This window comes from Microtus oregoni, unplaced genomic scaffold, assembly GCF_018167655.1.
Source record: "Microtus oregoni isolate MIOR12 unplaced genomic scaffold, Mior012 000000F_ref0000247, whole genome shotgun sequence".
NCBI lineage: Eukaryota > Metazoa > Chordata > Mammalia > Rodentia > Cricetidae > Microtus > Microtus oregoni.
The window spans coordinates 9054317-9121462 of NW_024543059.1; the positions used below are offsets into that span (position 1 = coordinate 9054317).

The 67146-nt window shown below is 36.7% G+C and overlaps 6 protein-coding genes across 7 annotated transcripts; 1 reads left to right on the forward strand and 5 right to left on the reverse strand.

Moving 5' to 3' along the window:
- Positions 1–1957: 1957 nt before the first annotated feature.
- Positions 1958–2962, reverse strand: LOC121453549 (olfactory receptor 14A2-like). Its single transcript, XM_041660424.1, has one exon. The coding sequence runs from the start codon at positions 2960–2962 to the stop codon at positions 1958–1960; it is 1005 nt and encodes a 334-aa protein (XP_041516358.1).
- A 15418-nt stretch (positions 2963–18380) lies between these two features.
- Positions 18381–21292, reverse strand: LOC121452445 (olfactory receptor 14A2-like; the record flags this gene model as incomplete). Its single annotated transcript, XM_041658627.1, has 2 exons — positions 20399–21292; positions 18381–18419 (listed from the first exon to the last, which is right to left on the reverse strand). Coding segments are annotated over exons 1-2 (933 nt in total), but the record flags the coding sequence as incomplete, so codon positions are not given.
- Positions 21293–30095: 8803 nt separating this feature from the next.
- Positions 30096–31055, reverse strand: LOC121448686 (olfactory receptor 6F1-like). The gene has a single exon (XM_041652889.1). It carries the CDS (start codon positions 31053–31055, stop codon positions 30096–30098), a length of 960 nt encoding a protein of 319 aa, XP_041508823.1.
- Positions 31056–45268: 14213 nt separating this feature from the next.
- On the forward strand, positions 45269–55624 carry LOC121450691 (olfactory receptor 14C36-like). 2 transcript variants are annotated; one of them, XM_041655916.1, is made up of 2 exons: positions 45278–46185; positions 55600–55624. In XM_041655916.1, exons 1-2 carry the CDS (start codon positions 45278–45280, stop codon positions 55622–55624), a joined length of 933 nt encoding a protein of 310 aa, XP_041511850.1. The 2 variants fall into 2 exon arrangements, with proteins under 2 accessions (XP_041511856.1, XP_041511850.1); XM_041655922.1 differs by lacking the exon at positions 55600–55624 and having other exon boundaries at positions 45269–46207.
- On the reverse strand, positions 50474–52810 carry LOC121450705 (olfactory receptor 14A2-like; the record flags this gene model as incomplete). The annotated part of the gene is made up of 2 exons (XM_041655934.1): positions 51912–52810; positions 50474–50504 (listed from the first exon to the last, which is right to left on the reverse strand). Coding segments are annotated over exons 1-2 (930 nt in total), but the record flags the coding sequence as incomplete, so codon positions are not given.
- An 8655-nt stretch (positions 55625–64279) lies between the features above and the next one.
- On the reverse strand, positions 64280–65230 carry LOC121452486 (olfactory receptor 14A2-like). Its single transcript, XM_041658666.1, has one exon. The coding sequence runs from the start codon at positions 65228–65230 to the stop codon at positions 64280–64282; it is 951 nt and encodes a 316-aa protein (XP_041514600.1).
- Between the last annotated feature and the right edge of the window lie 1916 nt (positions 65231–67146).

Consider the following 67146-nt stretch of genomic DNA (forward strand, 5'->3'; position numbering starts at 1 on the left):
AAAGAGAGCGATAGGTGATTAGTCTTAATGTGTGTTTTTGTATGTGTGTGTGTATGTTTAAGATGGAGTAGGCTATATGGGATTGGACATTGTTTCAATTCTTACTCTGATTTTTGTAACCTTTGTCAAAGTCATTATTAATCACTGCTAATATAATTGAAAGTGGTTGTACATTATGAAAACCTCATAGGAAAAAATGTTAGTTTTTCTAGTAATAAAAAATAATTAAATATAAAGGAAAGATAACTATTCTGATAAAATATAGAATCTACACAATGAACTCAGGACTGTGAGGGGTGCACCCACACACTTAGACAATGGGGATGTTCTACTGGGAACTCACCAAGACCAGCTGGCCTGGGTCTGGAAAAGCCTGGGATAAAACCGGACTCTCTGAACATAGCGAACAATGAGGACTACTGAGAACTCAAGAACAATGGCAATGGGTTTCTGATCCTACTGCATGCACTGGCTTTGTGGGAGCCTAGGCAGTTTGGATGCTCAACTTACTAGACCTGGATGGAGGTGGGGGTTCCTTGGACTTCCCACAGGACAGGGAACCCTGATTGCTTTTTGGGCTGAGGGGGGGGACTTAATTGGGGGAGGGGGAGGGAAATGGGAGGCGGTGGCGGGGAAGAGACAGAAATCTTTAATAAATAAATAAATTAAAAAAATAAAAACATCGTAAGACCTACAAAACATAAAAAAAAACATGGCAAATAAAATCTTTTGTGTTGGTTGACACTGGTAAATTGACCTAGAAAATACTTCATGGACAAGTGATTCTTGTCTTTTGCAATTATAATAGGTTTCATTACTTCCTCCTAGACAGTGATGAGAACATTCACCTCCATGTAGGTATGAGTGTGCCTTCCTGCACTATATGCACGCTGAAAAACATACATGGATGACTTTGTGTTATCTTTTTCCTGTAGAGGAACCTCAGAGAAGATATAGGAAAAAAGAAAGAAAGAAAGAAAGAAAGAAAGAAGAAAGGAAGGAAGGAAGGAAGGAAGAAAGAAAGGAAGAAAGACCTAAGGAATTCCAGGAAAGTCAAACTTTGTAAACTAATTTGTTTATTGGAATTACTTACAGGAGCATATAAGATTCAAGCCTGCTACAGCACCAAAATCTTCAATTCCCAGTATTGGTGACAAGTCACAGTCACTGATTGCCTGCTGTTTGCTGCATTAATTTCACATAGCTTCACAGATCACAAAAATCTATCCCAGGTTACTAGGATACTCAGAGAGTCTCTCCTCTCTTTAGCAGATGTTTAACATCTCTATAACACTGAAAAGGGAATTGTGTTTTTAAACTCTCTAGACTGTATAAGATTATTTAGACATGTTCCTTAGACTCAGAAGCCTTTTACCTCTCACCTATAATGTTTCTATTCAGGAGAAACTACAGAAAAAAAACCCCACACAACTTCAACCTCTCCATTGTTTTTCTCACAATACCCTCAACCTGAGTGGCTACTATTTCTCTTTTCAAATTTGTATCACATAGTCTTCATCCAGTTTTGTCTTTATTTTATGGAATTAATAATTTTGTAAGGATTAGAGCCATTAGACACCAGGCCAATTGGGTTGACTTCTTGCATATATTTTTTAATTACTAGGAAGACTTTCACAGAAAGCATGGGTGAATTTACTTGGACTGTTCATGAGATTCCACAGTTTAAATGATGCTGTTATTTTAGTGTGTAAATGAGCCTTAGTAAGAGTTAGCAAATAAGATATTTAATATTACAATGAAAAACTGTCCAATTGTTTAAATATTTATAGTTTCCAAGTGAGAAAAATTTAGCATACAAAAGAAGAAACTGGTATCATGACATTATATGTTAATGTCATAAAAATCTAATTTCTGTTATTAGAGCATATCATACTTATTCTAATTGTTTATTAGGTAAGGATAAAAATGACTATCCACAGTTTTCTGTTCTATGTCATCAACTGAACAACTTGCTTGTAGCATGTGAGACACTATACCACTGACAGATATTTTGAAGTATTAAATGAAGTGAATATCTTGCACAAAGATTTTGCTGTAACCTCCTCAGAGCACACTTGACATCGCTGTTCCTCAGACTGTAGATCAACGGATTGAGGGCTGGAGGTAACAGAGTGTAGAGCACAGCAAAAAGCCTGTCTGTGACCGATGGTTCTATTGAGGGTGGCTTCAGATAGACAAAGCAAGCAGTGGCAACGAAAACAGTGAACACAGTGAGGTGGGGGACGCATGTGGCAAATGCTTTGGACTGCCCTTTAGTAGTAGGAATCTTAAGCACAGCAGAGAAAATGTAAAAGTAAGAGATCACCACACAGGTAAAGGAAGACATGGCTACAAACAGACCAATTCCAAGACCTGTATAAATGAGCACTAGTCTTTCAGAACAGGAAATCCTTAGTAATGATGACACATCACAGAAAAACTGTGGAATCACATTGGAACCACAAAAAGGCCCAGAAAATATGCCAGCTATATACATGGTTCCAAAGAATAACCCAGTGGCCCAAGAAACACCCATCAACACCACAAAGGTAGTAGCATTCATGATGGCATCATAGTGCAGGGGACTGCAAATGGCAACATAGCGGTCATAGGACATGGCAGTCAGGATAAATACTTCTCCTGCTGAGAAAGAACTCAATAAGAATACCTGAACTGCACAACCAGGAATGGATATAAAACTGTTGTGTGTTAGACTATTCACAACTAAGTTTGGGATGGTAACTGATGGTAAGAATATATCCAACAGGGACAAGTTCTTCAGGAAGAAGTACATAGGTGTTTGAAGCTGCAGGTCAAGGGAAATAAGAGTGATGATGATCAGGTTACTTATTAGGGCTGCCATGTACATCACTAGGAAGAACACTCCACATAAAGTCTGTAGCTCCTGGACGTCAGAGATCCCCATCAAGATGAATCCAGTTGTTGCAGTGACATTGGTCATACTAGACTCCATTCCGACCCTATCACCATGGAAAAATAATGAATGAATAAGTATTGCCAGTGTTGTAAGTAATAACTATAATGTACAGATATGTTCAGAGGAAATGCATTAAAAATTACAAATATGTTGCAGATTCATTTCCAAAGAATTCTTGCTTCATTCCACCTTGCCATCATAACATTGCCTCACTCTTTCCCTACTTTCTATTCTTAGTGTTTGTGTTTGTATGCGTATCTCTATATTCCTTCCTTCCCACACTCTCTTCTTTCTTACTTTCCTAACTTTAATTCTCTTGTTCCTCTCTCTCTCAGTCTGTATTTCTGTCTCTCTCACCCTCTCTCTTGACTTAGAGTTAGATTGTCCTTACAGATCTATATATGCAAACTTGGTTCTTTATGATTCGGCTATAAAGCCTAAGATTTCTGGGTACTATAATTAACATTTGATATAAATTAATCTTATAATTTTAACTCTATGTTCATAATTACATAAGGAAAAAGTTTCCGTGGCATTGGGAAAGTTTTCTTTCCTTTTAAGTATTAGTAAGTTATTCTTCTTTGAATATAGAGTTTATCTGTAGCCTGTAAGAAAGATTTTTTTTTAAAGATTTATTTATTATGTATACAACATTCTGCCTCCATGTATGCCCACACACCAGAGGAGGGCGCCAGATCTCATTACAGATGGTTGTGAACCACCATGTGGTTGCTGGGAATTGAACTCAGGACCTCTGGAAGAGCAGACAGTGCTCTTAACCACTGAGCCATCTCTCCAGCCCCTGTAAGAAAGATTTTTAAGGTTTAACAACAGAATCATGATAAATAGTTTTCAATATATATTAAAAATTTAACTCAGTATGATAATTATACATGTATTCATAGATCATATTACTATATATAGTATAAAACTACTATGCATTAATATGCATGAAAAAGAAAAATGCAGAAAATAAAACCCATAAAATATAAAAATAGAATATAATGTTTTTAATCCTATAAATATGAACTTGTATTTGTATTAGACAGCTTTGAATTTGAATAATAAAATTTTAATAATTTGCTGAATGCTCATGTCAACTCTTTCTAATAGTTTTAATCATAAGTATATTATTAATAAAATAGCAACCAAGATTTTGCTACTGCTTTAATTAAAACCACTGCAATGTCCAATGAAGGCTTAGAGTGAGATAGAACCTTAGCATCTCTTCCATAATTTATTTTGCTTTTGGTTGTCTTAAACTCTAAGAGAAATTGATGCTCAACTCTTCAGAGAAGCACTGTGTCTACATCTAGACAGTAATGTTCTCTCTTAAAGGCTACAGAAATGTTTGATTAACTAAGATGTTCCAATTTTTTAACACCTATCTTTTACAATATCTAAAATGAACCACAAAGTTCCTTTCATTAAGCTTTCCTGTACAATGGAAAATTGTTGGCAAAAGACACACTGGTAAGACTGACCTTATAAGATGGAGTAATAACCAAACTTGAAATAAAATATCAAATCTTACAAAGAAAACATGTCATAAATACAGTCTGCAAAGCAATTAAAGATTGTTCACCCTGACATTTCCCTTTAGATTAAACACAGATTGCTCTCTAAGCAGAGTCAACTGTAATTATCTGGGCCCTTTTCAGACACTGAATGATCAGACTAAGATAAGAATCAACCAGACCACAGCCTAACCCAGTAGTTAATATACGCTTTTCCTATTTGATGTTGGTGTTCCTGTCACTACTTCAGAAGATAACGCTATCCAATACAGTTATATTCCCGAAATCTCTGTCCTAACTTCCATTAATTTGTTTACTGTTTGATTTCTATGGAGATCAGATATTGCTAATGTGTTGTTATTTTTGAAAGCAAAGATTCCTATAGCTCAGGAATCCATTAAAAAAAAAACCCAAACCAATATTCCCTCATTTCTTGAGTATTTTTCTTTCTAATTTCTTATTGCTTGAAATTCACTTTTGAACATTACCTGGTATTCCTGATTCAAGTTTTAAACCTTGCATGTTCAAATACACTTATTTGGTTACTCGATCAAAACCATTTAAATAACTATTCTTTATTAAAAAACCAGTAGACAATATGTCTCTCTTTTTCTCTGTGTTTGTGTGTGTGTGTTTGTCCATGTCTGTTCTATGACTTAATGATGGAAACAAATATGGACTATGCGAGGCATTTTTTCATTAGTTGCTGAGACAAAGATGTACAAGTATGTACAAGAATATGCAAATATTTTTCTAAACAACAAAAGGTCTACAATCTTCAGTTGGCACAATTTATTGCAATCAATGATTATAATTTAGTCATTATTCATCTTGTTGCTTAAACTTAAGGAATCTCTATCAATGTGCACAGGATAAGTACACAGGTTAAAATTCCTTAAAGATGGACTTTAGAAAAACACACCTCTAATTCAATGTAAGATAAATCCAGTTTGGAATACTTACAGAAAATTTGTCTGTGTAGATAAAAAAAAATGTGTAGTAGAGGGGTGAGATTCTGGACACTGGCCAGGCTATTGCATTTCTCAGACTGGAGAAATACAAAAAAAATGCAAATATTCAATATAAAGGTAAAAAACAAATCTCTACTAAATTATCTTGCTTTCAATAAATTTTCCAATTTCATCCTTATCATAAAATCTTAGAAATCTGTTTTAGAGAGCCTATTTTAACATTTTACCAATGAAAATTTGAAACTTGTACCTGACAACAATTCAGATTCTTCATATTCCTAGAAAAGACTTACTCTTTAGAATTTCTAGCAGGTCAGTTCCTGTTGGGAAATATTTTTTTTTACATACACAAGAGCTCAATTTAATATTGGATCACCTGAAAAGAGAATTGTACATACAGCTCTCTCTGGTAAGTTTTGAAATCATATCTGATTCTGTTTCTAAGACTGTTATAAAACTGATAACTCTGAGATAAACTGTCTTTATTTCTTATCCAAGAAACCAAATATTAGTAAAAAGGAAAATAGATTACCTTTTATATTCTTTGATATAGATTCATTTGACAAAATATATAATGAGTATATTCCTAACAGACCTCTCTCAGTCTCTTGGTTACATCCTGGTAGTCCCAAAAGGTAAATCTTTCTTGATATTTTTAACCCATGTCTTATGATAATTAGTGTTGTAATAATTGCTGTTATTAAAAATGAGATTTATCAGGTCCCAGTGAATACACTGGAATATGTCACAAAGAACATAGTCATATTTTTCTCTAAATTACATTTATATATATTCCTAACTTGACAGTGCAGAGTTAAAGACAATATTAGAGTTGTACAAGGAAGTTACTCATTGAAGTTTGCAAATAATCACTATAAAGTTAATTCCAAATAAGTCTGTATCTCATGGATGTCAGAGAATCCCAGAAAGATGAATCTGGTTACTGAAGTAACACTGACATACTACATAGTGTAGGAGACATGATCTGGGTAAATATTATGAATGTCCCAAATATTAGCATTAGTTTATAGAAATACTCATGCAGAGCCCAATACAAATCAATAAAAAAGCACATATCCAAAAGAAGAAAATGTGTCAATTCAATCATCTACCTAATATAAAAATATGACACATTTTTTCATAAACTGTTTTTTCTTTCCCTCCCTTTCATAACATTCTACTCTCAATCTTCCTTCTATACATTATGTGAATAAATCTTTATCCTTATTTTCCCCTTTCCTTGTTCATCGCCTTCTGAATTTCTTCCCTTCATGTTTTCCTCTTCCCCTTTCCATCTTCCTATCCCTTTCTATCTTTCTATCATGGCCTCAGAAGTTTATTAACTCTGGACAAACTATGTAAGTTTTCTATAATTGAGATATAAAATATTAACTCACCATTATTTTAAAATTAAGTCTGATTAGAATAAAAATCATGTAATATAAATAATTATTATTTTACCTTTAAGATATTTTGAAAATAAGTTTAGGGAGAAATTTTCAGTTTTAGTTTTGACTTATATCCATTTGTATTAATGAGTTATAATTTTATAAATATTGAATATACTTACGCTAATTTCAGAAAGACTAGAAAGAATTTGGAGAGAATGTGGAGTAAGGGGACCATTCTTCCATTGCTGGTGTGAATGAAAACTTGTACAGCCACTTTGGAAATCAGTATGGCAGTTTTTCAAATAATTGGGAATAATCTATCTCAAGATCTAGCAATTCCACCCTTGAGCATATTCCCAAAAGTTGCAGACTGATAAAACAAGGACATTTCCCCAACCATGTTCATAGCAGCATTATTGATAATATCCAGAACCTTGAAACAACCTAAGTGCCTCTCAATGGAATAATGGATAAAGAAAATATGGCACATTTACACAGTGGATTACTGCACAGTGGTTAAAAACAATGACATCTTGAAATTTGCAGGCAAATGGATGGAACTAGAAAAAAAAGTCCTAGTGAGTTAATTCAGACCCAGAAAGAAAAATGTACGAAGTGCCTCATAATTGGATTTTAGACATAAAACAGAGGATAACTAACCGCTCTATATTCTACAACCTTACAGAACACTGGAAACAAGGAGAACCCTAAAATAGACATACATGGATACACCCAGGAAGGGGAAGTAGACAAGATCTCCTTAATTGGCAGTGTGGGGCATGGTGGTAAGGAATTGGGGGAGGAGAACATAAGGGATCAGGAAGATTTAGTTGGGTAAAGGACAGAGAGGTAGAGCAAGAAAAAAGTTACCATGAAAATAGTAGCTACTGTGGGGTTAGTGAGAAGTCAGACACCAGGGAAACCCCAGCTAAGAAGCTCAACAGTAGTGGAAAGCATACCTAAACTACTCTTCCCCTGTAATCAGATTTTTTAACTACATTAATTGTCATCATAGAACCTTCATTCAGTAACTGTTGGAAGCAGATGGAAAGTTCCACAGCTAAGCACAGGACCGAACTCCTTGAATCCAGTCATGAAGAGAGAGGAGCAATATTATAAGCAAAAGTGCCATTATGGGAGTGCCCACAGAAACAGCTGACTGGAGCTAGTCGGAGCTCACTGACCCTGACTGACAGCTGGGGAACCAGCATAAAGCCAAACTAGATCCTCTAAATGTGGGTGACAGTTGTGTGGCGGGCATAGACAGTTTGTAGGATCGCTAGCAGTGGAACCAGTATGTATCCCTAGAGTATAGTTTGACTCTTTGGAACCCATTCCCTATGGAGGGATAACTTGTTCAGCCTAGATACAAGCGAGGAGAGTACCTTGGTTCTGCCTCAAGGGGCAGACTTCGTTGACTCGTCATGGTAGGTCACACTCTGAGAAGTGGATGGGGCTGGGGTGTGGAGAAGGTGGGAGGAGTGAAAGAAAGGAAGGAGAGGGAATGCGTATTGCTATGTAAAATAAGATTATTTTAGAAATAAATATAAAGAAGTTTTATCTTCTGCAAGTGGTTAGAACTTCTAGCAAGACAGTTCATATCTCTTGAAGGAAAGCCTTTTACGAAGATGTTTCTAATTGGACAAAGAATTAAAATGCCCTATAATGCTTTATGGTAATTTGTTTAGATAAAAACATGTGTCAACCATGATGAAAAATAGTATTTCTTTGGAATAGATGGGTATTCACACAGATGCTTAATACTGGCGGAGGAAGAAAATAAGAGTCTACAGAATTTTCAACCCAAAGGGGAAGATATACACTTCACTCTCAGGTCTCAGACCTCAGGGATCATTGCTTAGAGGGTATGGAAAATATATATATAAAAAGCAAGATTTATTGGATGACAAAGTGGAAATATTTTCTCAACACAGAAAGGAGGCTATATATACAAACTTATACAGGTTGTGGCAGCATTTACACAACTTGCCAAATACTAAACAATTACAGCATTAAAAGAGGAATTGTAAAAGAGGAATTGAATATAAAATTTTAGCCCTCGCAGAAGTAGTACTGAAAATTCATAGATGCTGAGAAGTCAGTAGTTAGTTTTCTCTATGAGTGTAATCTTTGGTAGGTTAGCCAATCACTGGTGCTAGATCACATATACAAGAAGTTTTGGGACAGCACAAATTGGTTTTGTAGTGCTTAAAAAAATAACATAAGGCCAGCTGGCCTGGGTCTGAAAAAGCCTGGGATAAAACCGGACTTGCTGAACATAGTGGACAATGAGGACTACTGAGAACTCAAGAACAATGGCAATGGGTTTTTGATCCTATTGCACGTACTGGCTTTGGGGGAGCCTAGGCAGTTTGGACGCTCACCTTACTAGACCTGGATGGAGGTGGGCGGTCCTTGGACTTCCCACAGGTCAGGGAACCCTGATTGCTCTTCGAGCTGATGAGGGAGGGGGACTTGATCGGGGGAGGGGGAGGGAAATGGGAGGCGGTGGCGGTGAGGAGGCAGAAATCCTTAATAAATAAATAAATTTAAAAAAAATAAAAAAATAACATAAAGTTGAGTGGATACTATGTGTCATAGATTTGGGAATAAGTGGTGTATGAATATGATCAAAAAACTGAAAAATCTCAAAATTATTCAAAATCTAATGAAAATGCATAGGTAAAAGTTATAGAACCTTGTAAGTTGTTTTTCATGAAGTACTTCCAGTTAGGCATTTAAATTAATAAAGCTTGATCCTACAGGGGCTATACTGCTCAAACCGCCTCTCTCTTCCTATCCCATTCAGCTTACATCCAGATCCCCACACCCCCTGTCTCCCCCCTCCCTCCCTTCTTTGGGGCATAGCACCTCCCTGCTCAGCCTGCTAGGGTGCTGGGACCGAACCCGAACCGGGAGGACAAAGGGGTGGCCAGTAGCTCCTTTGTTCCCATAGCCTGCCCGCAGCGAGCAGGGTGGGCCCTTTGTTTGCGAGCTAACCAAGCAGCGCCGGAGTTTCGATCTGGGCACCGAGTGAAACATCATTGTGGTGAGTGAGTGCTGCGGCAGCTGGGAACATACCTCAGCCCGCCCACACTTCCTGACCATCCTACAGGGGCTATACTGCCCAAACCGCCTTTCTCTTCCTATCCCATTCAGCTTACATCCAGATCCCCACACCCCTTGTCTCCCTCCCTCCCTCCCTTCTTTGGCGGCATAGTGCCTCCCTGCTCAGCCTGCTAGGGCGCTGGGACTGAACCCGAACTGGGAGGACAAAGGGGTGGCTGGTAGCTCCTTTGTTCCCATAGCCTGCCCGCAGCGAGCAGGGTGGGCCCATTGTTCGCAAGCTAACCAAGTAACCAAGCAGCATGGAGTTTCGATCTGGGCCCCAAGTGAAACATCATTGTGGAGAAACATCTCTGGGGAGTGACATCACTGGGAAGGTACATCAGTGGGCAAGAAGACCTAATCCTGTAAAAGAAGATCCAAAGGGGAGTATTGGGAGGAAGAGATGGGCAGACGCCAATGCAGGAATTCTCCCAACAATCTGAAAAACAACACGAAACCACCAGAAGCCAGTGACCCCACAACAGGAGGACATGAACACCTTAATCAAGAAGAAGAGGAAAAACTGACTTTATGAAAGTGATTGACACCCTTAAACAGCATATAAAAAATGCCCTTATAGAAATGGATGAGAAGTATAACAGAAAGTTCGAGGAATTGAGTAAATCAGTGAATGATACCCTAGGAAACCAAGGAAAAACAATCAAGCAGATAAAGGAAACAGTTCATGACTTGAAAACTGAAATGGAGGCAAAGAAGAAAACACAAACAGAGGGCCGGCTGGACATGGAAAATCTAGGTAAACGAATAGAGACTACAGAATCAAGTATAACCAGCAGAATACAAGAGATAGAAGAAAGAATCTCAGATTCTGAGGATAACATAGAGAAAATAAACACTCTGATCAAAGAAAACAGCAAGTCCAACAAACTCTCATCACAAAACATTCAGGAAATATGGGACACAATAAAAAGACCAAACCTAAGAATATTTGGAGTAGAAGAAGGAGAAGAAGTGCAGCTCAACGGTACAGAAAATATACTAATAAAATTATAGAAGAAAACTTTCCCAACCTGAAGACAGATGTACCTATGAAGGTTCAAGAAGCATACAGAACACCAAATAGGCTGGATCAAAAGAAAACATCCCCTCGCCATATAATAATCAAAACACAAAATATACAGAATAAAGAAAGAATATTAAGAGCAGCAAAGGAAAAAGGCCAAGTTACTTATAAAGGTAAACCTATCAGACTTACACCTGACTTCTCTATGGAAACCATGAAAGCCAGAAGGTCCTGGATAGATGTACTCCAAAAACTAAGAGACCACGGATGCAAGCCCAGACTACTATATCCAGCCAAGCTTTCGTTCACTATAAATGGAGAAAACAAATCCAGGATAAAAACAAATTTAAACAATACGTAGCCACAAATCCGGCCTTACAGAAAATAATAGACGGAAAATCACTAACCAAGGAGTCCAACAATGACCACAATAACTCAGACATCTAGAGACTCTTCACCAGCGCAAATCAAAGAAGGAAAATACACAAACCCTACTACTAAAAATGTGACCGGAGTTAACAACCACTGGTCATTAATATCACTTAATATCAATGGGCTCAACTCACCTATAAAAAGGCACAGGCTAAGAGATTGGATAAGAAAACAGGATCCAACATTCTGCTGTCTACAAGAAACACACCTCAACCACAAAGACAGGCACCTACTCAGAGTAAAGGGCTGGGAAAAGGCTTATCAAGCAAATGGACCTAAGAAACAAGCAGGTGTGGCCATACTAATTTCTAACAAAGTTGACTTCAAACTTAAATCAATCAGAAGAGATGGAGAGGGACATTTTATACTCATAACAGGAACAATTCATCAGGAAGAAGTCTCAATCCTGAATATCTATGCCCCTAATATAAAAGCACCCACGTACGTAAAAGAAACATTACTAAAACTCAAGGCAGCCATCAAACCGCACACACTAATAGTAGGAGACTTCAACACTCCTCTCTCACCAATGGACAGGTCAATCAGACAGAAACCTAAAAGAGAAATTAGAGAATTAATGGAGGTAATGAAGCAAATGGACTTAACAGACATCTATAGATTATTCCACCCAAAGAGGAAAGAATATACCTTCTTCTCTGCAGCTCATGGAACCTTCTTGAAAATTGACCACATACTTGGTAACAAAGCTAACTTACACAGTTACAAAAAAATATTAGTAACCACCTGTGTCTTATCAGATCACCATGGATTAAAGTTAGAATTCAACAACAATGCTACCCCCAGAAAGCCTACAACCTCATGGAAACTGAACAGTCAACTACTGAACCATACCTGGATTAAGGAAGAAATAAAGAAAGAAATTAAAGTCTTCCTTGAATTCAATGAAAATAAAGACACAACATACTCGAACTTATGGGACACTATGAAAGCAGTCCTGAGAGGAAAGTTCATAGCACTAAGTGCCCACCTAAAGAAAACAGAGAAAGCACATATTGGAGACTTAACAGCCCACTTGAAAGCTCTAGAAAAAAAAGAAGCAGACTCACCTAGGAGGAGTAGAAGACTGGAAATAATCAAACTGAGGGCTGAAATCAACAAAATAGAAACACAGAAAACAATCCAAAGAATCAATGAAACAAAAAGCTGGTTCCTGGAGAAAATCAACAAGATTGAAAAACCCCTATCCAAACTAATCAAACGACATAGAGAGAACACACAAATTAATAAGATCAGAAATGAAAAGGGGGACATAACCACAGACACAGAGGAATTTCAGAGAGTCATTAGATCTTACTACAAAAGCCTGTATGCCACAAAACTGGAAAATGTAAAAGAAATGGACACTTTTTAAGATAAGTACCATTTACCAAAACTAAACCAGGACCAGGTGAACAATCTAAACAGACCTGTCAGTCGCGAAGAATTAGAAGGTGTTATCAAAAACCTCCCTACCAAAAAAAGCCCAGGACCAGATGGTTTCAATGCAGAATTCTACCAGAACTTCCAAGAAGACCTAATACCTATACTCCTTAATGTATTCCACAATATAGAAACAGAAGGGTCATTACCAAATTCCTTTTATGAAGCCACAATTACTCTGATACCAAAACCACTCAAAGACTCAACCAGGAAAGAGAACTACAGGCCAATCTCACTCATGAATATCGACGCAAAAATCCTCAACAAAATACTGGCAAATCGAATCCAAGAACACATCCGAAAAATTATCCATTATGATCAAGTAGTCTTCATTCCTGAGATGCAGGGCTGGTTCAACATACGAAAATCTATCAGTGTAATCCAGCATATAAATAAACTGAAAGAAAAAAAACCATATGATCGTTTCAATAGATGCTGAAAGGGCATTCGACAAAATTCAACATCCATTTATGTTAAAAGTCTTAGAGAGATTAGGGATACAAGGGTCATACCTAAATATAATAAAAGCTATATACAGCAAGCCGACAGCTAACATCAAATTAAACGGAGAGAAACTCAAAGCCATCCCACTTAACTCAGGAACACGGCAAGGCTGTCCACTCTCGCCATACCTCTTCAATATAGTGCTTGAAGTTCTAGCAATAGCAATAAGACAACATAATGGGATCAAGGGGATTCGAATTGGAAAGGAAGAAGTTAAACTTTCGTTATTTGCAGATGATATGATAGTGTACATAAGCGACCCCCAAAACTCCACCAAAGAACTTATACAGCTGATAAACAGCTTTAGTAATGTGGCAGGATACAAGATCAACTCCAAAAAATCAGTCGCCCTCTTATACACAAAGGATATGGAAGCAGAGAGGGAAATCAGAGAAGCTTCACCATTCACGATAGCCACAAACAGCATAAAATATCTTGGGGTAAATCTAACCAAGGAAGTGAAAGATCTATTTGACAAGAACTTTAAGGCATTGAAGAAAGACATTGAAGAGGATACCAAAAAATGGATGAACCTCCCTTGCTCTTGGATTGGGAGGATCAACATAGTAAAAATGGCAATTCTACCAAAGGCAATTTATAGATTCAATGCAATCCCCATCAAGATCCCATCAAAATTCTTCACAGATCTGGAGAAGACAATAATCAACTTTATATGGAAAAACAAAAAACCCAGGATAGCCAAAACAATCCTATACAATAAAGGATCTTCTGGAGGCATTACCATCCCTGACTTCAAACTCTATTACAGAGCTACAGTAATGAAAACAGTGTGGTACTGGCATAAAAACAGAGAAGTCGACCAATGGAATCGTATAGAAGACCCGGATTTTATCCCACAAACCTATGAACACCTCATTTTCGATAAAGGAGCTAAAAGTATACAATGGAAGAAAGAAATCATCTTCAACAAATGGTGCTGGCACAACTGGATGTCAACCTGTAGAAGAATGAAAATAGACCCATATCTCTCACCGTGCACAAAACTCAAGTCCAAATGGATTAAAGACCTCAATATCAGCCCGAACACACTGAACCTGATAGAAGAGAAATTGGGAAATACCCTACAACAGATGGGCACAGGAGATCGCTTCCTATGTATAACCCCAGCAGCACAGACATTAAGGGCAACATTGAATAAATGGGACCTACTTAAACTGAGAAGCTTCTGTAAAGCAAAGGACATGGTCACTAAGACACAAAGGCAACCTACTGAATGGGAGAAGATCTTCACCAATCCCGCAACAGACAAAGGTCTGATCTCCAAAATATATAGAGAACTCAAGAAACTAGACTTTAAAATGCTAATTAACCCAATTAAAAAATGGGGCACTGAACTGAACAGAGAATTCTCAACAGAAGAAGTTCAAATGGCCAAAAGACACTTAAGGTCGTGCTCAACTTCCTTAGCAATCAGGGAAATGCAAATCAAAACAACTTTAAGATACCATCGTACACCTGTCAGAATGGCTAAAGTCAAAAACACCAAGGATAACCTTTGCTGGAGGGGCTGTGGAGGAACGGGTACCCTCATCCATTGCTGGTGGGAATGCAATCTTGTGCAACCACTGTGGAAGTCAGTGTTTCGGTTTCTCAGGAAATTCGGGATCAACTTACCCCTGGACCCAGCAATACCACTCTTGGGAATATACCCAAGAGATGCTCTATCAAATGACAAAAGCATTTGTTCAACTATGTTCATAGCAGTATTATTTGTAATAGCCAGAACCTGGAAACAACCTAGATGCCCTTCAATGGAAGAATGGATGAAGAAAGTATGGAATATATACACGCTAGAGTACTACGCTGCGGTAAAAAACAATGACTTCTCGAATTTTGCATGCAAATGGATGGAAATAGAAAACACTATCCTGAGTGAGGTGTCCCAGACCCAAAAAGATGAATATGGGATGTACTCACTCATCATTGGTTTCTAGACATTAATAAGGACCACGGAGTCTACAATAGGTGAACCTAAAGAAGCTAAGTAAGTAGTTGAACCCAAGGAAAAACATATAGTTATCCTCTTGGCTAAGGGAAGTAGACCAAATTTCCGGGGAGAAAATGGGATCTTGGGGGTGGGGTGGGATGGGGGTAAGGGGAGATGGGGAGAGAAAATGTAGAAGGGAAGGAGGGGGGACCTGGGGAAACAGGAGAACTGGGATAAAGGAAAGGTGGATAGGGGAGCACGGAACCACAATTCTTAGTTAAGGGAGCCACTTTAGGGTGGGCAAGAGACTTGACCCTAGAGGGGCTCCCAAGTGCCCAAGATGAGGTTCCCAGTTAGTTCCTTGGGCAGCTGAGGATTGGGAACCTGAAATGACCCTATCCTAGAGCAATACTGACGAATATCTTGCATATCATCATAGAATCTTCATCTGATGATGGATAGAGATAGAGACAGAGACCCACACAGGAGCACTGGACTGAGCTCCCAAGGTCCCAAGGAGGAGCAGAAGGAGGGAGAACATGAGCAAAGAATTCGGGACCACGAGCCGTGCATCCACCCACTGAGACAGTGGAGCTGATCTACGGGGAGCTCACCAAGGCCAGCTGGACTGTGACCGAAAAAGCATGGGATAAAACCGGACTCTCTGAACATGGCGAACAATGAGGGCTGATGAGACACCAAGGACAATGGCAGGGGGTTTTGATCCTATTTAATGTGCTGGCTTTGTGGGAGCCTAGCCAGTTTGGATGTTCATCTTCCTAGATATGGACGGAGGGGGGAGGACCTAGGACTTAACACAGGGCAGGGAACCTGGACTGCTCTGTGGACTGGAGAGGGAGGGGGAGAGAAGTGGGGGGAGGGGGAGAAGGGTGGGAGGAGGGGGAGAAGGGTGGGAGGAGGGGGAGAAGGGTGGGAGGAGGGGAAGGGAAATGGGAGGCTGGGAGGAGGTGGAAACTTGTTTTTTGTTTATGTTTTCTTTTCTTCTTTTCGCAATAAAAAAAAAAGAAAAAGAAAGTGAACTCATGGGAGAAAATGTAGAAAAGTCTTTATTTAGATTAAGTTGTTTGCAGCAATAAACATGGGCCTGTCTTTATTCTTCACATGGCTGATTGAAAGAAGAAAATTTGCTTTAAATGATATCGTACACAACCCTGACTTCCTATTGCTATTATGATAACGAATACGTCTTCTATGAGCAAGGAAGTCAGGACCAAGAGGGGTGCACCCACCGACGGAGACAGTGGGGCTGATCTACTGGGAGCTCACCAAGGCCAGCTGGACTGTGACTGAAAAAGCATGGGATAAAACCGGACTCTCTGAACATGGCAAACAATGAGGGCTGCTGAGAAGCCAAGGACAATGGCACTGGGTTTTGATCCTACTACATGTTCTGGCTTTGTGGGAGCCTAGCCAGTTTGGATGTTCACCTTCCTAGACCTGGATGGGGCGGGGAGGACCTTGGACTTTTCACAGGGCAGGGAACCCTGACTGCTCTTCAGACTTGAGAGGGAGGGGGAGAGGAGTTGGGGGAGGGGGAGAGGAGTGGGGGGAGGGGGAGGAGTGGGAGGCTGGGAGGAGGCGGAAATTTTTTTTTCTCAATAAAAAAATGAATTAAAAAAATTAATAAAGCTTGGTCTCTTTTATGTGTGCCATTTATGGTATCACATAAACATAGAAAAATAAATATTTTAGTACTCATTTCAGCTACTGTATTATAAATATTCTGTTAATATCATTTATAAAAATAGTTTTGTATTTTATTAATATGCGACAACTGGAAAGATTCCAGGATGAGAACTCAAAGTAACAATTTGAGTAAACAAGGGTAAATAGGAAGTTTGTGATACATATGACTACTTTGTACTTTGTACCCCCAAATCCTAATGCTTTGAACTAAAAACTTTACTTTTTTATGTCGTGATCATTCTCTCAACATTAAAAATGACAATTTAAAATTTAAAATTACTGCAAGAATTAAGTTGTTTATTTGTTCTAATTATGTTTTACTCTAAGATGTTTTAATTCATACAAAGAAAAAGGAAGTGAGATAAGTGACCTAGTGAAAAAGATGTTCGAGAACACTAGTTAAGCAATATATTTATAGAAAATATAAATTTATATAACTATCTATGATAAAATTACATTTGTAAATGAAGAGGATTGCCAAGAGATTCTAATTGCCAGAGGCCATGAGATTGTTCAGCATTTACAATTTGTACTGAAGAAGTCACCCCGCCACTTGTGTACATCCTGTTGGGAAGGCCCACTTGGAAAATCCATGGGGTTATTAATGATAAATGACTTGTTGCTCCTGTCCATAACTTTCTCATGTGCCACTCCTCTATCTCCCTAATAAGAACAACTGTAGAGTTCTATCCACATCCCTTTGGAATTTATTTTACACTTATTTGACACACATATAGCTGTTGATGGTCATAAAGATGGCTTTCCTTATTTCTGTGTAATTCTGATATATAAAAATATTGTAGGATATGCTTTGCAACTAGATCTATTGTCCAATGAGGACTGTGAGACACTTAGATGCATTCTTTGTTCATTTTTCTCAGATTAACACAAGAAAATAAGAATTTCTTCTTAGTCTAAGACAAACAGCACACAATTTTCTTGTTTTTACCTCAGAATAATGTCAAACTAGCCTATAGGATTTTGTAAATGCATAAGTTTAAAACTTTATACTGATACAAAAGTTAAGAGTCTCAGGTGTCTGACCAAAGTTATTGACACAAAGAAGCCTAAAAAATCATGCCAATTCTTAATTTTCCTTGTCCAGAGGATAAAAGAACTATTTCTCATGGCATCTCTCAATGGGCAATTTAACCCCACCCTCTGGTCACACTCTTACTCCAGAGAACTTGAAACTCTGCATTGTCTTGGGAAAGGGCTCTGCCCCTGTTGCTCACCCAAAGAAATGTGCTTTTGACCAATGAGATGAAACTCTTGTAATTTTTTATTGTTTTTAAGCCCCCTGCAAAAAAAAAGTATATTTAGCATAAGTTGTCATCAGCGGTTTTGATACTGGCCATTCTCACAGGTGTATGATGGAATCTCAGAGTTGTTTTGATTTTCATTTCTCTGATGGCTAAGGATGTTGAGTATTTCCTTAAGTGTCTTTCAGCCATTTTAGATTTCTCTGTATTGTGCTTATTATTATGAAGTTTTTCTATTAGAACTTTATATACTTCTCAGTGAATGGAGCTTTTAGTGAACTGCACATTACACAAGATATTTCATATGGGCAGTAGTTTTAAAGATTACAGAGTGTATAGTATCAGGGTGAGTATATTTGCTTCCTGTTTGAATGAGAGGGTTAAGTAATTTGCCTTAATGTATGTGTTGCAAGGAGAGGGCTGCTGCCCCATGTTGGGTGCCAATTGTAAGAGGAGGGGACCCAGTTGATCTTCCTGGCTGCCTGGCTAGCTTAACCCTGAAATAATCACACAGAAATTGAATTAATTAAATCACTGCTTGGACCATTAGTTCTTGTTTCTTATTGGCTAATTCTTACATATTAATTTAACCCTCCTCTTACATGTGTGTGTGTGTGTGTGTGTGTGTACAATAGAGTAGGATATATGGGATGTGGATATTGCTTCACTTCTTATTTGGCTTGTAGTAACTTTTGTCAAAGTGATTATAAATCACTATGAAGAGGTTGTACATCATGAAAGCCTCATGAAAAATATTTTAATTTTTCTAGTAATGAAAACTAAATAAATATAAAGGAAAGATAATGATTCTGATAAACGTTAGAATCTACAGAGAGATTTAAGACATGACAAAGAAAAGACTTCGTGTTGGAAGACACTGGTAAATTCAACTTGAGAAATATTTAATAGACAAGAGATTCTTGTTATTTGCAATTGTAGTAGGTTCCATAATTTCTTCCAAGACACTGATGAGAGCACTCACCCGCAAGTAGTTAGAAATCATGTGTTTCTGCACTATAGTCAAGCCAAGAAACATGCGTGGATGATTTTAAAGTTTACATTTGTAGAGCTACACCTACTCACACTTGTCAAAGAAAGAAAGACCCAAGTAACTTAACCAAAGTTCAGTTTGGCAAACCAATGTATTTATTGAGATTACTTACTTACAAAAACATGGATTATTCAGAGGCAGCTGCAGCATTCAAATCTTCAACTCCCAGGATTGGTGACAACTCACAGTAGTTGAATTCCTACTGCTTGATAAACGAAGTTCAAATAGGTTCACTTAAAACAAGTCCCCTTCCAGGCCTCTAGGATAAGATAACCAGAGAGTCTTCTTTCCTCAGCAAATAATCAATCCTTCTATAGTATGGGAAATGGAATTTGTTTTTTTAAACTCACTAGATCACATAAGATTCTTTAGAAGCACTCTCTTGACTCAGGAGCCTCCCTTCTTTCACCCACAATGTTTTAATGCAGAAGAAACTACAGAAAATCATCCACAGAAATGTCGCCCTCTTCAGTGTCTTTCTAATAATGCCCTCAACCTGAGTGGCTACTACTTTTCTTTTAGAATTTGTTTCACATGAACTTCCTCCATGTTTGTCTTTGCTAAGCATTTGATCATTCTTTAAGGATTAAGCCAATTAGACACTAGGGCAATTGGGTTAACTTCTTGCCTATTCTTTCTAGTTACTAGAAAGTTTATCACAGAAAGCAGGTGTGAATTTACCTTGACTGTTCACATGCCTCTACCATTTAAGTTATTTTCTTGTTGTAATTCTTATTTTGTTGGTAAATAAATCGTGTAAGAGGTTATCAAATGATAAGTTGTTTAACCTAACAATGAAGATAATGACCAATAATTTTGTACAGCTGTTGTTTCCAAATGAGAGCAGTTTTCATATACAGGAGCAGAAAACACTACCATGATCTCATATGTTAGTATCATACAATCTAATTTTCTGATATTAGATCATATTATCCTTATTCCGAGTGGTTATTTACTTTGGGAAAAATGAGTATCAACCCCTTGTCTTTCCAATGTCAAGAACTATAAATTTTGCCTGTAACTTGTGAGGCACTATATCACTGACAGATTGAGATGTTAAATGACACGAACCACATGGGAAGTGATTTTGTAGCAACCTCCTCATAGCATACTTGACATCACTGTTCCTCAGGCTATAGACTAAAGGATTAAAGGCTGGAGGTAACACAGTATAGAGCACAGAAAGAAACCTGTCTGTGATTGCTGGTACATTTGAGGGTGGTTTCAGATAGACAAAACAAGCAGTAACAATGAAAACAGTAAAAACAGTGAGATGGGGGATGCATGTTGCAAATGTTTTTGATTGACCTTTAGTAGTAGGAATCTTAAGCACCACAGAGAAAATATAAAAGTAAGAGATAACCACACAGATAAAGCAAGACATACCCAGACACATGCCTATTCCAATACTTGTGTAAATTACACCAAGTGTATCAGAGCAAGAAATCCTTAGCAATGAGGGTATATCACAGAAAAACTGTGGGATCACATTGGAGCCACAGAAAGACATGGAAAATGTGCCAGCTGTGTATACAGTTCCAAAGAGTGCCCCAGTGGCCCAGGAAACAACTACCAGCAGCACACAAGTTCCACGACTCATAATGACCTCATAATGCAGGGGACAGCAGATGGCAACATAGCGGTCATAGGACATGGCAGTAAGAATAAATATCTCACCTGCTGAAAAAGAAGTCATGAAAAGTATCTGAAAGGCACAACCCAGAACCGAAATGGAATTGTTGTGAGTTAGGCTGTTGACAAAGAAATTTGGGATTGGTACGGACACAAAGAAGACATCAAACAGGGACAAGTTCTTCAGGAAGAAGTACATGGGTGTTTGAAGTTTCAGATCCAGGGTGATGAGAGTGATAATGAGAAAGTTACTCATCAGGATTTCTAGGAACATTACCAGGAAGAACACTCCACAGACAGTTTGTAACTCTTGGATGTCTGAAAATCCCGTAAGAATGAATCCTGTTATTCTACTGAAGTTGGGCATTCTAGATTCTTCAAATGACCTGCCTGGTAGGAGAAATGCACATACATTGACACAGACCCAAACACTTACACTAGTGTACAGGAGTGCTCAGTGGAAAAGGAGCCAGGAGAGTACCTAGGTAGCTCTCCATTGTTTTTGCACCCACCTTATATTACCATAAGGTAGTACTTTCATTTGATTCTACGTTGAACTAATTTATCATGTATGGCAAATTATTGTACCATGTTGTGCAACACATTTGAAAAAAAACAACAACAACAGAAATATGTTGTGCTTTCCTTAATAGAATGGACTCTTCACTTGATACTGTACTTGTCAAGTAGATAACAAACAGCAGAATAAAACCTTCGTGTCTCATCTTTCATTGTTTTATTTCCTTTGCTTAACCTCTCATAGCCACACTTATAATGCAAAGGGATTCACCTAAAGTTAATCAAAATTATTCTCCAAAGCTAAAGACAAGAGTACCTATAATATTTTCAAAAGTGTGCTGTCTTCCACAATTTATCGTGCGTTCTGGATCCTTTGAATGACATCTGAAACCTATACTCATTGGCTCCAATCGTTCTTGTACGGAGGTTTTTCAAGCAAATCCTTTAATGGTGAGACTGTACAGAAATGATCATCTCGTAGGTCCTTTCCGGATCACATATCTGATAGAAAAATACCTTGCATTGCAAATGAACATTCACCTTTGAAGCAGAGCATTCTCTCTGAATCAAATGACGATTGATCCTAAATGAACCTAAGGGATTTTTTTCTTACTGATAAGATTCTATATATTCAGAATTGAGGCAACAATTAACCAGGTCACAGTGTGAAAAGAAGCTTGAGCATCCATAGCTCTTATTGTTTTTTCTTAATAGTCTTGGAGTTCTTCTCACTACTTTAAATTATATAGTTAATATATGCTTATATTTATCAAACTCCATTCTTGATCTTTACAATTGATTTTGTTTTCTTGCAGTGATTAACATCTCTTAATTTGCTTTAACTCTCCAAAATGAGGCTTCCCATGGCAAAATATTTTCACAACAAATAATACAAATTCTTTTGTCTGGGAGAACAATATTATCCATCACATTCCATTTATGTATAAAATAGTCATGTGTTGTATTTGTAATGTTCCAGTTATGGTTATATTAAACAGCTTTTAACATATACAAATAGATATTTCTATCATAATGTGTGTACCTAAGTTAACATAAACATATATTTGTTGTTCGATATTATATCATCTCAAATTTATATGGTCACAAACTATTATACTGAGTTTGTTGAGGAAAGAAATGAGGGTTGGGACCTCCTGAGGAATAGGAATAGTGGCCTTCCCCAGTAAAGAGAATATATACATGTTTTATGTGTGTGTGTGTGTGTGTGTGTGTGTGTGTGTGTGTGTGTGTGTGAGTGCAAACATACACACAAGCATATGTGCATGCAGTACCTATCAGCAAAATAACAACTGCAACAATGTGACCATGGATTTAAAAAAGGAGAGAGTGATGTGGGAGAGTTTGGGGTAAGTGAAGGGAAAGGAGAAATGTTGTAATTATATTCTCAAAAAGAAAAAAAACAAAAAAGCAAGGTAATTGGCCAAAGACTTTGATCAACAGATAAAAACCATTAGTCCTCTTGGAAATAATGTAAGTCTGCTTCTCACAATCTACATGGATGGCATAAAATTATCTGTAGCTCCATAACTCTTATTACAAGACTGAATATCTATTTCTCATCTCTGAATAATGAAGGCACAATGTCAATAAACATAAATGCAGAAAAAAATAAATATGAAATAAAATAATAGCTGCATCTTAAAGAAATAAAATAGATGAATTTAAAAAATTGTATTGTTAAGTTACACATTGTACTAGAGACATGTCAGGATTTTCTGGTGTATTTTTTGTAAAAGAAACTTGAGAGACCACTACATCAAAATATCTCCTCAATATTTCTCTGGAATCACTTTTTAGTAATGTACAAAATATTGTGTTCTCCTATGTATATTCAAGTTGTATTGGTTAGCACATTGCTGTTTACTAGGCTTAGGGAACTGACTTATTCTTCCTTGCAAAGGGATACAACATTACATATATATTAGCAGAATATTTTAGTATTTTTATCAACTGAAAATTGCAGTCTGTACTTTAAAACAATTCAGATTCCCTAAAGTTCAAGGAAAAGAATTGGTCCTTAGAGAGATGTAGGAAGATTTTCCTGCAGGTCCAATTGAGGAGGAAACTTTTTTCATACACTTTAACATTATGATTTAATGGATCACCTAAAGTTTACAAACTTTGTAATCATAACATGCTCTTAAAATTTAGCCTTCTGATTAAGAATCAAAAGTCTTTGCTAAGCTGTAATGACTTCTTAAAATGTAATAAAACAAATACAAAGATTAAAAACCATTTACCGTCTTATAAATTTTGGCTAGCTTTCCATTGAAACCGCATGTAATACAAAGGTCTCTAGCAGATCTTTTAAAGCAATTGGCTACCATCTCAAGATTACCCAAAGGAAATCTTTCCAAATAGACTTCCTTATTATTTACTTTCTCTTAAGACAATTAATGTTATAATAATTAGAGCTTTATCTAGGAGGAACTGATCAGTCCCCTGAAAAATACACCAGAATAGATCATAAATAACATGGCTCACAGTAAATGGGAATTATATTAAACTAAATACTTTACTGACTATAAATTTATAGACAATATTATTATAGTAGTTAGTAGAATATTAGAATATAAGCAGAAAACTTGCCTAGGGACTCTTGTCATATTTTCAAGTTATTAGTTATTTTCCTGTAAAAAGATACCTGAAAAGTGAAACACAACTTAAGGAAACCACTGCTTATCTGGGTTCATGTTTTTTTGAGTATACAAGTACATGGCAGCAGTGATTCCATGATGCCAGGAGTTTGGGGTGGCTGGTCACATTGTACCTATTATGAAGCCCAGAAGACACGGGCTAAGACCGTGTCTCATTTAGAGGTCTTTTATCTATGCATCTGCCCTATTGTGTATCTAAAATCCTTTTTTGACAGAATGCGTTTTTAAAATGGTATTTAGTGTGGTCATCACATCCCTGGATGCTAGTTTCTCCTCTCTTGGCCTTTTAAAATGGTGGAGGTCATTAGCTGTCAGTTCTGGGACAACTGGGAGGGAGCTGTCCTCACTAGCTCATCTCTAGCTAGCACTGTATTGCATACATAGCCTTTTTATCTGTGGAAAATCTAAATCTCCCATGTAGTACATTGTGCGATCTAAAAAATACCTGTGTATAGTGTTGGGAATCCACCATGCTCTCCTGCCTGTGCACACCTACCAGACCCAATCCAGCTGCTTGACCAAGACAGGGTTTTTAGTGGCAGATGTGTTCTCAGCTACTTTCCTCCTAACCCCTAGCAGGCATACAAACACTCGTACCCAACGTGTGTGGCTTGCCGCATGGGTTAGCCCTAGTCATTTGGGCACTATTCAGTTGGCAGAGGTTATTTGTTTGCTTCCCAGTCACCCGGACCTGAAGCAATCACACAGAAACTGTATTATTACAGCACTGATTGGCCTATTAGCCCACACTTCTTTTTGGCTAGCTTTTATATCTTATATTAGCCCATTTTTATTAATCTGTGTATTGCCATGTGGTGGGGTTGTGATGTACTGGTAAGGTTCCCTCAAGCGTTCGGTGTCTAGCTCTTGTGGTGACTACATGGCTTCTCATTGACTCCGCCTACTCTCTCCTTCTCTATCAGCTTGGAACTCCCATCTTGCCCTACTCTGTGCTGTAATTAGGCACAAAGCAGCTTCTTTATCAAATAATAATATTCACAGCACATGGAGGGGAATCCCACATCAATTGACCTGTATTTCTTTATACCTATATAGTTTTAAGAGTAAGGCTTCACATTAAAATTATTAAACAATCTTTAAACAAATGTTCAGCAAATGAGGTCAATGACCTCAAAATGTAAACAATATATAAAGTTTCTTAATCAGAGGGAGAAATGTGTCATGCAATATGATAAATATATCCTAAAATTGCATCAATATACAAAAGAAAACCCCGATCCTACTTCATTTTCACACCCAACCCTATAGCACATATAACCAACCCCTAACAGATGACAGTTGTTCCTAACCCTGTGGACAAACTTGGTTTAAGAGGGGATATCGCTTTCTTGAATTCTACCTGTTATGGAGGTGATGTTATTTCTGTGGGATTCTGCAAAAACTAAAATGATGATTAGGTTTCAAGATTACTGTCTGTTACAATTGCAGATAGTCTCTGAGTAGTCGGTATGGTTTTTATGAAGTTCTTATTTACAGTTCTAGTCAGACTATTGTAAGAATGTGCACCATCTGCACTTGTCATGTTGAAATCTTCTTGAGCAGTTTGTAGTCCAAACCTGAGCTTAGAATGGTGCTACCAGCATAATGGCATCGTACGAAGCAGGTAGAATTATTGTTGTGGGGACCTATCTTCTTACTGGACACTTCAAAGATTACTATACAAAAATGTTTTATTCATTGTGGATACTTAAACATTATTCATATAAAAATAGAAAGTTTGGATTTCCAGAGACATGTATTTAAACAAAAGTACCATAGAGACAAAAGTAAGTAAGGAAAGAAGGAAAAATTTTGAAAAGAGTTCTGATAACCTTCGTTAATAGATTTTATCTTTCTTTGGTCCCATTTCATGTGGCTTCTGATATGGAACAGAAACTCTGAATTTTTATTTTAAAAACATTTAAATTTAGAGAAGGAGAGCCACTGTCTAACTGCAAAGACAGCTTTGATTTTTTAGTGAGTCATGACCTCCATTACATGTATGCTTAGGTAGTGAGAATTTTACCCTGCAGAGGATACTGGTATCATAAGTCAGGTTTCTCTTAGCTTGAACATATTTTTTTCTAGATAGATATCTTTTCTTCTTTAGACATTAGATTTCCAGGGTCTCTTGACTTTTTGAATATGAATATTTTCCTGGAAAGCCAGGAATACAACCCTGACCCAACCTTTATGAGGTTTCCTTCTGACCAGTAGGATTTTCATCTTTGTGGATCAGCTGCCATTTCTTCTTATCAAGAGGCGTTTTTTTTCAAATTGGATGTTGATTAATTTTTATGATATCTACAGCTTTTCTTCTCCTGTGGAAGCAAGAGAAAATCCCATTCCTCCAAGTAGTGCAACTCCTGGTTTCCATTCTGAGGTCAAGGTATTCTTGAATTACACCAGCTGATTTAATTCAGAAGTTTTTTTCTGTTAGCCTATGTCTCGTCACAGCTGTTGCTCCTTTCTCATTAACATTAGGAAAAGTCAAGGTTAATAAAGCATTATGCAATCTATTTCTGAGATTATTTATCATTCCTTTTTGTTTATTTAACATAAACTTTATAGTCCAACTTGATCCTTCTATAACTGTCTGAACTATATGATTGTGTGGTATTCCACATAGGTATGGGACAGCAGTAAACTGCTAAGCCACAGGGCAGGTCTGGCAAAGCAAAGAGCACACAGCTCTGTCAGAATGGTAGCTCAGCTTCATATGGCAGAGGAAGGGAGCAAAGGCACAGACTCAGGCCATGTTGGGTGCCAAAATATAGGCATATCAAAGAATCACACAATAGCTTGAAATGGAGTATAAGAAAGATTTATTTACTTGGGTATAAACTCATCGTACAGGTAGGTATCTGCAATCCTCTGTGTGCACTGGAAACTGGGAACTGAATCCAGAAGAAAAAGGGGCCACATATATTTTTCATCTACACTTACAGTACCTGAGATCATGCCCAAAAATGGGCTGGTATCTAAAAGGCAATTGGTTGCAGGAGTTGACTCAACACAGTACCACAAGTAGAACTTTGTCAAGTTAGCCTCCATACATATGCTTACATATCCTTTATATACTTTTGACATGAACATCTAAGAGACACTGTCCTAGATGGCCTTCTGTGAATATAGAAATCCTATAGCATTCTTTCTTCAAATTATTTCCTATGAAGTGAATTTGCATTTTTACAAGTTGGAGCCTTTAATAGGCAAGGTTTTGCCATCAGATCTTTCTTGCTGTCATCCAAAGACAGATTATGTTCCATCTCTTTAGTTGGACTACTATATTTAGGAATTAGGAGTGACTTCTCTTAATCATCTTCACCTACAAATTGTAACTGAATTACACTTCTTCCCTATATAAAGTGAATATTTTGTGCCAATACCAAGCTGTTTTCATTACCGTAGCTCTGTAATAGAGTTTGAAGTCAGGGATGGTAATGCCTCCGGAAGTACCTTTATTGTATAGAATTGTTTTGGCTATCCTGGGTTTTTTGTTTTTCCATATAAAGTTGATTATTGTTCTCTTAAGGTCTGAGAAGAATTTTGTTGGGATTTTTTGGGGATTGCATTGAATCTATAGATTGCTTTTGGTAGAGTTGCAATTTTTTTTTTTTGAGACAGGGTTTCTCTGTGGTTTTGGAGCCTGTCCTGGAACTAGCTCTGTAGACCAAGCTGGTCTCGAACTCACAGAGATCCGCCTGCCTCTGCCTCCCGAGTGCTGGGATTAAAGGCGTGTGCCACCACCGCCCGGCTTTAGAATTGCCATTTTTACTATATTGATCCTCCCAATCCAAGAGCAAGGGAGATCCTTCCATTTTCTGGTATCCTCTTCAATTTCTTTCTTCAAAGATTTAAAGTTCTTGTCAAATAGATCTTTCACTTCCTTGGTTAGAGTTACCCCAAGATATTTTATGCTATTTGTGGCTATCGTGAAAGGTGGTGCTTCTCTGATTTCCCTCTCTGCTTCTTTATTCTTTGTGTATAGGAGGGCAACTGATTTTTTTGGAGTTGATCTTGTATCCTGCCACGTTACTAAAGGTTTTTATCAGCTGTAGGAGTTCTTTGGTAGAGTTTTTGGGGTCGCTTATGTACACTATCATATCTGCAAATAACGAAAGTTTGACTTCTTCCTTTCCAATTCGAATCGCCTTGATCTCCTTATGCTGTCTTATTGCTATTGCTAGAACTTCAAGCACTATATTGAAGAGGTATGGCGAGAGTGGACAGCCTTGTCTTGTTCCTGATTTTAGTGGTATGGCTTTGAGTTTCTCTCCATTTAACTTAATGTACAGCTTGCTGTATATTGCTTTTATTATATTTAGGAATGAACCTTGTGTCTCTAGTCTCTTCAAGACCTTTATCATAAAGGGGTGTTGAATTTTGTCAAATGCTTTTTCAGCATCTAAAGAAATGATCATATGGTTTTTTTCTTTCAGTTTATTTATATGATGGATTACATTGATAGATTTTCATATGTTGAACCAGCCCTGCCTCTCTGGGATGAAGCCTACTTGATCATAATGGATAATTTTTTGATGTGTTCTTGGATTCGGTTTGCCAGTATTTTATTGAGAATTTTTGCTTCGATGTTCATGAGTGAGATTGGTCTGTAATTCTCTTTCTTGGTTGAGTCTTTGTGTGGTTTTGGTATCAGAGTGACTGTAGCTTCATAAAAGGAGTTTGGCAATGACTCTTCTGTTTCTATATTGTGAAACACATTAAGGAGTATAGGTATAATTCTAATTTCTATGTATTCCAGAAAGATTTTGTGCTTGAGTTCAAGAAACATTTCAAGAGTGAACATGTACAAAGAGCTGTGACTTTATTTTCATCTCTTAATCGCCTCAAATTGTGATTTTCAAGATTCACTCTGGGCAATATCAGCTGGTGATTTTTTTTTTTTTGGCACTGCAGATTCTCATTCTGGATCTAGGGTGGTAATGTGCATTCTCTTCCAGCATTCTTATGGTGCTCAGTCACAATGCCACTCTTAGAAGGTACAACACTAAAGGGGCTGCCGTGTGAGCTCTCACCATAAAGATGTTTGTGATTAGCTTCTTTCATCACTTTGTTATCTCTTTTATTCCTAAACTGCACTGAAATAAATAAAGACCATTCAGTTTCTTAATTGACAAAGAAAAATCATATAAAACAATGAAAACCCTACAGTTCCTTCTTATTATTTCAAAATAATATTGGTTATTTTTCTTTTTTCAAGAGGAGGGAGTGTGCTATGTTGCATGAAATCATGATTTTACTGACTCAGTATCCTCAGAATTCAAGATTATGGGCACATAGCACTTAAATTAATTTTTATTGCACTCTCATCTGCTTGAACATCTCTAAAAGTCTAATGATTATTTCAAATGGTTAAATATCCCATTCTTAGGTCATGTCATTCTGACCTGAATAAACATTTTAATCACAGAGAAAGTGTTAATTTTTTAAGTTATATTCATTTATTTAAAATTTCATGTTTTTCAAAATTTTATATTTATCTAATCTTTTTTTCTAGTGAGGCTATCTAGCTATGTCTATTCTAACAAATAATTGTAAAAGCTAAACATAGTATTTGGCTCACCATATGTGTTTAGTAAATGATTATTAAATGATTTTTGAGGTATTTTTTATTGAGTTTTCAGCAGACTCTTGGAGAAACACTGCTTAAATTAATAAAGATTTTAATAGGCTAGGCTTCTTGCCAAGGTGTAATATTTAAAAAAAATATTTATTTGAAATAAACCCATTGTGAATAGTCTATTGGCAAAAGCTTTCAATATTTACACTATGGTACTGTATTAAACAAAATGAATAGGATAGCTATAAATAACTTTTAATATAATTTAAAGAAAAACATATAATATGCAGAGGTGGGCTTATAAGAATTCCATTTCTTAATTTCAAATACTTACCATGAGCAAATGAGATCTGAGAATTCTCTTTAAACAAAACTTAATCATTGCCTTCTCAAAGCGCTTGCATGTTTCTGTTTAATAGAAATTTCTTTTGTACTAGAAGTTTCTGGAAAGCTTTCATCACATCTTTGTTTCTCAGGGTATATATGAGAGGGTTGACTAATGGAGTAATCACACAGTAGAACACTGAGACCACTTTTCCAACTGTAAAATTGTATTTGGCTGGAGGGCGGACATAAGCAAAGATTATGGTGCCGTAATAGATGGTAACCACTGTGAGGTGGGAAGCACAGGTTGAGAATGTTTTCTTCCTAGCCTCCAGGGAAGATAGCTTGATTATTGTGACCACGATGTTGCCATAAGAGCTCATTGTGAGAAGGAAAGAGCTGAGAATCACCACAGAGCTGCAGGTGTAACCCAAGGCCTCCACCAAGAAGGTGTCCGAGCAGGAGAGTTTAAAGATAGGATCCGAGTCACAAAAGAAATGGTTGATTTTTTGAGGGCCACAAAAGTTGAGCTGAGAGATGAGTATGGTGGGTAGCAAAGGGGCAATAAAGCCCCCAATCCAACATCCAGCTGAAAACCTCAGGCAAATCTGTCCACTCATGAGAAGTGAGTAGTGGAGAGGACGGCATACAGCCACATGCCGGTCATAAGCCATCACGGCCAACAAGATGCATTCAGTGGCCCCCAGGGAGAAGAAGAAGTAGTACTGAGCAATACAGCCCGCAACGGGAATGGCGACCAACTTTTTGACACATGTAGCCAGCAACTTAGGTACTGTGGCTGTCGTGTACCAGATCTCCAGGAAGGACAAGTTCCCTAAGAAAATGTACATGGGTGTCTGCAGTGTGGAATCCATCAGGATAAGGAAAATTATGAGAGTGTTCCCCAGTAGAGACAGCAAATACACAGTGAGAAACATCACAAATAATGCCAGCTGCAGCGCGGAAGAGCCTGGAAATCCTAGAAAAATAAACGCTGCCACGGCTGTTCTGTTTGTTACATCCATCGTTCGTCTCTGCTCTGGGAGGGAACAACCGCTTTCAGGTGACTGTAGGTGGGTGAGGATCAGGACTGTGCCATGTTGTTCATTTATGTCGTGACCCTAAGTGATCCCTAGCAACCAGAGAAAACGAAAGCTGTTGGAAACATAACTGACAATCTCACCCGTAATATACATTTATTGTCTGGCTTCATATTACAAACAAATTTCCAATGGAAATCAAAGTAAACAGTTCACTCTCCCACCATCATATCACAAGGGTATTAGGGCATTGGTGGAACCCTGAAAAGTTGTTTTAAAGACTAAGGAAGAACATGGCACCAGCTGACACTTAGGACATTGTTTCCTAATGAACAGATGCAACAATCAATATTTGGTGCAATTGCCGGTGACAGCCTTGGCAGTACATTGCACCCTGTTAGACAAAGGACTACCCTGATTTTAAATCTGTGGTCTTTATTTGCATATAAATTTATGAGTGGAGGGAGATAAGGACATGAGTTTAAACAGACATTTTGTTCCTGAACATCAATTTAACTTGCCTGGTCTCTGACTTCTTTCTCTTTATTATTTTCATGTCTTCCTATTTCCTCAAACTGATCAGAATAAAAACTTATAGAATTCATAAGAATTTACCATGGATATATTTACATGTATCCATGTAAAAAATATCCAAGTGATGATTACAAAGTTTAAAAATCTTAAACCTAATGAAATATTATTTTCATTCACAATGTTGTTTGATTATGAGCTCTTTACAATAAAATACACTGTGTAAATATGTCACATAACAATGAAATCAACAGAAGAATTGAAATTGTCATTTTTTTCTTCTGCCTGCCACTTCTTATTTCAATGCTTTCTAGAGATTTTGAGAAATAAAACATCATTAATTCAATGTATTTCATCCTTCATTACAAAAGGTAATTACACCCAGTAATATTATTTATATAGAGGAGAAATTTTCTTGGAAGTTACTTTTTCTCAGACATAATTCAAAGACAAATTAATGTCAGTATTTTGGCAATATTTTATTTTTTCCTACCAGAAGCTACAAATACTAATTCCCTAAAATTACTGAGGCTATTCCTTCAGTTGTTTAAAAAACTTCTGCTATTCATATATAAACTAATTTTAAAAAGTTTGAGAAATTAAGGAGAATATCCAATTCAAGAAAACATTTTATAATAAAAAATAAATTAGAACTAATTTAAAAAATGTTTCTCTTTTAAAAAAATCTTGTCTTTAAGAGTAATATTATGTATTGCTATATATAAAAGGCAATATTCCAAATGGTTTCTATTGTTTTTAGGAAAGGGATATTATATTGCTTTTATTTCATCATTAACAAGAAAGGCTACATTAATTATTTTAAAATAATTTAACCAGAATGTGTGTGTGTGAAACTAGACTGATGTGATCCCCTCCCAAAGTCCCTATTACTTTACTAAAACACAACGTGGTTCTAATTCTGCTATTAGGATTGACAAAAGAGTACATTTTTCCACTCATGTAAGTTAGAAGAGAACTGAAAGACAGAGAAAATGAACTTGAAATGAGCAAAAGCTTCTATTAATAGTCAAAAATAAAAGCAGCTAAAAAAATAAAATAAAAAAATAAAAGCAGCTCATACACAGTTTTTTATTTTACCTTCTAGGATATGTCATTCACCCTACATACAAAATATATACATGAGGAAGAATATTGTCTGTCTTCATAACATTATGTAAATCACAAAAATGTTACTGGCAGATATTTGGGTGGTCTCGCTATTACCCATAAACATTTGAGGAATGACACATACAATTCTTCCACAGTGCACTTACCTGGAGTGTTCTTAATTGTCATTTTACACAACTTTAGTATTAGCAGTTAATCACACTCTGAATTTCCATTTTCAGCAAAGCTAAGAAGTGAGTACACTCCTCAGGAAACTCAGAGGAAATCATGTGTCTTCTCCTTGTTGTGTTACTGTCCATGAGGCAGCCTTGGTACTCTTGGTAGCACCACATTCTTTCGTATTTCTCATGTGTAATTTCCTACTGTGGTCACATTACAGGAAAAAGTGAGTTCAGAGTTCCTCTCCTGAGAAGAATTATGATTTCATCATCCTAGAACCTTGAGACAACTAAATAGATTCCCTGAGGAATTCTCTTTGTTGAGGGTCAAAATGTATTCCCTTGGGGACTAGAGAAGAGCAGAAATTCTTTACAGGACAAGAAATGTCACCACAGGAACTGTGAATGGTGCCCCTAATGACTTCATTAGTTGTCATTGCCTATAGTCTGGGATCTTGAAGGTAGTTATGGGGATGAATCATTTGATATCTCAGCCTCCAATAGGATTTTTCTTAAGTCATAATCTTTAGCATATAAAGTATTAACTGAATTAGCATTGAAAGGCTTTAATCTGCAATATGACAACAGCAATACAAAAATAAAGCTCATACTGAGTTTGTATCTTTTATGAAATCATAAATTATTTCGTAATGTAAAAGAAAAGTCATAACCTACAGTAGAGCACAAAACTGAGGAGCTTCCTAAAAGTGGTAGAGCCTCACACAGATGGGAAAAGTAAAGACTATTGTTGCCAAAAGAATACTAAATCTTGTAAAGAAAATAACATAGGGTGATATGCATTATCAAAACAAAACAGAGAAAACAAGTTTGATACTGTTCAAATTACTTAAATTCCACAACCAAGATGTTGCCTCTTTAAACATTATTTTTGTTACAACAGAAAACCATTGCTGTAAATATTTTTTTTAGTGTATAAAGTACAACTATGAGTTTTTCCATTTTAAAACTTATTATTATATAAACAGAAATTTCGATCCTGCCCAGTCCTGTAGTTGTTCAGTCCCAAAGAAACACACAGAGACTTATATTAATTATAAAATGTTTGGCTTCTTAGCTAATGCTTATTATTAACTAGCTCTTACAACTTAAATTAACCCATAATTCTTATCTATGTTTAATCACATTGCTTGGTACTTTTTCTCACTGAGGCATTCTCATCTTGCTTCTTCCATACCTGGCTATTGTCTGCTTTTCATCTTACAAAATTTCTCTAGTCTTGTTGCCCCAACTTTATTTCCTCCCTGGCTACTTGACAATCAGCATTTGACTAAACCTGTATGAGTGACAAATGTTTAAATTGCAAAAGAGTGTTTTCCCGTAGCATTTTCCCTGCTTTTCTTCTCAAAATTATAACCTGAATCCAATCTCTTTGTTTAACTGTTTTCCTGATCGTTATCCATAAAAAGTTATAACCAATGCATCAAACAACAACAACAATAAAAACATACATAATCCATTTTTTGGGGAATGTGGGAGTAGTTTGCTAGGCTACTTCCTGCTGATTGGCAGTGTTGATAATCTTATGGAGGGTCAAAGAAAATTTAGGATATGATCAAGTCTTGACTGTATTCTGTAAGGCTGGATCATCTCAGCCAGCAGTCGTGAAGCAGTTCTAGGTGTAGAACTCAGAGGAAACTGCAGCAGAGGCATTCTATAATGTAACATCATCTGGGACATCCACTTCTATTAGAGATTTTTCAGGGCATTTTCCTTGATTACACTTTGCTTTCCTTAAAGCAGAATGAGTCTACAGCCTCTCATTTCCTGGGGAAATAAAAGCAAAACTTCTTCTCCAAAGTAACATATCTTCTGACTTAAATTTTGAACTCGAGACATTTTCAAACTATATAGGTTGGATTGATTTAGCAGCATGTGTACTCAAATGTCATTGAGCAGCTGTTGCTCCTTCCTTAAAAGTCAATTGAAATAAAACACAATAAAATACTATATTTAGAATCTCTGTTTACTTTCCATCTTTGCATTTATTTTTATTCCACAGGGAACGTGACTTTGACTTTCAGTTTATGCAAAAATTCCAATACTGGGGCTTATTTATACCTTTAATTATTTTAAATGTTTAAAAAGTTGTTTTCTAATTATTTGTCAAACTGGGCAATAGAGAATTCTTTATTTTTTTTACCAACTACCTTTGGTTTAAAATCTCCTTGGTCAGTGTTGGACAGAAAATGATTGCATTATTTCAAGGTTACAATATCCTACAGTCATCCCCTGACCTAGCTAGGGGAAGTTTTTCTACTTTTTTTCAGAGAATGGTGGGTTTTGAGTTTGCAACTACAGAGACTATTGGATGAAAATGTGGCAAGTCAGAAAAGACAGGGGAATGGTACTTACTTTTTCCCCATTACTCCAGGGCTAATTTTGGAGAGAATTAACACAATTAATGGAACAATTTTCCCTTCCCTATCTTCATTCTGTTTTGACAACAGGTGTTTTTGGATGAGATTCCTGATCCTTCCCTGCCTCCACACGGACAGGGATCAAGAATGACCTGGACCCTGAGGAGGACCTGAAATAATAAACAATTGAGTATTCCAGAGTGGAAACAATAAATCTTTGAATATCTCTGACCAACCTGTCAGAGCAGAAAGAGTTCAGAACCCAGCGATAGAGTACAGGTCTTAAGCAAGGCTGGGTTTGGGTGCTGTGTGTAGGCTCTCACAACAGAGAAACAACTAAAAAATAAGGAAAATAAGGAAAACAGACCCAAGAGAAATAAAGAGAAAGACATACAGAAACACAGGGACACAGGGAGGGAAAAAGAGAGAGAGAGAGAGAGAGAGAGAGAGAGAGAGAGAGAGAGAGAAACACAGTAAAACAACCAGGTGTGACCACTAAACATTCAAACACCTGAACAGAGTGGCACTGAATTCAGTAACATCTCATGCCGTTCTCTGACTTTATTTCAGTGACTGTGTCCACCCTCTGCTGTATGGCCAGACCAAAGATTTACCTCCTGAGGTAAAAGACCAGGCAACTTTAAATTTTGTTTACTTTTGAGTTGGAAAATTTAAATTCCTCATACACTTTATATAGCAATTAATCAAAGGAAACCCTGGAGACCTGGAACCTCTCAGGCTATGCACCGTAGAAGCCCTGTGACAACCACACAAATCCATACGCTGAGAGGCTCTAAGATGAACCCACTCCTGTTGACTGAGTCTTCTGCCCTGCCTGGTTTCTGTCCTCCTACCAGGTCCCACAGCCATTTAGCCCCAAAGAAATCACACGAAGATCTATATTAATTACAAACCGATTGGTCCATTAGTTCAGGCTTCTATTAACTCTTATAACTTAAATTAACCCATTATTCTTATCTCTGTTAGCCACATGGCTAGGTACCTTTTTCAGTAGGAGCAATCACATCTTCCTTCCTCTGTGGTTGGGACAAGACTACAGAAAGGGCTTCCTTCTTGACAGAATACTCCTGTTCTCATCATCCCACCTCTACTTCCTGCCTGGTTGTCTTGCCTATACTTCCTGCCTGGCTACTGGCCAAACAACATTTATTTAAAACATAATTGACAGAATACAGAATTGTCCCACACCACACCTTTATGTCTTGAAGTCTGATATCTGTGATTCTAAATCTGTGGGACCTACAAAAATGATGGGTACCCACCAGAGAAAACTCATTGAACACAAGTTTTAGACAGCAGAAAGTTTTCATTAGGATGTTGAAACCACACTCTACATTTCAGATTCCAAGTTAGCACCAAATCTCCCCTGGAGTATCTTTTAAGCATAAAAATAACATCCTGGGAAAATACTCTTGTTCACAAGTACACTGAGACATAAACAGAACTAGAGACGTCAAAATACAAGGTTAGTACACTTAGAGATTTTTCCCAAAACTACAGAATTTGTTGGATTGGTCCTTTGTTTTCATTTCATAATGTTGTCTACCTGTTGAGATTTAGGTCATGAATAGTAGTTCCATCACGGAGTCATGAATGTTAATGTTTATTACAGGAGTCTTCTCAAAACAAAATACATAAGAATACTCTAAACTCAATCATTTTAACATGTTTCAAAGCCTACAGTCCCTTCTGCAACCCAAACGACTCTCTTAATATAAACACCTGTAAAACTGAAAGTTAATTTACATATTTCCAATATACAATACTTCAAAATAACCATTTTCACTTCAAAAGGAAAAATGGTAGGAAAACAAGACTAGATCAAGGAACTCTCAAGATCCATCAATGCAAACACCACACATTTCAACACCATGGTTGCATCTTTTAATTAGATGGATAGTTGTACTGTTCTACTTCTTCTTCCTGTAACAAATATGACCTCTCTTGGCCTGGGTTCACATTATGGCTACAGTTTTCCAAGGCAGGCACATCATCATCTTTGCATCTCCAATATGCTAAATTTTGCACGCTAACTTTAACTTTGTCTTCATAGTTTCCTGTAAAGACCACACAGAGCGTCCACAAAGAAATTCAAACATGACACTCATTGCCTGATCTCATTGGAATTCTTAAACCTTACTATAATCTTCCAAGGCTCCAAAACCCTGGCATTTTGAGTTCCAGTCAAATTGGCATCAAATGCAGGATAAATTGCAGTTACTCTAGAAGCTTAAGATATAATTTGGCCTCATCTGTCACTGATAAAATGACCTCTGTGTGGCTTAGTATTGGAACCTGAGAAAATACTCTATGTGGTTGTTTTGAGCAGGGAGTCTGCTAGTAAAATAATCAACCCCATATTTCTCCTTTAGAATCAGTCTGAACACAGTTAATTTACAACCTTTGGTAGGTAGGGTTTGGATTTCAAGGTATCTTTCCTTTACAGCAGTGCATAGCTCATTTTTTCTTAATTGGGCTAATCTTTTTAAACAATTACAGATCTTTTGTCTGTACTCTCTTTGTCCATAGCTTTACCATTGCCATTGTTCATATTCTTTTATTCACAAACTGCATATTATTTTAGCCAAATTAATTGAATTCTCATTATAAATCCCAACAGACAGTGATAAATAACCACATCCCAAACAATGTTATATTACATTAAAATTTTCTCCATCAAACGATTTAACCCATTACTTCCATTTCAGCCCCACTCAAATGGTCAGTATGCATTGACACAGCTGGCTTCTCCTTCAGGACACAACATAGCCGCTAAAAAGGTTCCCCAAAGAGTCCTTGTTTCTCTATATAACCTCATGAGATGGACATCCAGTGTACACATGTTCCTTGATACTCTGGTTTTCTCAACCCCCACCATAGGTGCCCAAAACAATTTTCAGTTGTTTCAGACTATCCTTGTGCTCCCCACTAAGTTTCGATATCTCCATCATGATCTCCACACTTTCAGATGCCTCAGGTGATACCTTGTCTGGTCTTTCTGCTTGTGTCTATTTCTTTATTTTAATTGGGTCCACTGTTACTAGTTCTATTAAAATCATTATCTACCTATATTACCTTTGGGCATTTTGTCCCAATTAAGAACTGTGTTCCAGAACCTTTGCACTCAAGAGGATGTCCATATGTAAATAAAAAAGGAACAAAACTAGCCAATTTTTAAGAGGCAAGAATGGGGTTTTATTCATCTGGAGACTTCAATTAACCTGAGAATGACAGGACGAATTGTATTTAAGACTTTGATTTGAAAACTTTAAAAACAGAGAGCTTCATTCTAATTTACAATGATGATCATTACTTTGGTGAGTGTCCTTTGAACATAGCTATTACCCTGAACTTCCTTGTTACCTACTAGGGATTTCCCAGAAATCCCCCACATCAGTTTGAAATGTTTTAAGAAGGGATGGAATTACAATTGCAAGTCCTGAATATTTGAGAAAAATTACATTTTTATCTAAGAAATAATCAGCAATATCATTTAAAAATGTGTGAAGACAGTGTTCCACCACTTTACATAAAGCCATCACAGATAAATATTGCTACAGTATAGAAGTTACATTTAAAAGGCGAGAGTAGTATCATGGACTATGGTAATTAAAATATCACATATAGAACCAAATCATTGTGTTTCTATGTCACCTATATAATAGCTTGTACTTTCAAATATTCTTTTCTTTATTCAAAATTTGCAAAATGTGTACAACTACACATAAACAAATCCTAAAAATGACTTAAGGATTAAAACATTTTATATAACACAAAATAGATTTGTATTTTTAAAAAATACTATATGCAATAATGTGAATATATTTTTGTATGTATTACACATATAATATGATGTGTATATGGATAGTGTAAAATAATCTTATACAAGTATTACTTTGAAAGTGGTTTTAAATATTAACTTTCTTCTGTAAAATTATGATTATATTTCCCCCTCCCTTCAAACCATTCTTTATGCCCTTTTTGCTTTCTTTCAATATCATGCCTTTTATTATTTGTTGTTACATATACATGTATGTAAATGTACAAATATATTCCTAAATGCAAGTATATGTAGGTTTTGCTTGCATGAACTTTTGCATATCAGCTGCGTGCATACCTTTAGAGGCCAGAAAAGAATGCTATATCCCCTAGATCTGGATTTATGGATGGTGTGGGCCACCATGTAGGTGCTGTAATCTGAATCTAGTTCCTCTGCAGAGACAGCACCTGCCCTCAACTAATTATAAAAAACTCCAGTAGTATTTATAAAGACTTTTTCCTGACTGGAACCTTATGACTTTAGTCGTCAGTGTTTTAGTTTATTTAGTCCTTAGTGTTTTCACAATTTTTGCTATAATTATATGTTTAACATATGGAAATCATATGCAAGACATATTTAAGAAAGATAAGCAATGCTTAACATATCAAATAAGCAACGCAAAGTATTCAATTGATAGAATGTTCATTCTTATTAAGCTAGTTTCTCATCAATATCCAAATCACCCAGTGTATGTCCAGTCTTGTCAAAACTTGCTTCTTTAAATAAACAAACTTGCAGTTGTTTGCTTTATCTCTTGACTTGTTAAGAGATATTTTGTCTCATTATGTGGTGTGCTGGGCTTATTTCACTCAGCATAATGTTCTCCAGGACAATCCTTTTCTGCTGTAAATGGATGAAAGACATAATACAGATATCTCCACAGGTGCTGAAGTACTGATGAATTATTGTTGGAGAATACTTAGTGCATATTTATCCTGACACTCTTGAGGTAAAATTTTTTTTTTTGATTTTTCGAGACAGTGTTTCTCCGTAGCTCTTGGTTCCTGTCCTGGAACTAGCTCTTGTAGACCAGGCTGGCCTCGAACTCGCAGAGATCCGCCTGCCTCTGCCTCTCGAGTGCTGGGATTAAAGGCGTGCGCCACCACCGCCCGGGGAGGTAAAATCTCCATATATTTATGTTAAGTCCTCTTGTTCCATGGTGTTCATACCTACAATTTAAAAAATTTATTTTCAGTAAGACTTACTATTGAAGGTTGAGTATTCAAAACAGTACTATCTCCATTGTGGTACTGATTTCAAATCTGCCAGCTTGCTGTTAAATCGAGCTGCTCTCTGTTCAAAAGCACAGTATCTGTGATTGTAATTAGTTCCTTTTGGAGTCCTTTTATTTGGGAATGGTCTCTGACTCCAGAGACAATTTTTTAAACTTAAATTTTATAATATCTGATAAAAGAATATTCCTTCTATTTTCCTTAGGTTTCCTTATGCTAGCAATACCTGTTTTCCATCCCTACCACGTGTGTGGGTCAATCAGGATAGACTTTTATAAAGAGGACACAAATGGTTCTTTTTCTGACACTCTATATCTCTTGGTTTAAACAGATAAAATATTTCACTTAATTTAATTATATCTAGTAAAAAAGTAGAAAGTAAAGTAAAATTAAAAGAATCAAGGTATGATACATGGGCAACTGTCAAATTATTGCTTTTGCTTTGTTAGTTTTGATTTAGTTTTTGAAAACTGGGTTTCTCTGTGCGGCCCTGATTGTCCTGAAATTATCTCTGTAATCCAGGCTGGCCTTGAACTCATCAATCTCCCTTGCCTTTACCTTCTGAGTGCTGGGATTAGAAGGCACGTGTCATCGCTATCTGGCATTCTTTATATTTATTTATTCATTTTAGTTTTTGTATGTGAGTGTTTTGTCTGCAAGTGCTTACAATGCAGGATGTATATGTTTACTGCCTATGGATATTAGAAAGCATAATTTCCCCTGGAAGTGAAATTACAGGTAGTTATGAACCTCCACGTGGCTGGCAGGATTCAAACCCAGGTCTTACACCACAACAACAAGCTATTGACCACGTAGCCATCTATGAATCTCAAAAGGCAACAAAATAAAAAAGAGATGATATCTTTTGACTCGAAGGATGTAAAATTATTTTTAAAGATGCTATGTTCACTTAAAATGATGCAGCAAGTGACTTTAAAATTATGGCACTCAATGTGTCATTTTTAAGTATATAAATACCAAGAAAAGAAAATTCAAATTTAGGAGAGATAAATAAACTCATTACTACAGCCTTGATGGGTACAATCTGTATCCTGTAGAGCTGTTTTCTTGGCTACTTGTGGTTTCAAAAAATAGACCTCTTTATCTTAAAATTGAGTTTTGATACTTTGGTTTTGGATAAAAATAGTTGAATGTAATGTTTACATACAAAAGAAGCTACTTCCCAGTCTATCAGACTAATAGTGAAACAAATATTTAATGTCTCCCTTTTTACAAATCACTTCTTTCTTGTATTTCACTTTGCACTCCCTCGCCCCAGCATGCACTCTTGCCTCGAAACCACACATTTCCTGTTTCTGATCTCAGTTCCTGTTCCAGGTATAGTATACTTGACTAAAGTCTGTTTTTAACCAATGTTTAACTTCTGAAAACAGAGTAAATAATTGCAGTATAATCACCTAGTCTTCTGAGAAAAAAAATACTTCACCAGTAATTCAAATAACATTCACTAAAAATGAGTCAGAACTAACTGCTGAGTGGAATGAGCAAAACAGCTAAAGGCGACTGAATTTATCCACACTTTCAATTTCTCAAAAGAACCACCAGTACCATTAATTTTCACAGCCGCTCAAAGCAATTGTAAGAGATTTCCCATGGATAAACTCACAAACCTATTCACACTCCTAATAGTCACTTATCAATCACCTACTTTCACTTTTCCTTTGCAGTAAAGATGCCAATCACATTGCAACACTATTTTCTGTTTACTATATTGTCATTGTCATATAACTTCCAACATTTGTTTCACATTTGAAACATATGCATGGCAAGAGTTTTAAAAACTCTCACAGATGTCATCCGATGCTTTTGCAAAAAAAGGGGTTTATGATTATCCTGGCATATACATAATGGATCTTTGTGAGAGGATGCTCTTGGTATGTGACGAAACATTCTTTTCTTTTCTTTTTTTTCGAGTTAATGCTTATAAAAAATTTTAATTTAACAAAATGGACTATGTATACAAATTTTAAAGGAATAAAGCAACAAAATCTATTATCCTACAATAGATATTAGTGATAATAACAATATCCAAATCCCTAATTTCTCACCAGGAGAAACCATTTAATTTCGTATAATCCTTTGATATTCTACCTCAATAAACATATCAAATTCTTCACAAAAGGCTTTTATGTTTATTTCTTTTTTTCCCTTTGTTTCATATTTTTTTAATTTTTTTTTATTGAGAAAAGGAAAAAAAGTTTCCCCCTCCTCCCAGCCTCTCATTTCCCTCCCCCTCCTCCCACTCTTCTCCCCCTCCCCCTACTTCTCTCCCCTTCCCTCTCCAGTCCAGAGAGCAGTCAGGGTTCCCTGCCCTGTGGAAAGTCCAAGGTCCTCCCCCCTCCGTCCATGTCTAGGAAGGTGAACATCCAAACTGGCTAGGCTCCCACAAAGCCAGAACATGAAGTAGGATCAAAACCCCGTGCCATTGTCCTTGGCTTCTCATCAGCCCTCGTTGTTCGCCATGTTCAGAGAGTCCGGTTTTATCCCATGCTTTTTCAGTCATAGTCCAGCTGGCCTTGGTGAGCTCCCAATAGATCAGCCCCACTGTCTCAGTGGGTGGTTGCACCCTTCGTGGTCCTGACTTCCTTGCTCATCTTCTCCCTCCTTCCGCTCCTCATTGGGACCTTGGGAGCTCAGTCCAGTGCTCCAGTGTGGGTCTCTGTCTCTATCTCCATCCATCACCAGATGAAGGTTCTATGATGATATGCAAGATATTCGTCAGTATTGCTCTAGGATAGGGTCGTTTCAGGTTCCCTATCCTCATCTGTGTGGTACTGGCATAAAAACAGAGAAGTCGACCAATGGAATCGTATAGAAGACCCGGATTTTAACCCACAAACCTATGAACACCTCATTTTCGATAAAGGAGCTAAAAGTACACAATGGAAGAAAGAAAGCCTCTTCAACAAATGGTGCTGGCACAACTGGATGTCAACCTGTAGAAGAATGAAAATAGACCCATATCTATCACCATGCACAAAACTCAAGTCCAAATGGATTAAAGACCTCAATATCAGTCCGAACACACTGAACCTGATAGAAGAGAAAGTGGGAAGTACCCTACAGGAGATGGGCACTGGAGATCGCTTCCTATGTGTAACCCCAGCAGCACAGACATTAAGGGCAACATTGAATAAATGGGACCTACTAAAACTGAGAAGCTTCTGTAAAGCAAAGGACACTGTCACTAAGACAAAAAGGCAACCTACTGAATGGGAGAAGATCTTCACCAACCCCGCAACAGACAAAGGTCTGATCTCCAAAATATATAAAGAACTCAAGAAACTAGACTTTAAAATGCTAATTAACCCAATTAAAAAAATGGGGAACTGAACTGAACAGAGAATTCTCAACAGAAGAAGTTCAAATAGCTAAAAGACACTTAAGGTCATGCTCAACCTCCTTAGCAATCAGGGAAATGCAAATCAAAACAACTTTAAGATACCATCGTACACCTGTCAGAATGGCTAAAATCAAAAACACCAATGATAGCCTTTGCTGGAGAGGCTGTGGAGGAAGGGGTACACTCATCCATTGCTGGTGGGAATGCAATCTTGTGCAACCACTTTGGAAATCAGTGTTTCGGTTTCTCAGGAAATTCGGGATCAACCTACCCCTGGACCCAGCAATACCACTCTTGGGAATATACCCAAGAGATGCCCGATCATATGACAGAAACATTCTTTTCTATAGCATGATTCAGCCAAAAGGGAAAAAAAAACATGGATGCAACTTCCTGATTTGGTCTGTAGTTTCTAGGAAGTATCTTTTTGGATGCTATGAGTAATTGATAAAACTTGTGACAGTATTTTAGAAAGCTAATCACAGTTTATCTTTAATTTCATATACTTTAACATTTGTACTTTAATACCCCTATAATTGGTTAAAAATTTTAGAACTTATTTTTTTGAACTTATTTTTTTCCATTGAGAATTATTCAGAGAATATGTGTATATCCATAACTACTGGGAGAATTTGGTGTGACACTCTACACTATACATTAGTGTTAGACAAGCTATAAGTCTATTTTATAAGAAGATAAAAGATGTCTAGTTTTATGTATAAAATTTTCTTTGCCCAAGCAAAATATTGCCAAACAATATTTCTAATAATTTTTGTGGATGTGTATGTAGATACTGTTCATATACACAAACCCTTGAATTTATGGTATTTAAATTGTCATCTATATTATGAGTGATATTCAAGAAAACCTGAGATTTCTCCAAGAAATGCTTAAAGCATGCAAATTTATCTTTGAGTTTCCAGGTAAATGACCTATTTTGATAGTCTCAGATATTCTAAAATTTGATATGATTGCTTAGAATCCCCCTTCTTCCATGCTCATCTTAATTTCTCTTTTCCTACCTGTTCTATTACTTCCATGACTCGTTTTTCACTCTCAATTACCTATCATTTTTCATATACATATAGATTTGTATGTATATAGGAAAATACTAATAGAATGTAAAGCAAGTACATATGTATATACTTAAATCATAATAATTATATAAACTGAGTTTTAAAACTATATCCCACATTTTAATTTTCTCTGGGTATTTTTAATTGTTGCAGGTAGTTTATTTGGAAGGGCAACTTGCTATATATTAATCAAGTTAATATTTGGTAGGAAACTAGGCTTTATGAAAGTTATTATAATGTAAACCAACGCTTAGGGTTTAGCATCATACAATTCAGTTAGAAAGTCTGGCACATAAATGTGTATTAACAACTAAACATGATGAGAAAAATATACAGAAGTCAAAGCAACAAATAGATGATTAGTTGACTTTTCACACATAAACAAAAGCTTTAGGAAACTGAAATAAAGAACATTAAAGCAATGCTAGTAATCTTTCAATATTTTATGTTTTTATCTGTTGTTGTTTTTCTTTTTCAGATAAACCTGTACTTTGAGACCATGATCAATTCCACCCTGGTGACCGAGTTCCTCCTGGAGGTTTTTGCAGAGACTTGGGAGCTCAGGCTCCTACTTAGTGTTCTGTTCCTGCTGGTGTACCTGGGCAGCCTGTTAGGGAACCTGACCATCATCATTGTTACTACAGTTGACCAGGCCCTGAACACACCCATGTACTACTTTCTAAGGAATTTGTCCATCTTAGACATATGCTATGTTTCTGTCACTGTCCCCAATGCCTGTGTCAACTCTCTCACTGGCCACAGAAATATCTCTGTGCTTGGCTGTGCAGCACAGGTCTTTTTGGTCTTCTTTTGCGCATGTGTAGAGATTCTCTTTCTCACTGTCATGGCTCAGGACCGCTATGTGGCCATCTGTAAGCCTCTCCTCTATCCTGTGATCATGAACCACCAAGTCTGTGTTCAGACGACACTGGCTTCCCTATTTATCTGTCTTGTCCTTGCAAGTGTACACACTATCGAAACATTCCAGCTCTCCTTCTGTCACTCCAATGTTGTCTCTCAGATCTTCTGTGACATCCCCTCTTTGTTGAGAATTTCTTGCTCAGATGACTTTATAAACAAACTCTTGATGCTTCTGACTGCCATCGGGTTCAGTGGTAGCTGTTTTACATTCATTGCCATATCGTATATTCACATATTGTCAACTGTGTTGAAGGTTCCTGTTAAAGGAGAGCGAGGGAAGGCCTTTTCCACCTGTGTCCCTCACATTATTGTGGTGTCTATGTTTTTTGGCTCTGGTGCCTATGTGTATCTAAGATTTCCAGGAACCTCACAAGCAGTTCATGAGATTGCTTTTTCTGTATTTTATACTGTTTTTCCACCATTCTTAAATCCTATCATCTATAGTCTTAGAAACAAACAGATAAACGAGGCTGTGAAGAAAGTCATGTTAAAATTTGTTTTTCCTTAGAAGATAAAACATACTTCTATTGATCAGGGTTTTCAAGAGGAAGAGAACTGACCAAACACACACACACACACACACACACACACACACACACATGCACATATAAATAGAAAAACACACACCACAAAGCATTTCCCTTTCATTGAAGAAATACTTTTTACATATTCTATACAGAATACTTAACCCACTTTCTATGCTTCCTCACCTACAGCCCTCCTCACCTGTCTTCCCATTCAGAGCCATCCCTTTTTTTCTCTCATTAGAAAACAAATAGACTACTAAGGGTTAATAATATAATAAAATAATATAAGATAAGCTAAAACAAAAAACTAGTGCATCAAAATAGCACAAAATAAAAAAGTGGAAAGAGCCCATGAAAAGGTCGAAAATAACTGACATAGATGCAGAGTCACAAGCACTCAAACACTGAAGAAACCCACAAAAAACACTAAATTGGAAGCAGGAATATATATGCAAAGGATTTGACTGGTAAACTAGAAATATATATAACAGTAAGATTTAAACAAACAAACAAACAAAATGCCCTGACAAAAATTTATGAGGCAAGGGACCTCAAAGGATGCCCTTCGGTTTATAGTTTTACCCATCTCCTGCTTGGAATGTATGCTATCCTTAACAGTAGCTTGCCCATCAAGTGAAACCCCTTTAAAGGAAACTCAAGCTTTATTGAAAGTAGTAATCAATTAGAGATTGTTTCTGAGTTAGCTATGAGGGCATGTATCCACTTTTTGTTTCAGTTCTATGCTTGCATATATTGAGATCCATTCATATAGAACCTGTGCATAGTTCCTCAGTTTTTGTGAAATCATATGTACATAAATCATGTTGATTTAGAGGATCTTATTTAGTCACTGTCTTCCATCAACTCTGCTTGTTTTACTCTTTGTATTTCCTCTTTCACGGGGCTCCTTGAGGCTAGAGAGGAAGGATTTGATGGAGACATCCCATTTAAGGCTGACTTCTCCAAGGCCCCTTAGTCTCTGCATAATGCTTTACTGTCGGTCTCTCTATTAGTTCCCACCTGCTGCAGGAGAAAGGTTTCCTGATGACGACTGATCAATGAACACATCTATAAGTATAGGAGATTATCATTAGGCATAATTTTATTACTAAGATTTTAAATTTTTTTCTTTTCTTTTTTTAGAACAGTTGTATTCTATGTTAGCATATGTCTTGGGGCTTTCCATCTTAAATTCCTGGTTACAAAAGCAGTCATAGGTATGAGTTTCATCATGTAGCATGGACCTTAAGGCAACTCAGATATTGTTTGGTGATTCCCACAAACTTAGAGTCACCTTTGCACTGGTGATATTGGTGCTAACATTTCTGCTTTGGCAGCATTAAACTTAACACCTAACACCTAAACTAGAGTTTAGGTGTTAAGGCACTCTGTAGGCTTCAGATTAACATCTTTATGTTCAATGAGATGGTTAAGTTTGTTTTAAGCAATGTTGCATTGCTGTCAGTTCTTGGGAACTTATAGTCTTGGGAAAGCCCCAGGATATACTGGGACATCCCCATGAAAGAACAATTCAGTGTGGCATTACCCAATCTTGATACTGAGAACTTCATATGATTAAAACAAATGGCCAGTTTGGACATTGTCTCTCCCTCATTTGCTGGCATCCTTCGGATTACCTTCATGTGAGTATGTATTTTAAGTGGCATCTAATGTATGAAGTTTTTGTAACACTGCTCCAAAGGTTGTTATTTTTAGTTGTTTTGTCTAATAATTTCCCCTCATTACCAATTTTCTCTTGTCCAGTTACAAGTGAGGTAGGGGGCCACAAAGCAAATAAAATTGTATTTGCATATGAACACGTATTAAAACGCTAACTGAAGAAAATTTTAACTGAAGGTTTAACTTAGCCTTGACTTTGCTATCCACGCACCAATTTGATAAGGATTACATTTAATTCATATAATGGGTTCACTCAGAATTTTTGATCTAAATATTGTTTAAGGTTTTCTTATAAAGTATCACTTACAGGCTCATATGTTTTCACACTTTTTCTTAGTGCTGTCAACAGGTGTCGTGGTATTTTCCAGACCAGGGTTGCCACCAAGGACATATCTGGGTCCATCACCCTTCCCCAGCCTGATTGGGTGTTCACACTTGTAGCTCCTGAGACTTTTGAAGAATGTGCCAATGTCAGGTGTCTCAGCTGCCGTCTGAGATTATGTTGGTGTCCATGGGCCAGGCTGCCTTAGGGACCAGGCTGGTCTAAGAACTCTGTACTGCCACTTGAGGCCATACTGACAATCCATGTTTCAGACTGATGCCTAAACCATGTCTGGTTCCATGGTCCTACTAGAGTCAAGTTCAGTGTGGATTACTTTGGCCCATTTTGTCACTAAAGACAACATAGATGTCTGGGTCTGGGCCAGAATCTGTGACCATGAGGGTATCCAAAATCCATGTGCCCATCAAGGACATGCTGTTTTGAGTGACCTTCATTGTCATGCAGGGCCATTGTGTCAAACATGCCAGAACTGCTGCCAAATAGACCTGTAGCAGCCAGGGTCTGAGTTGTTGTCAATGACTCTAGTTACCACAAAGCATAGTTCATCACTACCTAAGACCATGTAGGTATCCAAGGATCATGCTTCTGCATGGACCATACTGATCAGTGTGCCTGGTGTTTCCATCTGGGGTCATGGGGATATTAATCATGTGCTACTGCATAGGGCCTTGTCATGCCTGAGGCCCTGCTGTGGCAGTGGTCTGAGGTATTTCCACAGTTACTGCTACCACTTAAGGCTCTCCAGATGCACAGGGTCTGGAGACCATGTTGGTGACTGAAGGCTCTACAGTCACCTGGTCTATATTATTTTGAATGGTCTGTGCTGTCACAAGGTCCATGAGGCACTGAACAGTGGCCAAGGGTCATGTTAGCATTAATGTTCCTGGATCTGATGTTTGGGATGATGTCTGTGGCCCATTTTATCAGAGGGGCTTGTGGAAATCAAGCTGTGCAGAGCCAGCCCAGCCCTTTGCAAGCCCTAGAACACCAGGCCATGGCCCTGTCTGGACAATTCAACAGGAGAACTTACCCTCCGACTCAGGGGAGAGCTTGATGCTCCAACTAAGGAAAGATGGTGCTACCCTAACCACAGACATTCACCTCACCTGGACGGCACACGAGAGTTTATCCTGTGGTCAGGGATGCAGGTGAGCCAAATCTGAGGGTGTGAGAGCAGTAGAGCTGACCCTACCTCCCTAAGAGGAACTGGGGAAAAGGTTAACCTACCTTGCTGGGACAAAACAACAGAGCTGGCCCTGGAAATATACCTTGGTGCCGTGAATCTGAGAACCTGAGAGCAGGAGAACAGGCACCTATCCTTGCTATAGGTTGAATCGGGTGAGCTAGAATGGCTGAACTGGAGAATTTTTCTGGGTAGTGACAGGAGGGAAAGCTGGCAAACTGACCAACCTAACATCCATTCAGGCACAGAACCAAGGCTATGAGTTGGCACACCCCAACATCATGCAAACCTATGAACTCCTGGAACATCTGAAAGGTCAAAACAGCAGGATCTTCATAATTTAGGAAAACAGGAAATCCAAGAGGAGCCCTAGTGAGACTCCACTCTCAGCGGTGTAGCAGAAACCATTGGCAGACCAATGACTCAAGGTAATGAACACTTGCAAGTCAAGATGGATTAAAGGGTAAAATGGGTGACTTAAGGGGCCACACTACAGTCTTTATGACAAGAGTCCTTTTTTCTTTTTTATCTTGTTTCTCTGTTTTTTCATGTGGGATTTCACAAAATGCATGATGTGAAATCCACAAAGAATTAAACTTACTAAAAAGAAAAGTAATTTATAAGTTTTCACTATTGCCTCAGTCTATGCAAGAGAACTTTTATAGTTTTAATGTTTATCTGTTTTATTTCTGAATGTGGAAATACATATAAGGTTTCTTCTTATGTAGCTTATTACCCTCTCAAGTGCCTAACCCTTTGTTCATTTACTTACTTCTTGAAGAACACCACAAGATATCAATCAGCTGGGAAACTCCCCTCAATTTTCTCTTACACCACATCTGAGAAATAGTCATGGAGTATTGTTGTTTTTGGTGTGTGCATTTAAACAACAATAAGTTTTTAAATAGAACAAATGGATTTGAGATAAATTCAGGAAGTACAAGGAATGAGTTGGAAGGAAGAGTGAGTGTAGATGAAATGAAATCGATACAGTATGCATGTAGGAAATTTTAGAAAATAAAATAAATGTGAACAAAGAATTCTTTGTATTGAAGTATTTTCTCTGAGTTTCAAAACTTTGACTTTTAACATTGACAACTTTGAGATTTAATAATTTATGGAAAGATACAGGTGAGTAAGCAAGTTTATTTAAGAAATGAAAGTATGCCAGGAATGAACACATAACAGAGTCAGTGACATTGCAAGGAGAGGCATGCTTTCAAAGGTGATTTTTTTTTTATTTTGTGTGTTGGCAGATGTGAATTAAGGGTATCATAAAGTTAATCAGGTTTAGTTGACTCTCATTTTGCCCTAAATCAGGCTCTTAATATGCTCTAAATTTGAGAGAGAAAAAGTAATATACAAATAGAGATTGAAATCATGATTTGGCAAAAATGGTCTAACTTCCCCATAATTTGTGCTTACTACTTGAGTTCCATCAGTATAAGGTGATATCTCAGTCATTTCAATAGGCTTCAATGAGATACATATTACTTGGTATTGAATTTATAGGTATAGTATCAAATCATCAGAGTAGATTATAAAGCTTTGGATTTCTTTATTCTGGATTCTAAATGATTGAGAAGAATAGTTGGATCTTTCTGTCAAAAATGAGATAGGATAATGAGAGGAGCGTAATACTGACCTGATCCATGCAAGGTTTCCAGGTAGTCACGTTTTGTCAATCTGACTATAGAATATCATTAACGTAATTGAAAGTGACAACATTGTTGAAAATTAAGAGATCTTGATTTCTTTTTAAACACTAAGTTCATTTTTTAAAAAACAAAACAAAACAGAATCTTCAGAAGATAAAGAACAATAAAAAGCAATCTTTCCCATCAGACACACTAGTGAAAAAAATCAGTCATCATCAAGTGATTTCTGCTATAGTTATAATAGGTTCCACCACAGCTTCACAGCCTCCAATAGAAAGCATTTACCTTCACAGAAGAGGTGAATACTTCCTCAATTGCAGACATTAGACTAAAGGACACAAATAGATTACAATGGTTAAGAATACCTAGTATCTTTCTATAAATATTCTGTACAGTTTTTCTAATGGTGCATTATGAACTAGGGTAAATATCAAGTAAGCACTGTACTCAATTTGTTGCATTCTCTGCTATTATAATGATTCACAACAAGTTAGAATCTCATAGAAACCAAGTATGAATCTTTCTTGAGAGTTAATTTGCTTTCTATGATATGGACACATTTAACCATGGTTGTGTTCATCTTCTGTTTATAAAATATGATAAAAGAGCTATCAAGTGATTGTAGATATTTATTAATTTCTTTCCAAAGATAAAAATCTTAAAACTTTGGCTGGAGAGATGGTTCAACTACTAAAGGCTAGGCTCACAACCAAAAGCTATCTTAAAAGTTCCCTGAAAACTTTAATGAATTTTGTCACTCTCAAATTATTTGACATGTTAAGTGAAAGGAGTCTCTTGAGTAGAAAATTTGAAATAGCCTTTTCAGAGCGCTAGTAACTTCAGCGTTTCTCAGGGTGTAGATCACTGGATTAAGGGCTGGAGATAGCATAGGGTACAGCAAAGAAAACAACCTGTCTGTAATTGATGTTGTATTTGAGGGTGGCTTCAGATAGACAAAGCAAACAGTAGCAATGAAAATAGTGAAAACAATGAGGTGAGGTACACATGTGACAAATGCTTTGGTCTGGCCTTTAGCAGTAGGAATCTTCAGTACAGTGGAGAAAATGTAAAAGTAAGAGATCACAACACAGAAGATACAAAAGACACCTAGACACAGAGCAATCCCAAGACTTGTGTAAATGGCTACAAATGAGTCAGAGCAGGAAATCCTTAATAAAGAAGGAACATCACAGAAAATCTCTGGGATTATATTAGAACCACAGAAAGGCATGGAAAATATGAGAATTGTGTATATGGCTGCAAAGAATAATGCAATGACCCAAGGTACACCCATCAGCAGCACACAGTTGATACTACTCATAATAATGTCATAATGCAAGGGAATGCAGATAGAAACATAGCGGTCATAGGACATGGCTGTCAGGAGGAATAATTCTTCTGCTCCAAAAGAGGCCATGAAGAATAACTGACATGCACATCCAAGAGTAGAAATGGAATTGTTATGAGTTAGGCTACTAATAAAGAAATTTGGGATTGGGACAGACACTAGAAAGACATCCACCAGGGACAAGTTCTTCAGGAAGAAGTACATGGGTGATTGGAGTTTCTGATCCAGGGTAATGAGAGTGATGATGAGGAAGTTACTCATTAGGATCACCACGTATATTAACAGAAAGGAAATTCCACATAGAGTCTGTAGTTCACGGATATTAGAGAGCCCCATAAGGATGAATCCAGTTACTGCAGTGATATTGGGCATAATATATGTTTTCAAAGCCTGTCAGATGAAGAAAAATGAATAGATATTGTCAAAGCCCTGAACACACACACACACACACACACACACACACACACACACACACACACGGACACAGTAAGTGGAAAAGAGTAAAGAAACTACCCAAATAGCTTCAACATTTTTATACAACTTTCATTTCATCTTCCCTCAATCTCTTTACCTTACTCCCTCCCTCCTATGTTTGTCTATGTATGTCCTTCTCCCCTCTCTTTCTCCTTACTCTCTTTCCCTCATTTTCCCCTTCCCTTTTTATCTCCCTCCAACCCAGTGATGCTTTTATCACATTATATATATTATGCTGCTAAGTAAGTTTTCTACAGTTGGTCTCTATAACCTTAACACATAGACTCTTAAAATGAAGACTAACTAACCAGAACACTATGTAACATAAATTAGTCTTCTTTTGTCTTTCAACACTGTCATTTTAAGATTAGAAAATAGTTTTCATAGTTTACCATTTCTTGGGTTTCATTTAAAGAACAATGAATATTTAAAATACAAAAATATTGTTAAGAAAAACTGAAATGCATTTATTTACATCTTCCCATCCTCCTCCAAAGTTTCCCAATTCTCTTTCAAATACATGACCTCTTTCCCCTCATTTGTTAGTGTTACTTAAATATACATGTTTTCTATAATAGATATGCACATATGTAAATATATATAATGCAAAAAAAAGAAAAACAGAAATGTAAATGGAAGAGTTTTATTTACACTCTCTTTGCTTGGAATTAAAACAATAATCAATCAAATAATATACTGAGCCAAACTATTCAGGTTCCTATTCTCTTCCTTGTTTAAATTGGCATTCTTGTCAATACGTCTGAAGACAGGGCTGACCTGTAAAGTTGTATCTTCTAATTTCCTTTTCTGCCTTTCATCATTATGTTTACTATTTGATATTCATGCAGATAGGATATTCCTAATTTGCTGTGGCTTTCTAAAGTCAGGATCCTAATGTCACAGAATTTCCTTAATGTTATTCCAACAAAATATCCCTTCGTTTTCATGAATATTTTTATTATCCTTAAATATTTAACAGGTTTACATTCTGCAAAATTACATTCCCTATGTTGTTTAGAAGCAGAAAGAGTTAAATTCTCTCACATCACTTACCACAACCTTTTGATTCAATATGGAACCCTAGACCACATAATGGAGTACCTCCAAAAGTGCATGCATCTTCCCACCTTTGTCAAATCTTTATGAAATGTACTCAGAAGTTTGTTAGATGATTCTTAATATTGTAAACTCTATAAAAAACAAAGCAGTCACAACTATTCTTAACTGCTTTTCACCTTAATAATTTTAGCCCAGAAGTACTAGATAAAGACCATGATACTATTGTATATATGTATTAGCTAGTATAGAATAATATATTGCTATGAGAGGTTTTTTCAGTCATGAAAGTCTTTGCCATGGGAAGCAAATTAATCATGAAAGTCACTCATTGTTCAATCATTTTGACCTTAATAGATTTCAAAATGTGATGCATATAAAAATGTTAGCTATGTTCTTCAAAGACAATTTTAGCTTTAGCAAATAGAAGGAATTTTCTAAAGAGACTTTTTAGATGTTCTATAGGAGAGTCTTTCATTAGGATGCTCTTAAATGAACTTAGTATTAAAATGACCAATATTGACTTATGGATATGCCCATAGATTGATGTATCTCTCAGCAAAAAACAAAGATGTTTCTATTTACAATAGTATATGGTTAACATAGAGAACCAAAGTATGTCAAGGTGAAGAGACTTAGATTCTACAGAATACTTAGCCCTAATAGTACAAATACACTGCATATCAAAAGGCCAACGGTCAGGATGATTGCTAAAGAAGGGTAGAAAAAGGATAAAATTCTCTCTTCTTTCTCCATCCCTCTGAGACCCTTGCCCTGTTTTGCTTCCTCCTACAACTTCTCTATATCTCTCTCTTTCTTTGTCCTCCTCCCTCACTCAGTTTATGATCTCTCTCACCCCATTCCTCTCTCTCACACACACTCTGTCTCCTTCTCTCTGTATCTGTGTATGCATGTGTGTGTATGTGTGTATGTTATTGACTAAATAATAAACTAATATAGAGATTATGGTGGCATCTTATTCTGCATTGGAAAAGGCAAAAATAAGCATGTACAAATATTTTTAAAAAGCAACAAAAAATTTCAAAAGAAATATTACTGGGCATTCAAGCATTGGATTTGAGATTTTCGGTTGACTGCTTATGTTAAAGGACTTTCCACCAAAATTCACAGGACAAGTCCATGGGCAAAGATCTCTGGAGATGGTAGTATGGAAATCATAGCTCTAATTCACATTGGAATAGATCATATATGGAATATTTTCATAAAAGTTTTCAGTGGACACAGAAACAAGATTTGGTCTCAGGATAAAACTCAGGATACTTATCTGTCTATTACAACTCTTAAGCTGGGGAAATACAAACATAAGACAAAAAATTAAAAAAAAACTGCTAAATTACATTGATTTAAATAACTTTCATAATTTCTTCCATATTGATAATATTTTAAAAAATTTAGACAGTATAGTTTAATATTTTACCAGTGGGAAAAACTGCTAAATTACATTGATTTAAATAACTTTCATAATTTCTTCCATATTGATAATATTTTTAAAAATTTAGACAGTATAGTTTAATATTTTACCAGTAGAAATTTAAAATTTCTACCTTAGATCAATTCAGATTCTTCATTCATATACATGTGGGATGATTTTCCAACAGGTCAACTTGAAGAAGCAAAATTTTTCAGATCCTTTAGAGGTCAATTTACAGTGGATCACCTGAAAGGAAAATAGAAGATGTAGCCATCTTTAGAAACTTTTATACCAACATATCATTTGTATGTCTTTAGTATTGTAAGTAAACTCAAAATTCTAAGCTAACCTATTGTTGTTTCTTGTTATGAAAATGCAACTATATGTAATAGAAATTTGAAACCTAATGTAGCAAAACATCTCTAGCAGACCTATTTAAGTCCTTTGGCTACATGCTTGTAGTTCCCAAAGGTGTATCTTTCTTGATAGCCTTATTAAGAATACATGTCTGAAGAGAAATAGTATTGTAATAATTGATACTACAGAACACATTAGTCATTCTCTAGGAATCACTGTGATAAATCATGAAGAACATGTTCACATTTTCCCCAGAATCAAATTAATTACGTATTTCCTTAATTGTGCAGTACATAGAGTTGGATTCAACATAGTAAAATTACATATAACAAAACAGGTATCAAGCAAGAATTACAATATTTATATATACTTTATCTTTTATCATAACTAAGAAAAACTATAACTATCTATTCTTTAACTCCATCAAAGACTCCAGAAGGATATAATATTGATGTGGGAGTGTCATATATCAATCTGTTGATTTCATTGGTTAAGTAATAAACAAAATGTTTGGCTCATAGCTTAGAACATAGGTGGGTGGAGTAAACAGAACAGAATGCTGGGAGGAAGAGGAAGTGAGCTCAGAGACTCGACAGCTCTGCTCTCTGGAGCAGAGAGTCGCCATGACCCGCTCCCGGGCAGACGCATGCGATGAATCTCCGACCCAGAATGGACGTAGGCTAGAATCTTCCCGGTAAGACCGGTGCCCACAGATTATTAGAGATGGGTTGATCGGGATATCAGAATTAGCCAGTAAGGGCTAGAGCTAAAGGGCCAAGCCGTGTTTAAAAGAATACAGTTTCCGAGTAATTATTTCGGGTAAAGCTAGCCGTGGGAGCGGCCGGGTGCCGGGGACGCAGCCCTCCGCTCCTACTACAACATAATATTACCCAAGTAAACAGGAAGTGAATTGCAAGCAAGATCCAAATTTCTAGAACTGACAGAGTAATCTCACTGCCCGGACAGTCACCAGAAGTTCTTCTGTATCATGGGGGCATCCATCTTCAGCCCACTAGTCCATAGTATCCTGTGTTCTGCTGAATGTCTATTAGACTCTTTCATAAAACAGGAACTCCAAAGGATTGTCTCACCTTTAGGCAAGTTCAGCAGCCATTTATCTGTGGGGCCTGCATGTTCAGTTTATACAGCATAACATCAAGCAGTCCAGGCAAGAGCAGTTTCTTGTCAAAATGGTGAACAAGCTCCTTGTGGAGCCTCTTTGATGCCCATCCTCCTCTTTAAGTAATAGGTGCTTCTAGAAGCAGATGTGTCTCACTGTCATGAAAAGTTCTAAGTTCTTAAAACATTTTAAATGCCACATTCTGAAGATCTCTGAAAGATATGAAGAATACCTGTCTAACTGAAATCTCTCTCTCTATATATATATCTAGAAAACCTGATTAACATGACTAGAAGCTTGACTATTATGACTATCTATTATACATTACATTCTTAAATGAGCTTCACAAACACAATACCTTAATCAAGGTCAGAAATACATATACACAGTATAATAAAATTGAGCTTAAATTTTTATCAATAAACCAAGATCCATATCAATGCAAATCTCTATAGCATATCCCCTTTTAAATGTAAACAAACATTTATAAACAATATTTGGGAATTTGAATGTAGTTCTTTCCAAACTGTTTTCTGATTTTTTTTGGTGAAGTATTTTTATGGGTGTTCATGGTGGCCTTTCAGGGGTTCTTGGCCCATCAAACCACATTAGTCAGAAATTAATCCATAGGTTCTCATCTTCTGTGTAAACAAAAACAGAACCTCTTTTCCAAAGCAATATATCCTTAGACACAAATTTTGAAATCAAGGTATGTTTATGTTGGTTTAACTTTGCAGTCCACACAACAAAATATCACTCTATACTTAGCTTCTTCACACTTGAAAAATTCAAAGAATACACAATAATATACATAATACATACTCTCTCTGTATATTCAACTTTTAGGTGGCTTATTTTTCTTACTCTATTACTTTTTTTTACAAGTTAAATATTTATTTTATTATCTTTACTCCTTTAATCTATGATTGTCTGTAGTATTTTATATTATATTTACTGTCTCTTTTTACTCTTTTTATCTTTCTCCAAAGCCTACATAGATTTTTTAAAAAATACACTGTGTCTTATTTAGAGATTTTTTTTATGTCCGAATCTGCTGTTATTGCATATCTGTAATCCTTTTCTGACCAAATCCTCTCAAGTTTTAAGTACATTTAGCTAGCACATATTGGGTGCCAATTTGTTGTAGAACTCTGCTTGTTTGTTTCCAGCTGCTTGGCCCCTAAATAATCACATAGAAACCATATTATTTGCAATACTTTTTGGCCAATAGCTTGTCTTAAATTAACCTATCTCCATTAATCTGTGTTACTGGGTAAAGTTCCAGCATCTGTCTCTAGAGGGGCTACATGGCTTCTTTTGACTCTGCCTTTTCTCCCCTGTTGGCTTACCAGGAAAGTTTTGGCATGTCTTATTCTGGTGGTGTCTCCATGGCAGCTCCCTGGCTCTGCCTTCTTCCTCACAGTGTTCGGTTCTATCTTCCCTGCCTACCTAAGTTCTGCCCTGCTCTAGGTCCAAAGCAGTTTCTTTACTCATTATTGGTAATCACAGCACACAGAAAGAATCCCACATCACTCTCCTAGCATTCAGTTTTGTTTTCCCTGCCTAGCTAAGTTCTGCCTGCTATAGGCCAAGGCAGTTTCTTTATTCATTAACCAAAAAAGCAACACATAGACAGAAGGACCCCCCACACCAACACCTCCTAATGTCTTTCAAATAGTGCCACTCCCTGAGGGCCCAGATATCTGAGTTCTACATCCAAAACAGCCCCAAGACTGCTGGCTGAGATGATCAAGCCTCACAGGATACTCCAGTCATAACTTGATCATAATTCTAAATTTTCTTTAGGTCCCTATAAGATTATCAGTGCCCCCAATTCAGTAGGAAGTAGCCTAAAAATCTACACCCACATTCCCCCCAAAATGGATTAAAAATATTTTCTTTTGTTTAAAATAGTGGTTGCAAGTTGTTATAAATAATGGGCAAAAAAGCTAAACAAAGAATATTAGATTCAGAGTTCTTGTTCTTTAAAATAAAGGGGTGGGGTGGGGGAATTGCTGTGGGACAATGGTTTTACCTTGTAAACATTTGTTTCTTGTACTTGTTTAAAAAAATGCTGATTGGTCAGTAGCCAGGCAGGAAGTATAGGCAAGGTAACCAGGCAGGAAGTACAGATGGAGTAATGAGAACAGGAGAGTTCTGGGAAGAGGATTCTGCAGTCTGCAGTCATGACCCAGCCACAGAAGAAGCAAGATGTAAATGCCTTGCTAAATAAGGTACCAAGCCATGTGGCTAACATAGACACGAATAATGGGCTAATATAAGTTATAAGAGTTAATGAGAAGTCTGAGCTACTAGGCCAATCAGATTATAACTAATGTAGACCTCTTTGTGATTTCTTTGGGATTTAACAACTGTGGAAAACAGACAGGATAGAAAGCTCAGTCAACATGCAAAGACTTCTCTGCACCTCTAGGCAGACATACCACTGACACATCTCTGGCATCAGGCCTTTACTTAGCCAGAGTGTGAGATTCCATACTTCTCTTTTATACTCTTGACTCTACAGCCTGAACATGTGGTTGAAGTTCTCAAGTGCTTGCAGTTGCTGGAGCTGAAATGTGGCCCCATTGCTCAAACATTTCTTCATAATCTTTTAGTATTAAATAGTTAGACCCATTCTTTTCTTTAACAATTTTACAAGTTAGAAGCTTAACCAGGCAGGATCTTGCCCTGAAGTTACCTTTCCTTTTGTTCCATTTAGCAAAAGACTCTTCTTTAAGCATTTTATTTTTTGAGCAATGTACTGAATTATATTTCCTGTTTTGCCTTTCCACCTCAAACATTACTTTGTATAAACATACTTTCTCAGCTTGCTCATTTCATTTTAGATCGGCGTAAGAGTGACTACTAACAACTACATGAGACAGTCAATACTAGACTGTCTCAAAACCTCTTCTGTCAATGCCATTAATATAAATCTCTTGAATTTAGCCTCAGACAGATCTCTTTTAGACAAGTTGAAAAAACAGCCACATTTCTTCCCAAATATTACAAAGATGATCTCTAGGCCTCTTACTGAAATTCTATTCCTCTGAAGTTGCTTGGGCCATCATTATTTATGTTGATCTCAGCATGACTGCCTTCTATGTTTCTACCAGAATACTCCACTAAACCCGCTTCAGGCATTCAAGTGCTTTCCCAAACCCCCAAATCCACATTCAGGCAACAAAAATTCACAGAAGTGTCCTGTTGCATATTTCCAGAGTCTATCTTAGTCAGCATTCTATTGTGGTGAAAAGACACCATGATCAAAGTAGGTCTTATAAAATATTCATTTATTGTTTTATTATTTGGTCCCTAATAGATTTTGAATGTGCTATTTAAAGATTTTATCTATGTTCTCAAAGTCAATTATGGGTACAGTAATATTAAGAACTTCTGGCAAGACAAGGTATTTGTCCTAAAGGAGAGGCTTTCACCAGGCTGCTCATAAGTAGATATATTATTTTATTTATTTATTTATTTTTATTTATTTATTTATTAAAGATTTCTGTCTCTAAGTAGATATATTATTATACAGACTAGAGTGACTTATGGTTATGCATATAAATCAGTGAATCTCTTAAAAATATCACAGAAGTAGGTTATTAAATTCCTGGATGGTAATGTTGTCTGCAATTCTATAACTTTAAAGTTTATTGATTTATATATTAATCAAATAATTAACTTTGTTATAAGATTTTGGTAGATTGTTTTAGATGTCAAGCCAAACAGAGAGGGGTGGGAGACTTTTTGGGCTATGGACCTTTTGAGCCCTTCAGACAGGTCCACCCAGTAGGCATGGTGTGGGGATCCATGTGGGCGCCAGATGAAGAAGGATGCTATAAAGAAATCCCACACTATCTCACAACTGAGTATAATAAAGGGTTATTTAATTAGGGGTAGACTCAAAGATCACAGTTCTCTACAAGAATGGGAAAAACAGGAACTGAATCCAGCTGCCAGAAGAGAGCCTGTAGACACTTTACATTGGCATATATAATAAATAGGCCACACCCAAGTGGGCTGGTAACTTGGAGACTACTGGCTGATAAAGTTTCTACAGCAATGATACATGCAAGAAATGATTAGAAAGCAATCAGAAAGAAAGCTCCCTTTAGTTTTTCTTTATTCCACAGCAGCAAAATAGTCCAGGGTGGTTTTGGTTTTTTGGATTTTCGAGACAGGGTTTCTCTTTTGGTTCCTGTCCTGGAACTAGCTCTTGTAGACCAGGCTGGCCTCAAACTCACAGAGATCCGCCTGCCTCTGCCTCCCGAGTGCTGGGATTAAAGGCGTGCACCACCACCGCCGCTTCCAGGGTGTTTTTGATGTGGTAGTTATAGTAGAATGTATTTCTCTCTCTATTTCTATGTCTCTGTGTCAGTATGTGTGTGTAACAATAATAACTCTTAAAGAAGCCCATAAGGTGGCTGAAAGTGAGGAGAGGACATGGACAGAGTTGAAAAGCTGAGACAATGTAGTTGAAATGATGTAAACATAGTACTTGTGTATAAAATTTAGAAAATTAAAATAATAATTGTGAAAAACAAATCTTAGAAAAAGAAATCTTTGCCTTTGCCTCGATCCTAAAGTCTTTTCTGTAACAGTTTCACTTTTTTGGTTCTTATAATACAGTCTTTGACCCTTTCAATAAGTAACCCTGTTCTCATCATCAATAACCTTTTTGTTTGATTGTCTTTTATAATTCCACTGTTTACTGTGTTTTTTACTAGATACAGTGACTTTTTTTTTAACATGACTGCTAAATTGCTTTGTTTAAATGTACTAATTAATTTCTGAAATTTTATTTTTTTTGGAAACATGTTAAATTCTAGGTATGCCCAAAATATATGCACTTCTTTATGAGTTATCAATATATTGAACACATTTCTACGAGTTTATTTCTTTTGTTACATGTAGCCTAAACTTGAGAGGATTTTGTACCCTATTTTGATGTTTCCTCTTCAACTTATTTTTTGCCATCAGTAGGAGCTATATAAAGTAAGCAGCTTCTCAAACTTCAATTACGCTTATAATAAATGTTATTTGAGTTTAAACCCAGAGAAAAGAAACTATAATGTGTGGCAAGAAGTTGCAGACAAGACAAAATACAAAAATAGAAACAAAAAGAATAAAGTTTGCTTACCCAGAACCAAAATTTCTCAAATGTATGAATAGCATGTTCTCAGTAATGCAGTAACAGACAGGGGTGTTTTAGTCAACATCACAGGTATTGCTGATGGGTTTTGTCATTGACAGTGGTTGTGAAGATCCCAGAGTGTACCCGAGAAAAATGAATCCCTTTATATTTTGTTTGGATGAGAAAGATAAATGATTTGCCTTAGTATGTGTGAGACTAATAAGTGATAGGACAAGGGAGGTGAATTTTGCTATTAAGATAACTGAAAGAAGCTGGGCAGTGGTGGTGCACATCGTTAATTCCACCACTCGGGAGGCAGAGGCAGGTGGATCTCTGTGAGTTCGAGGCCAGCCTGGTCTCTGAGAGCTAGTTCCAGGACAGGCTCCAAAGAAACACAGAGAAACCCTGTCTCCAAAAACAGAAAAAAAAAATAACTGAAAGAAGCAATGCATTTAAACATCGTATTTTTCTAGAATTGAAAATTTACTCTTTTCTTTCTATTATGTTAAACTAAATATAAAAGACAGATAATTATACTGATATACATAAAATGACCAAAGCAGTTTCATACATGGTAAAGAAAATCTTTTTAATTTGAAGACACTGGTAAATTCACCAAAGGAAATGTTTCATAGAAAAGTGATTTTTTTCTGCAATTGTGATAGTACTATATCTTTTTTTCTAGACAGCAATAGGAACAACTCACCTGCATATAGTTACAGGTAATTCTTTTTTAACCTGCAGTATAGCTGACGGGTATACATGGACCATTGTTGTGTTAACTGTTCCTTTGGAGAATAAAAAACACCTACTCCAACCAGATAGACAATCAAAGAAAGACCAAATAATTCCTACATAGTCCAACATGGTGAACAATGAGTTTATTTGGATTACTTAATTATAGAAGCACGGAGGAGTCAAAACCAGCCATCGCACAAAAAAGCTCCCAGTCCCAACAGCAGCAGTCCTAGAGCTGCAGTTTCACATGTAGATTGCATGTGTTTTCCCAGATGAGAGAAAATTGGTCAGGCACCTCAGAAATTATTTAACACTTCTGTAATTTGGGGAGACAAATTTGTCTTTGTCTTTATTAACTTTCTAGAATACTGGTTCTGAACCTTCCTAATGAATGCTACAAGCCCCTTTTTACTTTTTATTATTTTTTATTTTTTAATAAGCACTTTAATACAGCTCCTGGTGTTGTACTGTCCCACAACCACAAAATTATTTTTTGTTATTTCATAAGTATAATTTTGTTACAGTTATGAATTATAATATAAATATCTGATAAGCAGGATATGCAATCCCTGTGAAAGTGTAATTAGACTCCCAATTGTCTTTGATCCCCAGGTTGAGAATCATTACTACAGACCTTGTAAGGCTATTTAATTCCTCAGATTCATCAACCCGCCATATCTCTTATGCTTTTTTTTTTTTTTTTTTTTTTTTTTTTCAAGACAGGGTTTCCCTGTGGTTTTGGAGCCTGTCCTGGAACTAGCTATTGTAGACCAGGCTGGCCTCGAACTCACAGAGATCCGCCTACCTCTGCTTCCCGAGTGCTGGGATTAAAGGCGTGTGCCACCACCGCCCAGCTAACCTGCCATATCTCAACTGTAAGTAATATTGCTATTCAGGAGGAACTATAGAAAAGGAGTAACAAAATTTCTACCTCTTCAGTGTATTTCTGATAATACCCTCAAACTAAAGGTTATTATATTTCTTTGAGAGATCGGCTGCTATACTCTTTCTTCATGGTTTTGTTTTAAGCATTTGGTACTACTTTAAGGAAGGGACACTGTTTTAAAGAATGAGTTGAATCTCCAGAGTGCTGTTTCTAGTTTGTTGACTTTCCTACTGATTTTCTCACTACTAGAATGACTGCCATAGAAACTCTATGTGAATTTACCTTCATAACTCACATGCCTTCCCCATTTGATTATTTATCTTGATACTTTTCTTAATGAACACAATAAGGGGTCATCAAATGACCGAAAATGGAATCTTACTGTGATAATTACCAATCATTTTAGAAAATTATATTTCCCAAATGAGAATTACTTTATTACAGAAGGAAAGAAATTGGTACTGTGACTTTATATATTAGTCTCACATAATCTAATTTTCTGAACTTAGAAAATATTTTTCTTAATCAGAGTTTCAAATTACTGGGGGCAAGATATGAATGTCTACCCTCTATTTCTAACAGCAAACATTGCAAACCTTACTTGTTGCTTATGAGTCCCTATGTCACTGACAGATACTTTAAAATGTGGCATGAAGTAAACCCCTTGGGCAGAGATTTTGCTGCCATCTTCTCAGAGCACACTTGACATCAGTGTTCCTCAGGCTGTAAATCACAGGATTAAGTGTTGGAGGTAACACAGTGTACAGCATAGAAAAAATCCTATCTGTAATTGATGGGGCACTTGAGGGTAGCTTCACGTAGACAAAGCAAGCAGTGGCAAGGAAAACAGTGAACACCGTGAGGTGGGGGACGCATGTGGCAAATGCTTTGGACTGCCCTTTAGTAGTAGGAATCTTAAGCACAGTGGAGAAAATGTAAAAGTAAGAGATCACCACACAGATGAAACAAAACAAGCCTACACAAACTCCAATTCCAAGACTTGAATAAATGACCGCAAGTGTTTTAGAGCACGAAATCCTTAGTAAGGAGGGAATATCACAAAAAATCTGTGGGATCACATTGGTGCCACAGAAAGGCATAGAAAATGTGCCCGCTGTATATATGGCTCCAACTATTACTCCAGTAACCCAGGAAACAGCTGTCATAAGCACACACATACCACTACTCATTATGGTTTGATAGTGTAAGGGACTGCAAATGGCCACGTAGCGGTCATAGGACATACCTGTCAGGATAAAGACTTCTCCTGCTGCAAACGAAGTCATTAAAAACACTTGGAAGACACATCCATGAATGGAAATGGAATTGTTGTGAGTTAGGTTATTGACAAAGAACTTTGGAATTGGAACAGACACAAAAAAGACATCCAACAAGGACAAATTCTTCAGGAAGAAGTACATGGGTGTTTGAAGCTGCAGGTCAAGGGAGATGAGAGTGATGATGACGAGGTTACTTACTAGGGCCGCCATGTACATCACTAGGAATAATACTCCACATAAAGTCTGTAGTTCATGGATATCAGAGAACCCCAGAAGGATGAATTCTGTTATTGCAGTGATATTGTGCATACCAGAATCTTTTCAGTCCCTTTAAGAGGAAAACAAAAATGAGTAAAAATTGGCATTACCCCCCAACACGATAACACTGACATACAGAAATGCCCTGTGGAAAGGGATCAAGAAATTACACTTAAGGTACAAATACATTTTCAAAAATTCTTATTTCTTTCTCCCTTCCCCTCAATCCCTCATTTTCTCTCTCCCCTCTCTCTCCCTACTGAATATTTGTATATTCTTTCTGTGTGCCTCTCTCTCCATCCTTCTCCCTTCACTTGCTTACTTCTTTTTGATTTTCTTTCCTCACTTCTCTCCCTCTCTCTCGTGTTTCTCTCTTCCACCTCTCTCTCCTTATATTGTCTTTAAGGCTCAGTAAATATAACCACATTCTATAATTGAGCTACAGAGTCATAACTCCTCACCGTTTTAAAATTAAGCCTGAGTAGCACAAGCAGGTGTGGTATACATCAGCCTTATTTTGTTTAATTTGTACAGTCACAATTATTCTAGCAGGAATCTTTGTGTTTTCAAGAGGCCTTGTTTCCATTTAAGTGGTAATCAGGGTTTTTTATGAATATTGAGTGTATTTCAGCTAGGTATAAGAAATAACTTTGAATGTTTGGACAGTAGAGAAATGATAGATGAATGTAAAGATAAGCCTAAAAATTGCCTTGATATGGTAAGTACGAATGTATAAAAAGATAACATTATCATATATAATATTGGTATTATGCATTAAAGCACAGAAATAAACAAAGTAAAAGTACAGAAAAATAAAATAAAATAAAATACCTAAAATCTAAAAATAAAACATGTGGGTTTCATTTAATTCTGTAACCACAATCTTGCATTTGTATAATATGGCTATGAGTTTGGGTAACAGAAGTTGAATCAGTTCTCTGAATATACATGTCAACTCTTTTATTAACAGTTTTCATAAGAGATATTAATGAAATAATAATAGTGTTTTAGATGCTGCTTTACCTAAAACCACAGTAAATACCCAATGAAATGCTAATGATAAGAGAAAAGCTTGACATCGCTCCCATGATTTTCCTTGTTTTTGACTGTCATAAACTTTAAATAAATTCTTGCTCAACATTGAGGACAAGTATGTTGTTTTCCTCAAGCCAGTAAAATCTCTTTTAAAGGCTGAAAGAAAGAAAAGAACCCAGACTATTTCCAACGTATTAACTGCCATATTTTACATCATGTATTCCATACTACAAAAGGGCCACATATATAAACACTCATTCCCCTAATCCTTGCTTGAACAGTAGAGGATTGTAGGCAGGTGACTCGCTGATGAGGCTGACCCTAGGAGAATTAATAAAAATTACTGGGAACAAATATCAAGTCTTCTAAATGATACATCTGATATATAATCACCTTGCAAAACAAACAAAACATCTGACAATACTCCCATTTAGATTGAAAAGGGTGTGTCTTTCTAAGCTGAGTCAACTGTAATGTTGAAGATACAGTTGAGACACTGTGTACTCAGACAAATAGTGATGAAATAGCACAATCTGACACAGTGGTTCTTATGCTTTTTCTCTGTTTAATTGTGGACTTCTTATCAGTATTTTTTTTTAAAATTAAAATAATGTTGAATAATATTTATTAAATTAAAGTGTTATCTGTGGGTTCTTAAAATGCATGCAAAAATGTCCTCATCCATACTTGTCAGTGGGTTTTAAAAAATTAATTATGAAAAATAAGGAAATTAATGCATCATTTTGGTTTGCTTTACTGATTTGAATATAAAGAGAAAGCTATTCAATGCAGTTGTATTTACTAAGTTCCTTTTCCATCTTTCACTGATATGTTCAGTGTTTGGTTTCTGTGAAAGTCAGTTATTTCTAATGAGTTGTGACTTTCTAAAGCTAGAATCCCAGTTGCAAAGGACTTCTTGTTTTCTTGAATAT

Excerpts from the sequence above, each read along its gene's own strand:
- LOC121453549 (XM_041660424.1), bottom strand. The coding sequence starts at position 2,962 with ATGACCAATGTCACTGCAACAACTGGATTCATCTTGATGGGGATCTCT.
- LOC121448686 (XM_041652889.1), bottom strand. The coding sequence starts at position 31,055 with ATGGATGTAACAAACAGAACAGCCGTGGCAGCGTTTATTTTTCTAGGA.
- LOC121450691 (XM_041655916.1), top strand. The coding sequence starts at position 45,278 with ATGATCAATTCCACCCTGGTGACCGAGTTCCTCCTGGAGGTTTTTGCA. Across the intron at positions 46,186-55,599 it reads GAGGCTGTGAAGAAAGTCAT|AAGCAAAATTTTTCAGATCC; the intron begins GTTAAAATTTGT and ends GTCAACTTGAAG.
- LOC121452486 (XM_041658666.1), bottom strand. The coding sequence starts at position 65,230 with ATGCACAATATCACTGCAATAACAGAATTCATCCTTCTGGGGTTCTCT.